General features: G+C 42.8%; 1 protein-coding gene and 2 long non-coding RNA genes across 8 annotated transcripts in view; all 3 read left to right on the top strand.

Annotated features, from left to right (window-relative positions):
• Positions 1-24,803, top strand: part of PLCL1 (phospholipase C like 1 (inactive)) — a 205,041-nt gene extending 180,238 nt beyond the window's left edge. For all 6 annotated transcript variants that reach the window (XM_048058464.2, XM_048058459.2, XM_048058456.2 and 3 more), the window contains one exon: positions 17,158-24,803. In XM_048058464.2, the coding sequence (XP_047914421.2) occupies positions 17,158-17,340 (183 nt within the window). In that variant the 3' untranslated portion in view covers positions 17,341-24,803. The remainder of the gene's footprint in view (positions 1-17,157) is intronic.
• A 15,637-nt stretch (positions 24,804-40,440) lies between these two features.
• LOC125182151 (uncharacterized) lies at positions 40,441-55,723 on the top strand. Its single transcript, XR_010832569.1, has 4 exons — positions 40,441-47,548; positions 49,916-50,005; positions 53,560-53,659; positions 55,591-55,723. It is a non-coding gene; the product is annotated as an uncharacterized lncRNA (long non-coding RNA).
• Positions 55,724-65,160: 9,437 nt separating this feature from the next.
• Positions 65,161-66,800, top strand: LOC106039976 (uncharacterized). Its single transcript, XR_001209598.3, has 3 exons — positions 65,161-65,295; positions 66,477-66,538; positions 66,662-66,800. It is a non-coding gene; the product is annotated as an uncharacterized lncRNA (long non-coding RNA).
• The last annotated feature ends 4,946 nt before the right edge of the window (positions 66,801-71,746 follow it).

Below are 71,746 nucleotides of genomic sequence, written 5' to 3'. Positions count from 1 at the left end.
TGAGGCTTCTTGGAGTGACAAAAGCCAGATTTCTGAAAGATGTACATACAGACAGGCATATACTTATCTAGCTTCACCTTATCTGAGCTGAATTTTGCATCACTAAGAAGGTATCAATTTTCTTTAGGAAGAAAAGCAATGTATCTGACAGTGATTATTATGCAAGAACATCCTTGGGCACAATGGCACCATGCCAAAGGCTGCTGATCCTTTGGAAGAACTAGGTCCTTTCACAGTCTTAATTTAAAGATTATTATATTACAGTATGGCACTGTTTTTAATGTATACTGTACAGTACTCTAAAGCCATCTGGTAAGTAAGATTTGCTTGTTTCCACATCAGTCCTTTTTACTGTAGTTAGGCAAGAACCCATGGTTTTGCTGCTTGGCATGCTACAGAGCAGACCCCAGAGCAGCGTGGCATTTTCATGAGGACATTTCATGTAATTAAGCTTGACTGCAACAATATATTCTACACCATGTCATACAATTGCTGCCAAAGGATTTGCATGACACTTTACTCTCCAGACATTAAGCTAGAACCTGGTGAAATCGTGAGCACCTGTAAAGTTGCTGTATTCCACGTACCGTATATTTCTTTCCCTGTAAGTGTCAGTTAGGCTCCCATCCATGCCTCCCCAAAGTATCCTCATATCTGACATTTCTGGTTTTCCCAGCATCTCTCTGTGAACATACACACATTGGTGCTCAATCTGTGAAACTGCAAAAATAGATGCAATGCAAGACACGGTGGCTTAGCAACAAATTCTGGTGATTTGCTGTCACCTTGTGACAGTGATAGTCCAGCAAGAGCAGTAAGGCAGGAGCGGTTTGAGTGGCATGGATAGTTCTCACTTGCCTTTAAATGCAGGACTAGTTGGATTATTCTGTGTCTACTCATCTCCAGATCTCCCTAGATAAATATGTTTTGAATGTGGTTACCCTGAAGGCTCATTTTCCAGAGATGTCTCTGCTGCCGTCTAGTCCCCATGTGGTTTGCATTTCTGTTGTTGCTGCAGTTCATTGTTGTTTCTAACTTTTAAACTTCTCTGGGCTGCATGACCTGACTGTTTCTGAAGTACCAGCTGCATTGCTCAGTCTGGCTCAGCTACAGCTCAGGTTGGCTGAGTCCATCAGACAACAGATTTTGCAAAGGTAGAGAGGAAATGCAGAGCTGGGCTAATTATTCACGCAGTTACTAGATCAAGTTTGTCTTTTACACATTAACTGAATGACAAAGAAGGAAAAAAAATAAAAAGGTTGATGAAGAGGGTGCTGAATAGAAGGTTAAGAGGTCCAGTCAGCATCTGCTTATTCTTGTAAATGCTGGCCTGCTTAACTGGATTCATTTTATTTAACAGTAAAGGGAAAGGTCAGGGAGGACAGAAGTGTTTAAGTTGCTCCTTGTTGAGCACGTGAAGAGCTTGGAATAATGGCATAGGATGGGAGTGTGGTTCATTCCTGGGTCCTTGTGTGGCCAGAAGATGGTGGCAAGTGTGGTGGAGGCTCTTGGCTCAGGATGCCCCTGTTTATAGGGCCTTCATGCCTTTTGGGATGTGTTTGGTATTTTTTCTGGGACCAAGGTGGGGTTTAGAGTCCTTTAAATGATACTGAGTTAGAAAATAGAGAAGTAACAGCATGTGATTTCCACACAAAGCTCTTCTAATCAGTGGATTTTGTATATAGACAAACACAAACCACATAATTATTAGGTAGGTGGATCCTTCTTGTACTTAGAGTGCTGTTCTCTGCTGATTAGGTTGGTAACTGCCTCCATGAGCTCTCCCTCATACTGCTCACTAGTTTTTGCCTTTCTTGCCCAAGCCTAAAAGTAGGAATGCTCCTGCAGAGCTCATTAAAAGACACTTGGTCTTGGTGGATCTTGTCAGTTGTATCTGGTGATAGAAACTTCTCAAGTTACTTTAACAGTGTGTATCAGGGTAAAACAATTGTAATCCCAGTTTCTCAGCAGTACTAGTTAATCAGCTGGAATATCCTGTTCTTCTGGGTTGTCAGCCAGGCTGCAGGAGCATTGCTCCAGAGAGGGTGCAATCTCAGACAAGTACAGCACAGGCTCTCTAGGTACCTGACTGCTCCGTGCGAGCTTTTGAAGACCTAATGCTGTTTCTGACAAGAGCTCTGTTTTCTTGGCCAAGGCAAATTTCAAGACATAAATCAGATTTAGAGCAAATTAACTATTCACATGCTTAAAATATATGTGAAGGCTACCCAGGCAATCTTAAATCTGCAAACACCAAATGCTGGCAACTGAAGAGACTAGTAGGGAAAGAGAGAGCAACAACTGCCAGTGTTCATAGCTCTGGCTCCCTTGTGATACCTTGAATCTCTCAGGAGATGTGCCACTGCATGGAGTGCCAGCATGGCTCTCAGTTTGACAAAAAGAAGAGACTTCATCCCATGTTAGTTATTCATGTTTTTTTTTTTGTCCAGTACTGGCATAAGAGGAGTGTTTTGTTGACTGGCAAGAAGCAATGGTCCAGACACTCAGGTCAGGCAAAGTAAGAGCCCATCAAATATATACAAAACAACAGCAACTTTGGGACAAGAGCAGATTAGAGAAGTGAAAGATGGTATGAAATGCCTCTGATGATATCTTGTCTTTGCTCATTTTTATTGTGTTTGACTAAAGTAAGCCAGAGAGAGATGGCAAGGAATATCGCAAGGTGCCTTTTATTTCCAGTGATGGGACAAATTGCCAAAAGCCGTGGACATGATGCTGCCACTGGCCGACATGTAGAGCATGTCGCGTTGCGGTGGTGGTGAGAGGCAGGGCCAGGAGCTTGTGGGGTCACTGTGCCTGGTGCTCCTTGTGCCAAGACCGTCTTGGTGGCGCGGGCTTGGAGCCCAGCAGAGGGTTGGCACGCTGAAGTCCTCTGTGTCGAAAGTGGATTTTAGCATCACTTCACAGAGGGTTGTCAAGATGTTTAAATAGCCCTGGTCTGCCAAAATAGATGTCTCAGTCTCTTCTGGTGTAGGTTGGGTGCTTGCTGAAGCCCCCTGCCTGATCAGGTCCTGCCTTGGGTTCCCCTTGTGCCTCCCTGTCATCACTGTCTTTCCTGGCTCTTCTCCTTGACCCTAAATCCTTGTTCCCTTTGTGTCACTCCAGCCCTATTCACCATTCTTATTCTGTTCAGGGCATCCCTTCATTTCTACTGTTTACTCTAGCCCCAGGCAGTGAAATGATGTGCATCATCTAAATCATTCTAAACAGTTGGAGAACTCCATTTAAAGTATAGTACTATATTTATGAAGATATATAAAAAAGAGAACCAGTAAATAGTGCATGGTGTTGCTCACTGCCAAGGTGTTTGTTTCACCCATGTGTCAGGTTCTTCCCCATCCTTGACCTGGACTAGGCTTCTCATGGCTCTGAAACTGCCCCTGTCTGTGACCCGGTTCATGTGAGTTTATCACTCCAGGTCTACACCAACTTCCCCCCAGGGTGGCCGCGTGTGGGAGCTGGCACTGCTCTGCGTTGCTGGGGCAGACACAGCCTGCACCATGGCTGCTCTCATCTTTGTTCTCCACCAACCTTGCGCTGGTTTTGATACCTAGGTGCAAAGACCAGCTTCTCTCACATTTGTGGGCCATCCTGTACAAAGACTGGGCAACTGGAAAAGTAATTAATAATGTTCAGGTGAAGATGTATGACTGCAAAGAGAATTTGTTCTATGAGAGCTGCTTTGAGCAGTAACAGGATTATCACCTGTGAGGAAGTTATTTGAAAAATCAACAGATATGATTACAAGTACCTTGAGGGAACTCGTCTTTTGAGAAAAGTGAGCTGTTTCTGCACGTGTGTGTCTGAGCTGAGCTTGAAAATGGGTAGTAGTAAGAAAAGAAAAATGAAATACGAAACAGCTGAATGGAACAGCCTTTGTAGATGGTTCCCTACTGAAGAAGGCTTACATGAAACTAGGTCACTATCATCTCCCATCCTTTGAAGGAGGCGGTGAAGGCAGGAACTGCAAGTAGTGTAGGAACTTCAGCAACTTCTTCTACCATCCCCTCCCCTGCACCAGTGACATTTGCATCTGAGACACAGATATCAAAGGCTGCTGCACCCGGCAGTGGAGTTAATTAACACAACCTGAAAGACGTGGAAGTCAGGAATCCTATTTGTGCTGATCTGACAACGTGACCTCATTCAGAAGAATTAAAAGGGCTGTATTGAAAGTATAAGTTTCAGCTGAAATTTGCATATTTCATCCTTTTATCTGTCACTAGCTGAACTAACAAAGAAAGAAAGGAAATGAGGAGCTGTCTCTGATGTGTTGAAAGTTGCGTTATAAACTGCACTGAGCTGTCATCCTGCCAGGCAGTTGGGCAGTTGCTGGAGGGGACGGGAGCCTTTCCCCTGGGTCCTTGCCCGACCAGTGGGCTGGCAGCAGGCTTGTGCCCCCTACGATGCTCCTGCCCCAGCTCCTCATGGCAGTGAGGGGCTTGGTGAGACCTCTTCCTCTCAACCTTGGTGAGACCAGGTTGGCTGTGTCCCTTGGTACCTCTCCTGGGTGGGAATTCAAACACAGAGGAACTCGGTGGTCCCCTCCTTTGCTCTCTTGCATTCACTGTTGATTTCATTTCAGGGTGATCAGTTAAACAGGGTGATATTATTCATGTGCTGAGACGCATAAAATGGATGTTTTTCTTGGATGCAGTTGGTTAGATTTGTCTGTATCAACTTGGGCACTGACTATTGCTTAGGAAACTCCAGTTATCTCTTTATACAACTTGGAAGATTGCTGATGTCCCTTAAATAATATATGAGAAGAGAGATTCGGTTGCATGGTTATTTATTATTGAAAAGACATGCTACATTTTAAAATTATTTCAGTTGTAGTTTAATCTCCATTATTTAGCAGATTCACATTACAACCCAGGATGTGCTGTTGCTGTGCTGGTCTTGTCCCTCCCCAGCTGACATGCGTTGTTGCTTCTGGCCTGTGTAGAGATGAGACTGAGTGCCTGGCAGGGCATTTTGCCTTCTTTGTGTTTTAAATTGTTAAATACCATTGCAAATCAGCATCACATGTCCTGATAAAGGTCTGGTGGAGCTGTGATTGTTTCAGAGCTAACGAAAGGCAGGTAAAATAAACTCCCTTTGTTTTCCTCTAAAAATGGAGCTTGTATGCATCAGTTCAGTGCCCTACCCGAGCAAGGGTAACCCACAGGGCTCTGGAAGGACTTTTGCCCCGAGTGTTTGTGTTCCTAGGCTGTTAAATTCACCAGTTCATTTAGATGACAGGGCTGTGTGCCACGGGGGAGCTTCTTTCGGCAGCCTGTGCATGCATTGTCATCGTATGAGGGTGCCTGTGTCTGAGCCAAAGGCTCTGTGACTTGGTTATCCATCCCGGGACAGAGCAAGCGGGGGTCTCTGCTGGAAGCCTCCAGACACAGTGAATTTTCCCAATTTTGTGCAAGGCTGCTGAGTATCAAGGAGAGACTGAGGGACAGATTTGTGTGTGGGAGAGGGCCCTACGAAGGGATCACATATATGTTGCTTTTAAATCTCAGTGGTGTAGTTCTGGGAGCTTTAAACCAGTGCTAGTCTGAAACGGTTGTAGTTGAATGTAAATTTTGGTGTGTGCCAGGAGGTTAACGTCTTTTAAAAATTACCTTTGTTGTATGTTTTGAGCTCACTACAGCAGATCACATATAGTTTGAGTGTTTATAAAGGATGTGAAGTTGACTGCCCCTTTTGTGAAGTGAATTACATGCCTGTGTCTACAAAATGGTGCTCCCTGCAGGCAGAACGGGTGTCTAATTGAAGCTGATCCCACAGGGGGCTCAGGAGGTGATGAAAGCTGACGTTTGTTCAATTGAAACCTCCCCTTCTCCTGTTGCGGAGAGGGTGTTTCTGGTTTTCCCTGGCACTGTCAGTGGCCTCAGTCACATCTGGTAACGTACTTTACAACTCTTTTACTGAAGCTAGGGGCTAGCATACCTCTTTATGAATGACAAGTCCTCCCCTCCTCCCTTGTGGACATACATAGGAATCCTCTCTGCATTTGTCAGGATGTGTATGATGCCATTGCTAGCAAGGACCTTTGTGACTTTTTCTGCACTTAAATGAGAACAGGAGTCAGAAGAGCTGAATTCTGAATCCAGCAGGCAGTGACTTGCTTGTGTGACCTTCTCCATTTCAACATATGAGTCCTAATTCCATTTTTTGCCTCCTTACATTGAAATGAGAAAATGTTCATCCACGCTGCTAATGTATTCCAAGGTCTGTGGTTAACAGAATAAAACGCTCTTTAGCACAATGATGATATTGATTCATTTTTGTAGTCTGGGGTCACTGGCTGTTGAGTAAAGACTTCCATGTTAACATATACATTTATTGGCAATATGGATCTGTGGATTGGGCTTAGGCAGTCAGTGGAAAGCCACAAACTGCATTAAACAGAAGTCGTAGGTGTTTCTTTGCAGTTATTCTTCCCCAGCAGCACTGGCGGATCCTGTAAGTTGCAGCCATGGCAAGTGTTCCCAAAAATGTGCGCAGGAGCTGTGTGGCAGTGCTTGAGGAATGAGAGGCTGCAGTGCTTGCAGGTGGAAGTAAGCTTTGCAGTTTCCCAATCCACTGTACAGTAATCTTGTTCCATATCCTTGACAACTACAGTTTTCTTTTCCTTGGATCATGTGAAATAAAGTGCAAGATGATGAGCCCTAGGTGAGGGCTGGAGACAAAGGTGATTCTCTCTCCTGTGGGTTACTGCCCACTTCACAGGGTCCTGTGGGATTTGTTTGGTGAGAAAAGCTGAGACAAAAGCAGAGACTGTTGCTGTGGCAGGTTCTGTTTATTTTTAGATCACAAAAAGAAAAAGGCAGCATTGCTTATGTCAGGCTATGTACACAAGAGAGCAGACTTAGAGAGAGACAACAGTCAGACATAAAAGAGTAAACTAAAAAGGCCTGTGCTCAGGATCCTCCATGTTACAGATCAGAAATAGGTCCCATGTTGGCAGGAGAAGCTTTACTGAGGCACTGTGGTTCACTCTGCACAATGACAGTTAAGTGCTCTGCCTGTTCTCACCTGGTGTTGCCCAACTCCTGCTCCTTAGCACCTGTGGTCTGGTCGTGCTGGTGTACCGAGAGGAGGTGAGCCAGATGAAGGCAATGAAAAGCACCTGAAAAAGACACATGTTTGTGCAGGCTCCTTTGGGATGACTTGGAGGCCCCACAGCATGGGAACCATCTCCTAGAAGTCACACTGGTGTGAATCCAGAAGAGCTCTACTGACTCGCCTTGCAAGAGGTGGTTCAATAAGGATTTTTAGTGCTCCATGGAGTTATTTAAATGGAGGAGGAAAAGATTATTTAAGTTTTGCAATTTCTTTCCTAAAGCTGTGACTAGGCAGTTGGGTAGAGATCCCCTGCTCCAAGCATCTGCACATTGTTTTAGTTTTGACTGCTCCAGGCCATCTCTATGGGTAACACAAGGAGGTCGCCAAAGACCATTCCCAAAGCTAGGTGCCCTCAACACCCCCTTGATGTCCGTGTTATCTTTATTTTTTAGACAGAGACCTCACAGTCTTGTTTAGTAACCTGTGATAAATAAAGCATAGGACTCAACTGAGGTCCATAATCTAATCATATGCTTTGCTTTGCTGAACAAAATTCAGATGAGCTGTCTGAACGAGATGTACTTGTCAGAGATAAATGAGCTGAGTCTGGAGGCTCCTGGCAGCATCAGCAGGAGAGCTTCAGTGGGCGACTCGGTGATCTGAAGTTGGGGAATCTAAATTCCCCCAGTGTGACGTCCTCTCCAGCCCTCACCAGTAAATTGGGAAGTATTACTGTATTGGGCTTACAAATTGTCCTTGAGTCCACAAGTTGGACTCAGTGATCCTTATGGATCCCTTCCAACTTGGGATATTCTATGAATTAAGTTTGATTTTGCTGAGAAGTCTCTTATTTTCAGTGGCATGGCATCATAGCGGTTTGGAAATTGTTTCCCTCACTGAAGTTTTAGGGGAATGAGTGTGTAAGTCAATACTACAATACCCATCTCGTACCATTTTTTTTTTTTTTGTGCTTGGTTCACTTGATTTGCTTTGTGTTTCCATTTCTGTGTTTCATGGAAAGTTCTCACATCCAGTCATGCTTGTTTCTGACCCTTCCTAATTTTTTTATTCCCTCAGTCACTTTGTTCCAGTAGCTCGTGGCCTCCTGGGTCAGTGTGTTTCTTACAAAAATAACCTTATGTGCTCTTGTTCGTAGTTGGTTTCACATCTGCACTGGGAGGGAGAAGCTGGGATTCTCCCAAGGTAAACAAGCTGTGTTAGCACACAGGTCCCACAGTTGCTGGCAGACAGCAGCCTTTCTGACCTCTGGCTGGGGGAATGTGAGCAGAGAAAATGGCCCAGTTCTGTTTTTACCAAAGTCACTGGCCAGTCTCACTGGCAAACCTGCTGTTACCTTCAGGGGAATGACATTTGAGCTGGCAGACATGAGGTGGATCAGATCACTGTAAGGTAGCTTTTAAAAAAATGTTTCATCCTAACTGTTAGTTTTTGTGTTTGTTTGAATTACCCCCCCCCCCCCCCCCCCATCTTTCATGTGATGTAGCATTTTTTTGTCTCAGCTTAAAGCTTTCTGCTACAGCATGAAGTCCTTTATTTGTTTGTGCCGCTCATGGGCAGGTTGCAAGCTGACTGCCCAGCACTGCAGCCAAAGGGAGGAGAGGTTTACACGTCCCCTGTGTAGAAACAGGGAGCTGTGGTGGGTTCTCCAAATTCCTGCACCCTAATCAGCTGGTGATGTTTGCCAGCCACCTTCAGAGAGACAGAGGATCTGCAAACCGTATAGTTCCTTATGCCAAGCAATTAATCTGAGACCAGAAGAGCATAAGGAGCAGTATGTAGGAAGAAGCGCTGTGTGAGTATGCTCTGTTACCTGTCCAGAGATTCAGTTCTCTGAGCTAATTTCATTTCATCTTAATTAGATTATTTCAGTTAGCAGTAAGCACAGCTGCAGGTATTTTTTTTTTTTTTTTAGCTATTGCTCTAAGCAGTGGTCTGAGGAGAGCAGGGAATATTTGTGCTACATCTCCTGTAACAACCCCCCTCCAAAACCCCAAAAAGCAAGCAAGAAAAAAACACCTGAAAGCCAAAAATAGCACTGTTGCCTCTTCAGTCAACATAGAACCAGATCTGAGAAGGCTAGTAAAGCCTTCCCAGTTTCTGATGAACTTAATGGACATTTTGTTGCCACCACTTGTGAAGAAGGACTTGATTTCAGTGTTAGCTGTGCCATTGGCAACCGGCGCGGCTGTGCGTCAGTGTGGACGACATCGGGGAGCAGGGAGGTGGGGGAGTGCCAGCTATTTCCAGCCGAGTGTTTTGCTCAGGGCTTGCTTTGCACAGGTGTTCTGTGAGCTGCAAAACATATCTTTTCCCACAGCTGGTCCTTTTATTAGAAAAATGAAATGCAAGAAAAGTCTGCCCTTAGTGCCTCGTTTTTCCTCCCCCTTGTTTTGTTTTTGCTAGGACTCTTCAGACTTTACTAGAATTACGAGCTGGTGCTGGTAAATGTGTGGAACTGGGTTTTATGACCATAGGAGGACCAAAAAATGCCTGGACGTACAGCTTAGACTTCCACCTCATGGCTGTGTATTAAAAATAAATAGCGCCTCTGTTTCTTCAGTGGTATGGGGTTTTCTTGCTATTGATTGTGCACTCCTGGGCTCCCCTCCAATTTCAAACTTAGCACCAGAAAAAAGACAGGCTCTGAGCATGGAGGGGTTGAGAGCCAGAATCCGTATGTTTGTGTCTGTGCATGCAAACTGTCTGTGAGATGCAGTGCCTGGGAGACATACAGACAGCTGAACTGCTTGGCGTATTGCTAACGTGAAATTAATGCCGTTATTTCTGAAAGCAAATTCTTGCTGCAGCACAGTTACAGACAGTCAATGTTCACATTTATGGCTTTTGACAGCCTCATATAAGGTAATTTAATAGAAACACCCAGATGAGAGAGAACCAAGAGGCATTAAAAAAAAAAAAAAACACTGCTTTTTTTATACATAGAATGCCTGCGTGAAACAATAGGTTAGTATCTGTACAGTGCCAGTGATTTGCTAGAGGCCATAGATTTCAGTAGAAAGGTCTGTTTAAAGATCAATAGGGAACACTACAGCGTGAGTGCTTTTGCCACTTAGTAGGTCAAGAAAGTGCTTGACGTTAATTCCTTCTCAGGCTTTGGTCTAGAGCCAGCAGTGTTTGGGCACTTGACTGTGCTTCAGAGAGCAAGCTGGCCACATAGGTCCTTCTCAGTTATTTCATTAGGCAGATCATGTAAGAGAATTACAAACACAGACAGTCTTCCCTAAGTTGCTGCAGCTGCACAAGGCAGTGATATCCTTGCACTGGGAAGGCTGACAGCCAGAATCGGAAGTTTTTCCTTAGTATTTGTGCTTTTGCTGGTTGCGTGACTGTATTTGAGATTCTCCTTACATCACAGCAGAGTTTTTCCCATTTCCACCTCCCAGGCTTCCCTCAAAGTCTCCATTTCACTGTGTTGTGCAATTTGGAAATATACAAGTGGTAGGCTGGCAGTTTTGTAGTAAACTAGTAGTAAAAAACCTTGAGTTTCTTTTTATTCTCCAAGCCTTCTCAGCCCCCTGTGTAATGAGAGAGAGGCAGGAAAGCCTGGAGTCAGCATCCATGTGGCTGGTTCATGAAATGTATGGAGGTTGTTTTGGCGTCTTGAGCCTCACCTCTGTCCTATGAGGAAATGTGCCCATAAACAGTCATCAAACGGGATGGTGGCTCCTCCTGGGGAGGGAGGAGGTGTCTCTGCTGTGGCTGTTCTGATTCTCACCCCAGCATGTAAATCTGCCTTTCACCTCAGGCAGACCTTCCTTCTGCTGGTGTCCCAGCAGAGCCTGTTCAGGAGGCAGGTAGACAGTGCTGCCCTGAAGACAGCAGCTAGGGAACAGTCGCAGGTCAGGGGGTGCAGCTGTTGCTTGTGTAATTAAAAGAATCTGAATGGCTCTGACTGCAGGAGACAGTTTTGTCAGCTCTTCCTCTTCCTTCTGTATTTCTCTTCCTGATCTTCCTCTTCCTTTGCTGTCTGAGCTGCAGGCTATGTTGTGCTGAGCAGATCAGCCCTCATTGCTTGGCACAACCTTTGATTCAACTTTGATACTCATCTAAAAACTCATGTTCCCCTCATCTTTATAATCTCACCTTGTGTCAAACAAAACTGCGCAAAAAAAAAAAAAAAGCTATTCAAAAATAATTTCCCTTTCCAGCTCTCATTAAAGAGATTTAATGCTTCACGTAATGGTAACTGCCTTTCCCTGGGTGGATATTTTCATTTTCATGCACCTCAGATCTGTTCTCTGTGTGATATAATTGATACGCAGCTGCATTTCCTTCTTGCAAAGTTTTGCAAGACCCTGCTTTGGGAAGTGGCAGAGGAGGTCTCCAAGTAACACACCAATACCAAAGTGAGGCGCCCTGTTTGACGTCTGTGATTACTCATGAGTACTGAGAAACTGGGGTGACTGGCCTCAGTGAGGATTCATTTGGCTCTCCTGTTTCGCTCAGTGGCAAATCTCTGGTTTAAGCCATGTAGCTGTTGTGTTTGGATCAGAATTTGGTATGTGGGAAGCTACTCTCCAAAATCCTGCCCTTAAATGATACAAAAGTGCCATTTAAATGTCAGCTTTTATATTTGTGGCCTTCCTTCCTTTCTAATTCATTTTCTGACAGCAGGTGAATTTCTCCTATGCCAGAGCTTAAAAAAATGGCAAGTAACATTTGGTCCCTGCTTTTCCCGTGAGGTAACTTATTTTCACAAGTCCTTATTTTTGAAATTGTGTGTGATTATATGCTTTGTGGGTAATCTTTGTGTAGAGTCATTTTTCATGCTAACATGGACATTATGATCTTTATCACAGAGAGTAAAGTAAACGTCCTGACAAAAGAAATACAGTAATAATGAAAAGTTGTTTTTTTTTCTTCTTCTTTTTAAAGTCTGCATTGATATAGAAATACTCCGTATATTTTTGGATCATTCTCTTCTGAAACCTGGACGTATCATAATCAAATTCATATCAGTTGTTCCCATGTTTGACTTTGAGGAAGGCTTGGAAAAATATCTGCTCTTTGTAATAAGTTTAACATAGCAGACTAATCATTTCATTAATGGTTTCCTCTTCAGGATTACACTTTCAAAGCCATGTATGATCATTTAATTGCATGCTTCCTTATTAATATTAAACACAATTAAAGTCTCACTGTGACACTTTGAAAATGTATCCCTCGCAGTAAATGCAGCCTTCACACAGGGTGTATGAATATCCCAACCACTTCAGCATTTCTGCTTTCCCAGTCCCTCAGTACTGATTATCAGTCCTGTTATTTTACCTGTACCACATCTGAAATGTGGAGTGACACAGTGCTTACAGTTGTTTTATTTGGCTGTGTCTGGCTTCTTCAGCCAAGCACCCTGGGGTGGGGATTTTACTCTGTGATTAAATAATAATGCAAAGGTTTCCTTCTTTGAGAAAAAAAGTTGTTTTTTGTTTGTTTGTTTGTTTTTTTAAATAGCATTAATATCATGAGTGTGATGCAGCACGGACAGCAGGGGAGGAACTGAGATCTCTGTTATTTATTGTTTGCGTACTCAGTCCCTGTGGAATGAAAAGGAAAGCTCCCATAATATGCTATCAGGGAATGTGTCTGCCGGGAGATATGTGACGTCTGATTTAATAAGAAGCAGATTACAAAATGGCCTTTGCGGCCAGTGTTTCAGCCTGCCTGAAAACACAGCTGGTTTTGGATGTTGGAAAGGCCCTTTTGCCCAAAACAGGCTTTTCTGTGTGGCTGGTGGCAAAGAATATCGTTTGTATCAGCCAGCCTTTTAGTGCTGTCAGTGTCAGAGTGGGCCAAGCTGTGGCTGTCAGGGTCCTCCTGCAGCCCCCTGATGCCTGTGCGGGCAGCCGCAGCCTGGGGGTCCCTGTCCTGCCTTTGCCACCGCCTGGGCCCCTGTAAGGGTAGGAGCCCCAAACCAACAGTGCATCATGATGTAAATGTGTTTCCTGGAAAGCATTAAAACAGAAATAGTAATTTATGTACATACCTTTACCGGAGTTATTATATCTGTGTAGAAATATACATGCATTATATAAAAAAAAAAGTGTTGTGGAATCAAACACAAAATAGTGTTTCACTTGCTTACCTAAACCACCACCACCTTTCATTTCCCCAAGATCTCAGAGTCTGGCTTGTAGATGGATTTAATGAGCTGTAGTCTTGACTCATAAAAACTTCTGAGTCTGGAAAAAGGAACAAAGCATAAAAAATTCATCCAATCTGTAGCCATCACCAACATCTATCTAACTGAGCAATATTTAAAGCTACGACAGATTATTCCTGGTTCCTAAATAGTGTTAACCTGTCAAGAGACAGGTTTGTAATCTTACACTTGCTTGACAAGCTTTGTTATTTGTACAATAATGTTAATTTGTGCTGAGGTTTCACAGCTAGTTGTAGTTGGGTGTAGGGAGCCTTACATTTAACGTTCCCTAACTCTAAATAAAAATGGGCCTCTTGATCAGATTTTCAATTGCAACGCTTTATTAATCTATTTTGGCTTAATTTAGTGTCTTGCCAAATACTAAGTTAAACCTTTCTCACAAGTATTTATTTTTAGGAAGGCTGGTGATGTCAATAGCAGAAGGAAGATAGATTGATAGATGTCAAAATGGACCGCTGTGATCTCTGTATGGAAGAGAGATGCTTTGTTTGTAAGAGCAAAGAGGATTGTTCTGTGCACAGAGATTATCACAATGAGTGTTTTATGAAGGTTGTTTCAATGCAATCTTATTTTCAAAGTTTACCCCAGTTTCTATCCAGTGTTTAGTTCGTTAAGGTGTTGATACAATTTTGCTAACACTTTTGTTAAGTGGATTATGTTCACAGCCAGTTTTTCAAAGCAAACAGATGGCTTTTCAAACAGAGCATGCCCACAGATTTTTTTTTTATGCTGTCTCTAGAATTATGATAGCTCTGTCAGAGGGGGTTGGTTTGTCATTAATTTTCTTGTGATAGATGATTCAAAATCATTTTTGCTCTTTCAGCTTGCTCAAACAAACCAACTGTTTAAAAATAAAAAGCACAAGGAAACTAAGACATAAATCAATTGGTCTGCACATGAATGGAATTGCACTGTTTTGATAAGTCCATTTCTGTTTTTAGATCACTGCAAAATAAGAATATCTTCAAAACATTGGAAGTACGCTCAGGAGGAGTTTTTCTCTTCTTGGAACCAGAAGACATGTCATGCATTGCCTCGAATGAAACCTGTAATCTGAATTGCCTGGTTACTTAAATGTGAAATCAGAATATGCATAAGGGAGAGCTGATGGCTCAGCACTGTCACACTGGCTGTGAAGTCTCTTGGCTTCTGGTGACTTCAGAAATGAGTTCTGGCAGGATGGGCTCAGGCTGTTGTCCTCCAACTGGGTTTATCAGATCCTAAACAGCTTCCCTTAAATGGGTGTCTCAAATGAGAGTCCCTAAGCAAAGATACAGCTCATGGGCCACCCTGAGAAAGACTTCCCTCTCCCTGTGAAGGAACAGAACATAAGAAGGCAATGTAGGCTCAGCTGAAGCTCTTTTTGTATCAGCTTATGGAGCTGTATTCATCTTCTGCTGTTATATGACAGGAAATCGTCCTCTTCTATGCACAGCATATGTGACTGCTCCCACTGCCCAGGGAAGCATTAGCCATGCTGCAGCAGAGAATAAGCTCTGAGAAGTCTTTCCCTAGACACCCCAACTAAGGGGACACGAGATGCTTCCATGTGTTGGGCCTCCCTCATCATTGTCAGCAGCATCATTTCACCTCTCCTTTGCACTGGCTCTCTCAGGTTTTGGGTGTAGTTGTTCATGGTGCTGTAGGGTTGTCTATTTTGTGTTGCTTTTTGTGCTCAGGAGATTTTTCTGTTCCTGTACATGAATATGTAGTGACAGTTTTTTACTCAGAGAATTTAAGGCTGCAAAACGTCGTCACACTAATTGGCAGCTCATTGGTGCAACCTTCAGTGTCAGCAGTCCCGTATGTGTGACACGAAAGAACTAGCAACCAGCCCTGCTGCAGCTGGATCTATTTCATTCTAAAACCAAAGTACTTTAAATTGCATCTGTGTAATGAAGAATCTACCACCGTGTTTGACATGGTGTCATTAGTGATGCTGCTGTGGGAGCTCTCTGGCTACGCTGTGGCATGTTGTCCCTCTCACTACAGTATTGGCTTGCATCCCCATTCATCTGCAGACAGAAACAGTGGGCCGTGCCAGGCACTGGAGGCAGGTAGGGGGCTCTTGAATCCCTGCCTACCACCTTTAAACATAAGCCCAACCTTTGTCCTAAAGGCAAGATCGCAGCTATGTGAAGTATGTGTTGTATAAATTTTATTGTCTTGTTTTTTCAAGCCATGCCTGCTTGCTGGGTTCCAAGCTGTTCATCTGTGTATTCCCATAACTGTCATGCTGCTGAGATACAAATCTCTTAAAAAGTGCTCCATACCAAACAGCACGGAGCTGCTTGCTCAGTCCCTGCTCTCTTCATTATTCTAGCATTAAGTTGGATTCCTAGCATCTGGGTAGTGATTTGTGTTGTTCAGCAGGGACAAAGTCATGTCACCAGGAGATGAGGCAATCACCTCCTCGGGTGCAGGATGCCATCTCTGGCTGATGTTGTTTACCACGTGGTGTTTACCAGTGCTGGGGGACTTGCAAGCCACCATTGTTTCTTGCTTGTGAACATTGTTAACAGAGACTCAGGCGGTGCAAGCCTGGTGCCAGGCACTGGCAAAAAGGGAAATGTCATCAGTGTCAGATAAACCCCTTCCTCTCATCGCTGGGGAAAGGAGAGCTGAGGTGTTCCCACTGCTGGAAGGTGTTGTGTTGTCTCCTCTCCAACACATCTGGTTTATTTTGAAAACTGAAGGAGAGTTGGTCAGTCGCCCTTCCAGTGTGCCCCAGCTCTTGCCATAACATCTGTTGTCTCCTGTGAGACCTCACAACGCGTCTGTGCTTGCAGGAGGTCAGGTTAGGTTGCAGGGATGTGAATGTGACATTTCAGTCAGCATGGTTATTCCTTCTGAATATGCTCACAAACAGCTGCACAGAGTGGTGTATTTTAGGCTGTACTTCGGGTGACATTAGGAGAAGAGCAGCTCAAGTTCTTAGTGATACTGAATTTTAATTACCAGATGCATCTCCTGGTTTTTATTTATTTGTATCCTCTAGCACCAGAATCTGGTATTATGGCACTTGAGATATCAATATTGCATAAATATTCATTTTGGCATTTTTGAACACAAACTCTTTAATATAAATCTCATGTAACATGTTTTTCCTGGTAGTTATGAATCGGATTGACAGTCTGTTAGTCACTTCACCCTTGCATGCTTTGAGCAGATATAAAATTAGGCTTTTACTCATCTAGTCTTCCATTCCAAAGTGCCTGAATGAAGGTCTTAAGAGAGGTCTGGATGGATTCACTGTGGTGTTACAGGCTGTCCTGCTTCTTATAACCACGCAGTTTGGCCTGCTTCTGCTAAAGGCTGGATAGCAAGTCCAGGTGCAAGGAGGGGTGGGTAACTGGAGTCTCATGGCCTGTAAGGGACCCCAGCTGGGTACCTGCAGTCATTGCCATTTGCGATCTGACGTGAGAGGTGTTCTTATGAGGATGGAGAAGTGGCACAAGGAGAGGGTACCATGTGCTGCCCTGTCTTTGGCAGGACCTTGCTATTGACCGTGGAAGAAGAGAGTCCATTTCCCTGCAGGGACAGGCTCTTGGGAGGTGGCGGGCTCCTTACAGCAGTCCAAATTGCCTCCCAAGGGGTGTTCTGGAAAGGGGGAAGTTTGGTACCCATCACACTCACCCTTCCCAGTGTGCTGGCTGCTGCCTTCCCTGGTGAGCCGAGCTGCACAAGGGACTTCAGTCCCTTCCACTAAGGGTGGCATTCAGGGGGGCAGAGGGGATTTGAAACAGGACCTGGGTCACATTCCATGGTACTGAACAATTCAGCAGACACATGAGAGTGGTATTCTTGCTTTTGGTCCCAAGCAATGTGTGTGATCCCTGACTCTCTCTGCCTGTCTGTGTGTGCATCCTCAGGGCCAAGGTGACCTCCTGAAGAACGCCAAGAATGAAGCCCTGGAGAACATGAAGCAGATCCAGCTGGCCTGTCTGTCCTGCGGACTGAGCAAAACTGGAAGCGGACATGCAGATGCAAAGTCAAAACGGTGCCTGGAGGCGATACAGGAGAAGGATACAGGAGATGAGAATGGGAGGCTGTGATCAGAGGCAGAACTGTCGCATTTGTCACAGATTTCAATAACTCTAAACTATTTTTTTAAAGCATTTAAAAATTCACACAGGAATGCCCTCTACAGGGTGTTGATAGTATTAAAATCCTCACAATGTCAGTATTTTAATGCAGTTAATTTATCTAAGTTAAACTCTGGTAGTGAGATTTCTAATGAAGCCAAGCTGTCTGTATGCAAGTGCGCATGTGTGCACACATGCAAATCTTGTAGACGCCCTTTCATGTGTTACATTAGCCATTTGCTAATTTATTCATTTCTCATCTTTGAATAGGCCTGTTCATTCTGAAGATCAAAACAAATAGAGAGTACTTGTATCAGTTTTGTGCTTTATTTTACTCTCCAGCTTTTATCATTTAACTTACAGGTTATATTACTGTTAAGTTGTTTAAACAAACAAAGTGCATTGACAAATGTCACTAACGACTGTCAGGGCAAAAACAGGTTTGCTGCAGGTCCTAAACATGATTTTTAATGAACAATTCAAGCAAAGGATATATTAAATGGTCAGAATTTTTGGATAGATTATGATTAGATTTCAGGTGTACATTTCACTGAATTTTAGCAAACTGCTCTTTGGGCTACATCCATATAACAGACATTAATGTAAGAACTAGCTGATTTATTTCATTCTAGTGAATCATTGCTACCTTGTAGATCTGCAGGACAGCTACAGTCTTTGCTGATAGGCATTTAACTCGTGTAGTGATGAACACAGCTAGTCAGCCCTGTAGTTACAAGGAGCTGTGAATATTCTTCGGTGATTGTGAACTCTGAAGGTGAGCTTCAGGTCCTTCTGAAACGCCCGATGGTGCAAGTATTGGAAGGAAGATTTTATAAATTTCATAAACTGTGAGCTTTACTGGAAGAGGTGTGAGAGGTCAGATCTTGCTTGCCTTCTACTTAGTGATCCTGTTGAAGTCAGTGGGATAAAACGGGCAGGATCTGGCCTTTTGTTTCTGGTTAAGAATCATGCTGTGCTAGAAATTTGAAACAAGGCTGCAGAACTGCTATGGATGTAGTGTTAGAGAAATAGCTTGGGGAAAAAACAGGGTACCAGCAATTATGTGCAGCAGTTACAAATGTCCTGGCACATGTCAAGTGTTTAGGGTAGCGCTGAGGATTGGATGCCTTTTTGTGATGCTGTAGAAGGGAGACAGAAAATGTCCCAAAGCATTGCATCCCTGTCCTTCCCAGTGTCCAGCTCATGTACGCTCACAACGCTCATTTCAATCATTTAAGTGCTGTACTCAAGTGTAGTATTTGTGTTACCTAAACAGAACTAAGTGTTTTATGGTTATAAAAAAGACTATATTTATTTAAAGCATTGCTTTTATTTTGAAAAGCTACTTTTTAAATTAATTTGATTAACAAATATACTAATTTTCTGAACTTAACAAAAAGTAATTGCTGAAAGTTTGACCATTGGAGAATCTTAAATAGCTATTGTGTTAAGTTATTTTTGACTTCTTAGTAACACTATTATGTTCATGTTGCACATTACTAAGAGAGTAAAGCTATGAAACAACTTTGACCCATGTTTTTAAAGTGTTTTAACACAGAAGGCAACCAGTGAGACTCAGGGTGGGTGAGTTGCTTGTGATAAGGTCCTGCTTAAACAGGAACTGTATTAATGCAAAGGTTGTAACTCAGACGCCTTAAATACCATTTAAGAAAAACTTGCCATATATGTTCAGATCCAGTCCTAAATCCTTTGTTTATCTCTTCGTTAGATTATGAGTGTGTATTTAGCCTTCAATAAGGTTCAGAGAAGGAGTGTCTTGTGTTTCATGCAAGGCCTAAAGCTCAGATCATGGTGCATGGTCACGTTTTGCCCTCCTGGGTTACCTTCTTTATTTCATCATGGGTTGTGTTTATATGAAAAACAGCACTTGACCTTCAGAATTTACAATTAGGGAGGACAGAAATTGTTAACCTAATGCCACCAGTTGTGAAAGAAGCAGTCTTCATAAGGCATTTCTCTCAGAAGGTCAAAGTTGCTTCAGAAAAGGAGAGAAGGACTTACTTTCTGTGCTGAAGTTGCAAGAGGTACCACACAGCACTTGGTCTATATGCATTTGCTGAACCAGAAGATGGTGGCTGGACAGAAATCCCATAGCATGCAGGCACATACTTTTCATACTATATTTAGCATTCAGATCGTGTCCCGTACCAGTCTCAGGCTGTGGCTCTCTGTGCTGAAATACAGGAATAAAACTTTGCGTGCCCCAGAGAGCCCCGAGCAGCTGGGGCCACTCCAGGCACTGGCACTTGCAGCCCCGCGGCTGGAGCAGCCCTGTACTCCCTCCTGTGTGAAGAGGGGCTGGTGGCAAAAGTCCATTTCGCCTTCTTTTGTGCACCTTTCAAAGTCACTGGGAAAGGATGCTAGTGGCCACCAGTGTAATAAAAATTCAGCCTTGAAAGAGAGGACATGGGAAAGATCATATCCAGCATTGATGGCAACAACGTATGAGGGACTGCCTGGCCTGCCAAGAAGGGTTTCATGACATGCCTGGCTTCCTCCAGTTGTACAACCTTCTCCTTGCTCCATGTCAGTATGATTTGCCTCATTTCCCACCTGAATGGGCAGATATGATCTATAGCAATTACTTCTGCAGAAGTGATGGTAGGGAAGGGTTTATAGGTATTCACAGTTGTTTACAGTGTGTTTGGCAAGAGAAATCAGAGAAGCTCTCAGCAGACTGGCATGCAAAGATGTCTGCTAGAGGGAGTACAGGAATGAATTTACCTGGGTACTTGTTCCCACTCTGCCACTGAGTCTTTAATCGTTATATTTATTTTCTCTGTGTCATTCTCTCATCTGTAAGATAAGTAATGATTTTTTCCCTTCCCCAAGTGTAGGTTAGGTTATGGATTTCTGAAGCCCCTTTGAAATGTGCTGATGCTCTCAGAACATCCAGTGCTGTGTTTGGGCTGTCCTGCAGCACCAGTGTCCGACAAATCCTTTCCTGCCAGTGAACACAGGGGAATCAACAAGTGTGAGGAGGGCTGAGCCTCGACCTGCTGTCCTCTCCTGAGGGCATTGCTTCCACCAACACTCAGGAGTACATTGTCCACACGCTTCTGTGTCTGGCACCTGCTAAACTGCACCTTTGGTCAAGTGTGGTGGAGTGTTTGGTCAAAGGTGTTAAGTTCCTGCAGATTTCCTGAGAAAAGATGGGACAAGTATCTCAGAGCCCTGATGGCCCCTTCCCTGCAATGAGGCTGCAGTGTGACCTCTGTCTGTGTTCAGCACCGTGACCCACGAGGGAAAAGAGAAGACACAGAGGTTTCATCTGTATTTTGCTTCTTGTATACATGAACGAATCCAGACATGAGGCACAGGAAAGGAGTCTGAATTTGTCCAGCCATTCATGGACCTTATTAATCTTAAATCAGCAGGGATATTTTTTACCAAATTTTACATGCTGGCTTGACCAGCAGGACTGACCCCTTCCCCCTCCTTCTCCTGAGCTCACCATGAGTTAAAGCACCATGCTTCTCCACTTCTTTTTCTGTGTTGTTCTTCATGGATTTTATTCCCCACTTTTAAAGCAATAATGCAGCTTCCCAGTGCAAAAAAGGTGAGAGCTTTGTGTGTTCCTCCTTCTGAGATTCATCTCCCAAAATAGCTCATTATCAGATAATTACATGCACGGCAAGAGCTTTCCTGTATAATAATCCATCTCTTCCGTCTGTCGGTTCAGACTAAAACATTGGGTCGTAGCCTCCTTGGCCTCCATCCCAGTCCTATTGCACTAGACAGCAGCCTCACACAGGCTAACTCAGGAAGGGCCGTTAAACGAAAAGGTGATGAAGTTGCAGGAGCGCTCTCTTTTCCCCTCCTCCTTCTTGCTGTGGGACTGGGTGTGTCAGTCCCAGCTCACACTGCAGCAGCAGCAGATGATGTATGAGTTCAATAAATCTGAGATTTACTTCTTGTGAAGTGCAGTGCTTAGCAGAGGCAAGGTGATTGTGAGATACAAAAACATCTGTGCACTGTGAACGTGCACTTGGGAACAGAGGATGATTTAATGATTTCAGGCAGCAGGGTTCACTCCAGAAATACTTACTTTGAATCTCCTGGGACGCGTGAGAAGTGGATGTGATGGGCAGGAACAGCACTGAAGGAACGGTTATTTAAGGGGGGATTTTGATTTTGTCTCATATTCATGCGCAGCTGACTGTGGCTCTGCCGGGGAGCAACCTGTGCGTGAGGAGCAGGCGAGCGCCTGATGTGGGAACGGAGAGCTGGAAGACCTGCGTGCTGGGTGTGTTAGCCACTGCTGCAGAAACTGGGGAACTAAATCTGGCTTAGAGAGGCCTGGGCTAGGTTATTGCTGTTTTGTGGGTCACTAATAAAATTATTCTCCAAATTCCAAATGTGGGAGAAAATCCTTACCATGTCTGCACCTATAATGCTCGGCTGTGTTACGGACATCTTGCATAAGAGGAGGTAGGTGGTAAGGATGGTTTTGAAGGGAGCTCTTTAGGTGGAGGCTTCACCAGGCACCAAGATGTCCCCCTTCTCCTCCCAGGGCAGGTATGAAAATCCCAAGGTAGCCCCATGTATGAGAATAATTTGGCACCATTCTTTGAGTTGCCTTTGTATAGATTCAGGCTGAGTAGTCTTGTGTTTGCTTTCCAGAACAGGTCCCTGATAAAAGATGTTTCCTTTTTAATTTAATGTTGAGGAATATGCAAGTTCAGTAACCAAGATGTCAGCAGTCAGGCAAGAAATGTGATGCAAGAGCTATCTCACCAGCTGTTCCTGTGCAACAGAAAATATTGTGTGAACATGCCCTGATGAAACAGGTCATGTTTTAAATGAGGATTTTCTGTTCTCTTTGATTATTTGAAGTAGTTTATGAACAATAAATTGCTTTTGCAGAAAATATTCATAGGGTAATTTCAAGAGAACGTGCAGAAATCAAAATCTCTGCAGACAACACATGAGCAGGAAGAAGTGTTAGATTTGACAGCTGCGTGCTGCACACAGTGCATACCACTCTGCTCTGGAAGCTGGAAGAAAAATGAATGCAAAGGCAAGTTTGAATTATTGGTGGTGTTAGAAGTAATTTCCCTGTTAAACTGTGCAGCAGGGGCCCATTAATTTATTAAGACATGAATACAGTGGGCTCAGGCAAATGTGATGCTTGAGGCCAAGAGTAAGTGTGCAGGGAGAGGAGGTGGAGGGTCGACGTGTGTCGCATGCGGGGAGGAATGCGGGCTGCTGGGGGGCTGCGTGGGCGAGAGCCGGCTGAGAGCCCCCAGGAGTGGCCATTGCCCTCGCTGTGCTGGTGGAGAGGGGCACTTGGGGCAGGGAGTGGGTTGGTAACTGGTGGGGCTGGTTTCTACCAGCAGAGGTTTGCACAGATCTCGGTGAGGGCTGGGGGCACAGTGGCTCTGTCCCAGATCAATGGGTTGGTGTGGCTGCAGCGCAGCCGTGGAAGAAGGCAAGAGGATGGGGTGACCTGCAGCTGCAGCCCAGGGACCAAGAGGCATTTCCAGCAGTGGCAGCCCTCTGGAGCTGGATGGTTTTGGGGCCGTGGCACAGTTGATGCTGTGTGTGTGTGGTTTGGTGCTCCAGCCTGGCAGGTAGGAGTGTACTGGCCAGTGCAGTTCCTGGCTGCAGGTGTCAGTCAGTTTTAAGTGATACCACATTAAATCACCTCATTTGACACTGGCATGCAAAACTCACAAAATTGCTGTGCTTTAATGATACAATGTGCCATTAAGAGCATTTTAGATATTTTTGCTTGCAATAATGAGTGAAGCATTCTTTTTTGTAAGATGAAACTGATGATCGTTTTTGACCCAAAGTCTTAGCCCTTAAAGTCAACCTGACTGAATGCCTATAGTTCATCCTTGGTCTCTGAATTGAATTTAATCAAGAATTTAGAATATGGGAAGGGATTGAATATGCCAAGCAAAGCATCAATTTCAGATGGCAGCTGAAAATGCAGCTAAATAAGATACTTAGATATACTGGATGGAGATTAGTTTAGAAGTAGGCAAAGCCAGTATTAATCTGGTTTGTCTGGAAGTACATATGGGGAGAGTGGAAGAATATAGATGAATTATTTGTATGCTTTCTCAGATGGGTCTGGTGGGCCAGCTACATATAATACAATTAGAAAAGAGATACAAATTATGATTCAGACAGCAGAAGCTGCTGTGATTATTTATGATGCTAGTGGATGGAGAGGGGTACTGGCAGCAGAGAGCAGCAGGAGCTTTGCAGTTGCAGCATTAGCATGCCACGCACAAAGGAGAGGGTGAGTGATGCTGCTGCTCCCTGCCACACGAAGCAAATAGGCCAAAGCATCAGCTGCTGCTGTGTTTTGTAGCTGGGTTCTCTGAAACTGAAAAACGAGTCAGGGTGCTGGAGAGGCAGGAACAAAATATTGAAGAACATATTGATATTGGCAAGTCCATTTGTTTCTAGTGTTGATGTACTTTCTAAAGCCAGCACAGCTACACTACTGAAAAAGAGCACCACTCTTTCTGAATATCTCACCTTGCTGAGATATTCACACCTCACAGAGACCGGGAGGTGATGGGCTGCAGCAGAAAGGCTGGGGAGAGGTGAGAGGGGCACCTGAACAGCTGGCACAATGCAGAGGCAACAAAGGACATTGGAGCGTGCGTTTTGTCTCCAGCATGGGTCGATACTGTTTGGTTCAGGTTTGTCCATGTCCCTTATGGCAACACGAGTTGATCCTGTGTTTCTGGAAACCCTGCTGCAGAATTTAGGGTCTGAGCAGAGGCAGGATGTCCGCTGGTGACCGCCCATGATCCATCAGCCCTGGGGACCTGTGTGTCAGGAGCTGTGAAAACATCCAAATGTACTGCCCGCCAGGCTGCTCTGCCCCTCTGGTGTTTCAGACCTGTGCTGTATCAACTGTTTTGCAAAGGAAGGTTGTCCCTGGGCTGAGGCCGCCTGCAGAGCTCAGCCCTGGGGCAGTGTGGCAGGGCTGCCCCAGAACAGCTCTCCAGGAGCAGCCTTTGAGTCTCCTCTGCACTGCTCCATCTGACAGCCGGTGCACTGGGACGCAGGTATTATCTTCAGGTATTTGTCAGCATGCTGGGCTCCATGAGTTGGCAGAGTTAACCTAGTTGCTGAAATATGAAGACCACCTGCTTGCATCTTTGCATTTGATACTTGCTTTTCTTGCTTTCTTTGCCCCTCCCACTGGGGACTCTGAAAACAGTGAATTTTATTTCAGTAGTGTTCCCCTGTCTTGGGATGTACTGGAAGAGCCATGAGTGCACAACAATTGATGCCACCAAATGGTACTGCTGAGTTCAATGCTTCTACTTGTGCCAGGGTGTGTCATTTCCACACTAAAGGAGATTTTGTTTGTTTGTTTGTTTGTTATTGATTCTAAGTTGATATTTCCTAGTAAGGTGACTGTAATAAACCTGCAGCCATGATTCAGTTGGAATTCTTTCCTCTCTTGAGGAGGCGTGTTATTTGAAAACTGACACCATGGTCTGTCATGCTCTTTTTGTGAATAGTGGCTGTTGCTGAGGGATTTTTCTTAATGCTTAAAGGTCATAATTGACATCAAATGAACACAAATGTCCACAGGAAAATTGTTTCTACCAGGCAGTAAATCAAGGACAGATGAAAGTCTCCAATGTAGAGTCAGACAACAGCATTAATGAAGACAGGATGGCACCAGTTTTAATTCTTCCAATTATTTATGTGAAATGGATGTGAAAATCAACTAAATAGTATTTAGTAATGATGTGCATGGGAAAGAACCTTAGGCCTGCTGAGGAATTTTTATATGGCAGCCTTACACACTGGGGTCTCTGGATCCCAGCTATCCAGCAAAAAAAAAAAAAAAAAGAGCTGTTCATGTGTCCCTAGTACCTGAGGCAGCAGGTAGTGTAAGGGCCTGCCTTGTCCTAGACAGCAAGGGGGATGGAGATGGTGCTCTGAGATGGGTCTTGTAGAGGCCAGGCACCTCCCAAGGCTCGGTGCATGCCTGCATGGGACCCTCTGACTGGGAGCTTCCTGCAAGGGGGCACAGGGGCTCCTGCAGTGAACAGAGCAGAACTGGGCCATCCACAGCCAGTGCTGCCCAGCCCAAGAGATATAAACCTCAGACAAGCAGCTGAGAGCAGTGCTTCTGCCAGGAGCAAAGCTATGGGGAGAAAATGGAGACCTGTTAAGAAGGTAAAAAGTGCCACATCTTGTGTGATATGGTAGCAATGCTGCAACCTGACTTGATGGGAGCATGAAGATGATCTTCAAGAGACTGAAGCAGGCACAAGGACAATGCAATGAAATTTGGTAAGTCAGCATCAGGGATCCTAGGGTGTCTCTGCTGCTCCTGTGTAACAGGTTTCAGTTGCCTTGGTGAGAGTGAGTAACCTTTTCCCTGAGACCCGTGGTGCTTTTACGGCATATCATGAACCCTCTATTTCCTCCTCCATTGAAAACAATTGCACCTTCTCCCAGGGAAGGCAAATTGATTGTCGGGAGTTCAAAGAACGAAAGCTGAGCAGGTGGCTTTCTAGATTATACACTTTTCTTGGCAAGAGCGACTTCTCTGATGAACATTCCTGCCTGCAAGAGAGAAACATAGAGTGACTGTAATTCCCCAGGATGGGAGCAGCGGCAGCTTGAGAGTGAAGGCTCTGCAGAGTGAAGGTGAAAGGATGAATCTGTTTAACTGCACATCCCATTAAAACGGGTGGCTGGACAGAAAATTGCCCCTAGCAGCACCCAGAATGCTTGAGGCATTGGACAGGGATTTAGTGCCACTGCCCACATGGTTGTGCCAGGGAGACTCAGAGCCCACTGTGCTAGAGAGACTCAGAGCCCAGCCTCTGCATCCCACCATGGCAGAGGGTCAGCCCCTTGAGTGAGGACAGAGCAGGATGTGCGCCTGCTTGGTGCTGTGGGGTGGCTTGTAGGCATGGCCAGGCTGCAGGGTGGCATGGTGAAGGTGTGCAGCCTCTGCTCTCGTGGCATATTTTAGCAACTGAGAGCTCAGCTCTGTCTGCTTCTTGGAGAAGGCACCTTTAACCTGCGAGGTCCCTGCTGAGTGTTGCTTTCTGACATTTTGGAGGGAAATAGGCCATGAAATCACCTTTTTTTGTAGTGTCTGTTCAAGGTTTGTCCTATTTTCCTGGAAGGGCTCCCATGCAACTTTTGGACTCCCAAGGCTGGGACTTGTTATTCTAACACTGTAGCACCATGCATCATTTCTGCTCCCCATATCCATCAGGCACAGCAGGGTGCCCTCACTGGGTGTGTGGGAGACATGGAGACAGAAAGCGGGGGGTTGGCTAATGAGGACTCGAGGCCTGGCAGAGCAGGGAAGCAAACCTCTCTGGGAACATAATGTGGCGCTCACATGCCCTGTGCAGGCCACAATCCCCTATCCTCCATGAACCACGAAGTCCAAGAAAAGCTTTTAAAGGAGATTAAGCTTTTCTTCACGACAGATGAGAGAGATTTGATGAAGGTTAAAGGTAATTAATGACATCAGTCTTTCTTTTGAATGTTTTTTTTTCTTTTTTTTTTTTTTTCGAACGGATTGAACAGAAGTTTTTGAAAACAGAGTTTAAGCAGGTGTAAGGTTAGCCAAGATCAGTAAGAATTTCTGCCTGGGGTAGCCCGAATGTGATGTCTTCCACTTAGTAATCCTTCTTCAGGTCAATGAATCTTCTTGTAAAAGGAAAAAGTAAAAAAATATATATATACACTACTGAGAACTCAGCTGATACTTTATAACTTGGTTGTCTGTCTGTACACAAGAAAAAGTGAATGTGGCATCAGGTTGCCAGTGGTTGAATAGTGTTAAGAATACATGGACAGCTAAAATGTCCTAGATTTAGAATTTAGTTAAGATCAATCTAATTAAGGCTGAAGTAATTAGGAATGTGAGTATCCCCAACAGCATTTGATATAGTTTAACAGATTTGCCTTAAGTTCAGATGCTAGTTAATGCAGACTAAATTTCTTTGTTGACAAGCACTGAGCTGGAGGACTGCCCGTGGAGTGCCAGGCAGCTCCCGGCAAGTTAGCGCACAGCTTCTGCTCCACGGTAAGGTGAGAGAGCAGGGCGCTTAACCAGTGTGCTCTGGGGTAAAGAAAACTCAATCTGTGAGGCTATGTTTTATCATTATAATCCTTTGTGATTTGGCTGAGCCATATGGCAGTAGTTTCTTTCACAGCTCATCTCAGGGCACAGATGACGCCAATCTCCCGCTTGTAAAATAGCTGGTGCGTTGATGAATTGGGCAGCAATGTGAGCTGCAGCAGATTATTGCACAGTTACTCCCCAGCAGTCAATGTGGGATCGTGCTTTCATTGCTCTTGGTCTTGTCAAAAGGAAGAGAGGGCAGAGGCACTGGCTGGTGCTTGGGTCTCTCTCCTGCTCCAACCTGTCTGCAGATGGGCCAGATCCTACATTTTAATTGAGCAGCACACAGTACAGCCTGCACAGCAGAGGGGTGACAGTGTTTTTGGCCATGTGAGTGTACGAGCATGGTGCAAAGCTGCCTCCTTGTACATGTGGCTTTGCAGCACTGTTGCTGCAGCTCCTTTAACCAGGCCTGGGCCCCCAGCACTCACCAGCTCCCAGCCTCACGAGCTGTGGAGGGGACCCGGCCCAAGGCTGGTCTTGATCGAAGTGCCTGAGGCCCAGGGCAGGTCCCTCGCAGAAAGGCAACCGCTGACGAGGTTACAGCTGCAAGGCCACAGCTTGGGGGACCTAAGCCAGCCTGTGGCCATGGTGAGGGAGATGACTGCCTCAGGCCTTCCCTCTCTGGCCCCAAGGTGGGGCAGTAGCTCCGTGTCTGTGCCAGGTGGATCTTCCTGCTTCCCATCGTCTCTGGGGAAAAGCTCTTCTTGCCTTCACCTCGAAGGGAACACAGATACACCTCAGCCTGGGAAGCCTTGCTCTAGGTTTTGCTGGCACTACATGGAAAGAACTTGTCATGTGAGTCCTTACATTCACTAGCAAATGCTGAGAAGCAGGTCAGAGCTGGGCCTCATTCAGCCTGGAGTAAGTCTCTGACCCGCTGCTCAGCTGGCAGCCTGTCATCTGTTTGCATGAGCAGCAGAGAGATTTTCTGTGCTAAGTGAATGTCCTCCCAGCTTGGAAGAGGCTGTGCTGTTAATTCCTCTGCTCAGCCAGGCTTCTGCACTTGTATTTTCTTCTGAATCACAGAGGTCAATGGTGCAAACCACCCTGTTGCTGTAACTGCGAAACTCTTTCAGGCAACTAGAGAACCCACACCACATACACAGGGTGAGATTTTTAAATGACTTTTTTTTCTCTTTTATATATAAAAAGAAGTCTGCAGGTATCCTCCTCCACTCTTTCTCTCAAATCATTAGGGCATATGTATGTCTGCTCACTAACAGAGGGGAGACAAATAGGGACATCATAGAAGGAGTCTCCAGGTGACCTGGACCAAGCAAAGATTTGTTTCCATTTTGAGGAGCATAAATTCTTGTGCTGTGACTATGCAGGAAGCAAGGAGTGAATTTTTCACCTTGACTTCTAGACAGTACAGAATGAAGCCTTTCTGGACAAGAGAAAGCTGAACATATGTGTCTACTTTGAATCAAAACTATCATTTCATTGCACTCTGATGCAAACATAAAGCAAAAGTCAGACAGGTTTGGCATGCTCCTTGGCCTGCTGTTTTTCAGTATTTATTTTACATTGTTTCAGATGGATTTCAGGGAATATCATTTATTCCCTTCTATTTGGCATCTTTATCTGAGCTTAATATTCATCTGTGGCTTGAGTAAAATGACTATTTCAAGCCTTAAATTATGTATGTACTGCAGCACTGCTGGCATCTCAGACTTAAAGACCTTTGTGCAGTTTTTGCATTTCATCTGTTTTTTGGTGTCTCCCGAAACTGTCAGGGAACTTTTGCTGGCCTGCTGGAGAGCTGTGCCCGGCTGCAGCGGGCTGCAGGACACATATGGGGGAGGCTCGAGAGCCTCATCCTCCTTGGACACTACCCCTGAGCCCTTTGCTTTCCCCCTTCAGCAGCAGTGGGCTGCATCTCTCCTCTCCCACCTTTGTTTCTCCCTTTTTTTGTGGGTTTCTCCCTGCTGTTTTCTTGGCTTTGCTTTCTGGGTTTTATTCTCCCCTCTCGTCTCTCTCGTCTCTTCTCCTCAGCGTGCACAGTGCTTCTCCCTGGCAGTTGCCATAGAGATCACAGAGCACTTCTCTCTGCCTCTGCGAAAGGCACTCTTATCCCTGTGTAGCTTGGCTGGCTGAGCCAGCTGCCTCATCCCAAATATGTCAGCTTTCCAAAATATCAGCTTTCCCTGCTCCACACCGTGTGACCCGACTGTCCTGCAGGCTGACAAGCTGCATGCCTCTGTCCTGGGATGCATGGCTATGCCATTATATTTCACTTCAGGCTCCCAGTAAGCATTCCTGATCAGTGCACAGTAGTGGAGGACACTGAATCTCTAAGTAGCCCTGTGGCAAGACTGGCCCCTCCCAGCTCCATGCCCTTACATTTCAATCCACCTTCTGCCTTCCAGCTGCTGGGTACCGTGGTCCTCCTCATGTGTAAATGTCAGAGCAGCAAGAGTGCCAGTGCCTATGAACGCCAGGGCGCTATGAACTCCTGCTTGCCTGGACTGAAGTGCAGGAGAGAGGCAGATGGACAAAGAAGGGGTAAGGGACTTCACCATGGCCTGTCCTTTTGGTTCCTTCCCTTTGTGCCCTGGCCATGACTTTAGGTTGCTGCAATCTGTAGCTGACTCAGTAGTGGTGATACAAGATTCAGTGCTGATGGCTGGTTGAGAGATGAGAGGTAACTGCTTTTCTCTTTGGCTAATCTTACACCCCAGGGGAAAGAGATCATGTGGAAACTAACCAAAGTGCTGGGAGTTAGTGTCCTCTGCTGGCCTCATGAATATGATTATCTGAAACTTTTACTTGGCAGCTTTGTACATGCTGTTCCAGAACTATTATCTTGTACGTTGCTTCAAAACGATCAATAAGCCTTCAAGAAGGTTGTCCCGAATCCTTTTGACAAATTATTAATAGAAGTCATTTGAGCAGTTGAGCTATTCAGAACTTTTTACTGTTCAAAAGTTTGACTGTTGGGAATGCAGCATGCAAAATATTAATTTTACTTCATACATTTCTAAGAAGAATTTCTGATGGAAGAGAAGCTTCGTTCTTTTGAAGTGCACTAGAAGTAATGACACAACCACTCAGACTGCATTTGATCAGTTGTAGGTAGAGTTACCTGAAGAGTCTGTATTTTCCTCCCATGTTCACAGGCATTTAGGAAAGGTTGTGGCTTTATATGGCAAAAATGAACGGAACGGCACTGAACTTTGAAAAGTTCAGAAAGGAGAGTGTATTTGAATGGAGTTTCTCAAGCACTACTGGATGAAAACTGTCCTGCTTGCATCTAAATCAGAATAAATGAGGAAGATATGAACTGAACCTGGTATGGAGGAGTACCAGGTAATAGCTGGACATTGCAGAAAATATTACCTTTGTCTCCTTTGGTGACATGGGATTTGACTAGAGCTGAAATCACAGGGAGATGAATCTGTCTTCCCTGAAGAGATTCAAATAGAAGAGAGACTGTCAGGGTAAATTAGATGCAGGACAAAGGCCTGTTGATCACAGCTGGTTTCAGTGGGCTTATTTTAATGGGATAACTCTTAGCGTAGGGCGAGCTGAGCTAATGACTCTAATGAGCTAATGAGTTGTGTATTGCAATAAAGGAGTGGTAGGGGTTTTTTATTATTTTTAGTAATTCTGAGATTTCCTGTTCCCTACTGAAACCATTATGAAAACGTTAAAAGATCTGAAGGGATGGAAAAACAGCCCACTTGTAGTGTTTGCTTTCCTGCCAAATGACCACTAGCAAGGCAATTTTACCAATCAGTCAGAAGCAAAATAAATTTTTACTGCAACTTTGCAAAATCTGCCTCAATCATTCATGATAGGAAGAATTGCCCTGTGGAGAAGGCAGTGACTTGGCCCTCTGAAGCCTAAAGCTGAGTTTGAGACATACTGAGTTGTTCTGGGAAAAGTGCCTAATCTTTGTGCACCCCTTTAAAATGTGATTGATACTTTACTAGCCGGCCCGGGCAGTTTCTGTCACAAGTCATTCCTGACAGTGACAGTACTGTATGTTCAGTGTCCTGCCACCACAGGATCCTGATCTTGTCTGGAGACTTTTTGCTCCAACTAAAGTACAGCTATAAAAATCAGAATGCAGGATGTTGTAAGTACAAAACTAGTTCATATGAAAACAACCGGAGAGTAACCAGATTACACTCCAGAACACTGTATTGTTGGCCAAGGTTATTCAGTAATGTGCCAAGTGACACAGCCTCTAGGTTTTAGGTTCTTACTACTTTTGAAGATTGTTGCTTGTCCTATGTCTGATGAATGAATGATTTATGCCTCAAAACTGTCCTAGCAGTGCTTCTGAGCCACTGGGATTATAACTGTGAAGTATTAAAAAAAAAAAAAAAGGTCACTATTTTCTCCCCATGCTGACTTGAGAACATAGATCAAACAGATAACAGCTTTGAGATTACCCAGATGTGGATATGTTTCCCCAGAAATTGGAGTCTTGCATGTGTTTACGGTCGCAACAGCTCTATGTGCGTGTCCCCTCTGGCACAGACGAACCTGTTATCCAGTGGAAGCAGCCGAAGGCTCGAGCAGCCTGTCTGGCACCTGGTGCGCTGGCTGCTGTAGCAGCACTGGGCCTGGGAGTGACAGGTTTAATGCTGTCACGGCTTTGCTCAGTGATGTCACTGGCGATGAAATAAAACTGCAGCAGCTGAAGTCAGTGGCTCTGCTGGCTGGCTGGAGGGTGTTCCAGCTGTACTGACCACTGTGTACTTTACAGAAAGATATCTGCATTTCTTCTCCCTGAGTACTTTGAAAAATGCTGCAGGGAAGCAGCAAGGGACACAGGTGGCCAGTGGCTCCAACACAGCCCCAGCCCTAAGGGGCTTCCCTGTCTGTGTGAATCTGTCTGAAGCAGGCACTGAAATTCTCTCTTCTTTTTCATGCCACTGGGCCAGAGGTTGCCTGCTTGCTTAGCTCACCGTGAGTGCTCAGGGCCTTCAAGGCAGCTGGGGTGCCAGCTTGCTGCCAGCTCATTTGGGGAAACTGATGACCATGCCTTTGCAGCTGCGTGGTCATTCATGCCTGGGGTGTCTTCTTTGCCCCTGTCTTGTAGTGCTCGTGGATATTGCACAGCCCAGCTGTCCGTGGTACCGTTGCCCTGTCTGGATGGGTATGCACTGTTTCTTCTAGAGACAGTTCAGGAAGCTAACATGATCATATGTCCCATGGTGACACATCATCGGAAGCAAAGTATACAAAGGAAGAACATGGTGGAATCAGTAGGAATCGTTTGAGTGAAGTAAAAGGTGCCCCGGAATTTCTATTTCTTCTTGCTAAGAAAAAATAAAAGAAAGTTCCATTTTGAGCATAAACTCTGCCTTCATTCAGGGTTGGCAAATCCTGTTTTTTGTTCTGTTTGTTTTTAATATTCGTGCACTAATTTCCTGGCTATTCCTGCTTGAAAGTCTTACTGGACAAAGACTGAATCCTTTTGTCTTGCCTGCCAAATAAAGCAGATTGTCAAAAGCAAAACATGTCATGTATCATGTTTTGCAGACAAACCGGAAAAGAACTTGGATGCTTCACTTCCTCTGAACTTGCTGCCAGATCTCATGGGCTTCATATTCAAGCTATATGGCAAAAGACTGCTTTGCAATAACTCTACAGAAATGTAATAAAAGTTGGGCCACACTCTGAGCAGTGACTTGAGTTGGGCAGCTCTTGTGCACAAAGGTTGTGGTGGTTCTGTTTCCTGAGGGGCCCCACAACATTCAGAGTGGTTATCTGGTGAGTAGGACAGTTTGTGTGACCAGGAGCATGAGGCTCAGCACTGAAGTTAACACAGGCTCTGTATGCAACTTCTTATGCACCAAGGAATAGTAATCACGTATTCAAATGCTGATTGTAACATCTGTCTTCTCCAACAAAAGTATCAGACAAGAAGTTTGATAAAAGGCATGTTTGTGATATATTTACTTATAATTTTACTTGTTTTTGAGACCAAGCAAGGTTTTCTTGAGTACTTTGTGCACCAGGCAGTTGGGAATCCATCATGAGTACAGATTTTAGCAAGGTGGCCCTCGCCGCATCAGGCTAAGCCTTGCAGCAGGTGTTGGTGACCTCAAGGTGTGAGGTAGCCCTGAAAGCTGGGGTCTCCAAGTTATCACAATTTCTACTTAAATATTGCAATGATATAACTGCAAATGAACCTGCTTTAATTACAATGGTCTATCAAGTCTTATGTTTGGCATTAGGCATTGCCATGCTGTCATTGGGTCACCAGCTTCTAAGTTTGCTTTCTCAGACAGGCTTGCTCACTGTTTTCTAAGATCTGCCTTGTCCTAGATCTAGACCTCTCTGGAGACCTGAGTACATTTGACCTCAGCTGGGTTTGTTTTTTGTATGTGGCTGGACTGGGCAGAGACGTGGCCTGGGCAGCCCAGTCCACCAGCAAATATCCTCTGTTCAGCGCCTGTGAAGTGCAGTGTGCCCTCATGGCCACATGGCAGCTGGTGTACCAGGTGTCGGTGTGAGCAGAAAGTAGGCAGGCTCTAAGGCTTGGTGAGCTCAAATATGCTGTTGAGGCTGCTCTTCATCCTGGCGTGTATGCAAGGCATCGCTCCACGCCTTGCAAAGGGGACATGTAGCACCTGACTCCACACTCAGTGCAGATCTGAGGAGTCTGAATTTTGAAGCTGTTGGAATTTGAGTATGAGGCTGGTTGTTCAGAGGCAGTATCTTTTCATAGCTGTTATCTCAAAGCTTTGTGCAAATACTCTAGGTAAAATTTCCCGATGAAAGTCTAACCACAAATCAGGAGAGATGGTGAAAGAGAGTGGGTTGGAAAGAAACTTTCTCCCCTCCAAACAGTCTATTTTAATTTTATGTTGTGAAATAAGGGGGCTCTAAGTAAGCCAGCCAAGTATTCTCAGAAGAATTGAACTATCTGCAATGTTTTATCTTCAGTAAGATAGGGTTTTTTTTCACCTTTCTATAGGGAATTAAGTTGTCACTTGATGAAGCAGATCTGTGGTGCTTTGTGCCTGTGTCCCAAATTCTTGTCAGAGGGGGAGAAGTTACATAACTGGAAGGAGGAGTGCAAAATTCCCACTGTGCTGGGCTCGCTCTGTGAAAATGGTGTCAGGGGAATAGACACACAAAAGATTAAATAAATAGAGCTGAGAGAAGGAACCTGAATGACACATGGAAGAGTTATAGGGAAGAAGATGGTAGTTTTAGTTGTGATTTAAGAGTTTAAAGGGGTAATGGCAGAATAGAGGTAAATCCAGTTTTCTTCCAGACGTTACAAACAGCTGATTATTTTCATTTAAATGTTTTTTCTTTCACTTTTGTTTTTCAATCCAATCTTAGTTGTCTTGTGTTAAGACTGATAATCTGTGTAGGATCTAGGCTCATTCCCATTGAAACACATGTAAAGACCTCCATAGGCTTGCCAGCTTTCCAGGGTCTAGTCAACTTTGCAAATTCTGTACCGAGCAGATACACCTTTACAGCAACTGATTCTAAATCATTGAAGTTACTCCTTGGAAATGATAAAATTTGTTAAGAAAAAAAAATCCTTAAAAATTCCTAACAGGTAGTACTCCCATGACTACTAGCCTAATAAATGCCTTATGGGAGAACAGTGCAGCATTTGATTTCCAGAGTGCTAAGAAACCAGCTAAGAATGCCAAATATTGTCCCTGGTTGGCCTGAAATAATGGAGCCATGCACATGCTGAAGCTCTTGCATTGTTTGTGCAGTTCTGAAGTGTTTTTCCATCACACTTGCAGCCTCTGTATAGCCAGTAAGTACGTGTGTGTGTGTGAATATATATATATATATTGGAGCAGAGCTTCCCATAGAAGCTCACACTGCTCACCTTCCCCCGCCTCCTGATGTAAATATAGACGTGCAGTAGCTCCTTTCTAAGAAAGCATTTGTTTCTGCTAGGAATTGAAAGAGTTCTTCTTTTATGCGTGAAAAAAAAGGAAACCTATAGCCCCATCTTATATTATTGTTCACGTATTATTGCTCATTCATGTGTGCTCTGCTTTCTTGCTTCTTCAGAATTTAGTGTAACGGAGGTAAATTGCCATTGCTCAGATACACCTCCTTTTCTGTATTAAAGCTAGGTATACAACAGCAATACTGTGCTTTCACAATGCTAGGGCACACCCACAGAGGACATCTGATGGGCAAATGTCATTGGCAAAAAGCCAGACTAACTTAAATTTGTATAATATTAGCACACATGAAGGAATTCCATGTCAAAGAGAGAGACTGCCACAAATTTGTTTGAAAGAGCAAAATCTTCTCTCTTAGTCCTCAGTAGCAGCAGAAGGTATGGGAACCCTGAAGGATCATTGGCATTTCTCCCTCCTTGCTTCCCATGTCTGGCCTGCACATTGTCCAGGGCCCAGTCTCTTCAGAGTCTCATCCCTAGGGAACATGTTGCCAATGTGGCTTGGACATCACTGCAAAAGGCACTTTTCCCTGAAAGCCTCAGTTGGCTTTTGAATGCTGAGATGCAATGGAAATGTCCCTGGTGCACCTCAGTGAGGATACATTACTATACGCTGACCCCAGTTCTTTATGATCACCTACAAAAATGAGAAAATGCCAACCTTTGCTATATGTAAATGTTTTCAGAGAGGCAGAGAGAGGTACAAAAGAATGGGAGTCAATTGGAAGAAGAATGTTTCTCACTTCTCCAGTAGCAATTACAGTGGCTGAGTCTCACTGACTTCTAGAGACCTGCTGCCTCGCTTGGTAATGAAAAACAGGGCCGGATATGATGGCGTAGCTATAGCAGCACTGCAGCTGGGGAGCTGTTCATTACAAATAGCCTGTGCCAGTATGGTGTTGTGGAAAAACTTTTCAGTACCTCTTCTACCTTTCAAGCACTTCTTATTTTCCTTCTGCCCTATCTGCATGCTCTTACAGTCTGCTGCTAGGAGGCCCTGTGCATCCTGTTTTGCATTTGGACTCCTACACCTGGCTCTTGGTTGTTCCATCAGCTGTTTTCAAACAACCTTTTGTGCCAATCTAATAAATACTGGATGTATAAATTTAGTGAAGGACTGATCCCAGATGCTTTTCTGTCTTGTACTGTAATACATTTTTCATAAGCAGAAATTTTGTTCTTAATGTTCCAAAAGTGATATAGAACTTGGGATAGCAGCCATGTCTAGACCTCCCTTACCTGCTGTTTCTCATTTCTGCAAAGAGAACTGTAAGTAAAATTACATGCCAAGGTCTTTAATCACAATCTGAAGGTTAATACCAAGGGTTTATGATCAGCATTTCCCTCAAAGCTTTAGCAAAATACTCGATTCCTGTGCTTGTCACGATTTCTGTGCTATGCCAGCTGTTGCCTGATTATTATTGTTTCATTAATAAAGAGTCACATGGTTGGAGATAAAGCTGAGCTGTGATATGGCAATGCATCACCATTGAGTTGTGTGGATGAAGCCTTGATGAAAATTTCTGTTCTGTGATGTACATACTCTCAAAATTCACTTTAGGAGGCATTCTTGCTTTCATTGTATCAGCTTGAGAGGAGACACCGTATGAGGAATTTGCACAGGAACTGGTTCTCAGTCCATCAAATATTTGCATGCTCCCAACTAGAAGGAAACCGACATTTAGAGAAGGGGATGCGTGTGGTGGGAACAGAGCTGTGCAACGTGTTGGGCTGCTGCTCTGCTAGTGCAAGAGCAGGAGGGCTCAGCTCTGTAAGGCTTTGGGCTTAGCTGGGTAAATGTGCCCCGCTGGCAACTGTGCGCCGGCACGGCAGAGCTCTCTGCACTGTGTGGCATGCAGTGCAGTGAGCTGCTGCTTGGGCCAAGCTAATGAAGCCCACTTTATTATGGTATGAAGCTTTGAGTCTGTGACCAACTGAACACTTTCAACACGTGGTAGTGAATGCAAGTGTAAACACCCTGTACAACTGAACAATGACTCTCTTACGTCTTCCCTGGAGATTTCTTACCAGAAGAGAAAAATAGAGACTATTCACTTTGCCTGAAAGAAATTTAATCCTGTGTATCTTTGAACTGTTTGGAAATGTGATGTTCAAGCAGATCAGTTTTCTCTAGGCAGATGTGTGATATGCCATTTCTCTAATTACTTTCTATGCATGTTTTAAAATCAAGAAGTTAAATTTCAACATACTATTTTATCTTATCTGGGAAGAACAGCTTTTTTCTCCTTACACCCACTGCCCAACAGCAGATTGAGAAACACACAGACATGCACACACTTATAGTCCACTATATCATTTCTCTCTCTAATAACAGTAGTGTGTGGTTTTGTGTGAAAAAAAAAAAAAAAGAGCAACTGTTTAATTACTAAAACTCTATTAGTTCTGCTCTTTAGCTCTGCTCATCCCTTTGTAGATTAAAAAGGAATTAACCCCCCTGGCATAGATCCCTCCTGCCATTTCATTGTGTGTTTGGGTTTTGAACATGTAGTGGAAGAGCAAGGAAGAAGACTCAAATAAACCTCACGATGATTAGACAAGTTTTGCTGACCAGTATTAATCATTGTATTGACTAATACTTGTTTGTTATGCCTGCAGGTTGTAATGGAGGTGTCTGGCCTAGCTCTGAGGAAAAGAAGATGAGCATTAGAAGCTGCAGCATGGGGCTGATCACCCCAAGTGACTGACCTCCTTTGGGTACCATAGCTAGTTTATTGCAAGCTAGTCCAATCCTCTCTCCATAGCACTGCCATTTCTCTGTAGGCACACTACAGTTTCCTTCTGCTTGCTCATTTGTCTCCCTCTGCCTGTTGTCTTTTATTTGCCATTGAAATTGCAAGCACTGTCAGGCAGGAATGGCCTTTTGTTCTCCATATGCCTCAGCAAACACAAAGGTATCTTAGACCCATGGATACTACTGTGATAGCTTTAATTGTTTTCACTGGAAACCGCAGTTGAACTGAAGGTTTCAAATTTGTTTGGTGAAGTGGGATTGTCTTGCCAAATCCATGATTGCTTTCACATATTCCACTAACTTTGCTTCTAGGGTCTACGTGAGCATAAATCCTAGCCTACTGCCACGTTATTTGAGATCAGTCACTGGAGATTCTCTTATATAGACTCCAAGAAAGTTCACTGCTCACTGTCTTGAAATGTGTTGGCAAGGTATGGTGCATTGGTTACTTGGTACTGTGCATGCTTCTGATAATTAATGCTAGGGTCTTGCCTCACTTAACCGGGAGTTATAGCGGAGTTTCCCACTAGAATTTGGTATACCTTGCTGGTGGTTTTCTGTATTGTTCCCTCTAAAGAGCAACATGCAGCAATAGCGTAACACAGTGAAGTTTTAACTCCTTTGTACAGCAGTTTTTACTCCCCATCAATAAAAAGTTTTAGAGCTGCCACCAAACAGAACATAACACTTTCATATTCTGTGAAGGGAAAAGATTTCAGCAGCTGAGAAAAACACGCTACAGTTGGTATTTCATATGACTGATACTGATGCAATATTGATAACTAGTAACAAAACTGTAAGAGAAGAGTATAATATAGTACTCCAGCCAGATGTCTGGGTGTGTCATTGGAAATACTGTCAGTAGAAAATTATTGCTAGAGATGCAGCAGCACTGACTTCACTGAGGGAGACAGACACTGACTGAGCAGGGTCTGCAAGCAGATTTATGGTAAAGACAGATGCAGAACCTGTTATCCAGGAATCCAGATAAAGTATCATGCCCCAAGTACTTTCACAAAAAAAAAAAAAGAAAAAGAACAATAATCTTTATGGGAGTGGGGAGTGCTAATGGCCTTTTTTTTTTTTTTTTTTGATGGTGATGATGAAATCTGGGTAGAAAGAAACTAACAAACAACCTTAGTTATTATATTGCTGATGTGTAACCAGTCCAACTTATGATACGGAATGAAGCTAACTCAGTGCATCCTAGTGAAGAAAAAATAAAGGAATGGAAGGTAATCAGTATTATACTGAATGAATCTTTTTCCTATCTTCTGGAAGGCAACAAGTCCACAGTCTTTTGAATTCTCAGAACAAAACAATCAAATATCTTGTGTTTTAAAACCATTTTTGAGGCTGTTATTTGGCCATACTGTCTTAAGCCTTTTTATGTTGTTCAAAATGGAATTAATAAATTGCTTTTTGATGGTTATGCACATGTAACATCCACTTGATGACAGTAACAGTTGAACATCTAACTAAATATGCTCAAGAAAACAAGACTTTCTGTAACAGCTAAGTCCCAGCAATGTGGAGAATACAATTTGAAGCTTGCCAGCTCATGGGCTATTTGTGTTGTTCATTCTAGTTAGCCAGAAGCACGAGGCTGAGATCTGACAAGAGTGATGATTTCATCCTTTGGATACCAAAGCTTGAATATTTCAGTGTTGGAAGAAAAATGACACCATTTTATAGCTGTGTAGGATGTAATTGATACTTGTTTCTGTCTTCTACCTGCACTCACACACCTAACAGTAATGTTATGCTGTTGGCTTCTTTTTCTCAGCTGAACTTACAGCATCTGTACTGAGCTTGATCCCAAACCAGCAAAAAGAGATAAAATCTCTTTAGAAAGGTTTTTCTTGATTTTAATGTCTGTGATGTCTTCTCACACAGAATTTGCAATGATTTAGTAGCATTCTAATAACTAGCATGATCTAATTAGACTTTTAGGGAGATGTAATTAAAAAAAAGACAAAATGGTATAGTCTCGGATTAAAAACAAAACGAAACAGAGGCTGTCAAGTACTCAAGAAGGCTGGGAAACTTCTGTTTATTCCCATTATATCAACTGGTTTAATAAAAGGCATAACTTCTTATAATCTGTCTCAGATATAATCAGTGAAACCTTGCAGACAAGATACATGTTTTGCTAGGAATTCTTGGAACATCCCTTCTTGCATTCCTTCCAGAACTAGAGTTTCCCATTCCTTTACATGCAGTATCTCAGTGAAGGAAGAAGCCTGACCTTCATTTACAAACCAATCACTCCTGGATTATCTGGAACAATACTTCAAAAGGAAAAATAATTCAAGGCACAGTGAGTATTTTGATGGCTATATTCAAAAAGCAAATCCAAAGAGTCTGTCTCTCTTGCTAGCTGTGTATTGCTCTAACCTCACCCTGATGTCACCCCAAAGATAGTTCTGTCTATAAATGTACAAAAATATCAGGGAGTGGCCAACTCTCTCAATATACAGACCCTCTAACCTCTTTGTTCTTAGCACTCGTCAGCCAGGATCAGCACAGTATAACAAGCCCTTCCATTATCTTCATTTTTCTCATACATTTTAGGGCCCTCTTTTCAAGCCTTTTTTGGTTTTGCTGTAATGTGAGGCTAATTTTACTGTAAGTCAAAACATTGACAAGCATACACTTCCTCTGTAGGTTTAGAGATTGTGGGTGAATAGCATGTCTCTGTGCCACATTTAGCTTTGGATTTTGATGGAACAGACTGTTCCAACACGTCAGGTTTTTTCTCCTAGACCTCACCTTTCTGCCTATACGAAATGCAAGCTGTTTGCTATTTTGTATCCTGCTCCCGTATAATGGACTAATTCTTTTCTTATACTGTCTTCCTTCTACTGTCACATCTTTTCTACATTATGGTGATCCTTCAAGCAGGAAATAGGTCTCTTCAAGCCAAGTGCTGTGCTATGCTTGATTGCTGCTTTGTATTTTCTATAACTGTGGTGGTCTAGTGGTCTGGGGTCTCTGGAGGAGACCATGGAAGGTGGTGCTGGTGATTCCCAGGGAAGCGAGAGGTGTTAGATCTACATTCTATGTTTCAGTGCCAAACTGCGGTATGAGATTCTAGACATTCCAGTCTCTCTTTTCCTTTAGGAAGGAGCTGCAGTTGCCATAGATATGGGTTGTGATTTTGAATGGAAGGGGAAGTGGATGAGAAGACGTGCCATGGTTTAGTCTGGGCATTTAGACAGCAGTCCTATCAGGCTGTTGTAGCCAGTTAAACCCAAACTCAGCAGAATAAGAAAAGTGCACATGCATTTTCCAAACCATCTCCAGATTTAAGTGCTGATGCGGGAAGTAGATTTGAACTAAAAATGCCTGGGAATTTGATTTTTGGTTGGCAAAACATGGCTATCTGAGGAACAGCTTAGGTAGTTAAGGCTCTTGAAGAAGGGCTTGTAGAAATAACTGAAAGCAGGTTTGTGTAGACTGGGTAGACATCAGAGGTGTATGCACTGCTATAGCTTTCCCAGATTTTTCAGTGTTTAGTGCACTTTTGTAACCAGCTTTATAGTTGTTGTTCTTAGAATAAAAAGTTTTCTTTGAAGATTTAGAGCTGTACATCTTTAGATACATTTTCAGGCATTGGACAAGTGCTTCAGTAAGTAGCTATGATTCTTTTCTCAACAGGTGTATTAGCGTGCTAAGAGTTTAAGAGTTTCCCTGTTTTCTCCATGGAATGCATTCATATCTCTTGATCCGTCTGTTGTGGTATTATTATTATTATTATTTTTTATCCATGCACCTGGCTTGCCTATTCTGTTTGTGCTCTGAATTGGGAACATAATTCTGCAAGAAACCCCGGCTTATACAGATGAATTTATTGATCTATGTGTTTCATGAGAATTAGGCTCACATTTGTGTTCTCAAAAATAAGAGATTAAGGGCTTTTTAAATTTTTTTTTCTTCCCAAGAATTAAATGAAGCATTTATTTCTCATGTTTTATCTTCTGCTGTGAAGAGTGAAATATACACAGAATTTGCGGTAGTTTTTTTCTTTTCTTTCAATAGTGTTTCATGACCTGTGAGATATTCTGGCTTTGCTAACATCAGTGATAGGCTTCCAGTCTTCAAGGGCAGTGGGGTTTACCCCTACTGTGTTGGGATTTTTAGATGATAGCTTGATAAGCATGTTGTATAATTATGACTTGCCCAAGCTCTTGCTACTACTTAAAGTTTCAGGTTTATATGTCTATCTTCTCTGTAGACTTTTTTTCTTTTCCTGTAGAAATATAACTTCATATCATGGCAGTTGTGCCTCTTCCATCTATCTCCGGACTCCTGTGGATGAGCAGCGAGGCCTGGCTGAAATGGCCCTACATCCTGTGACAACTGGTAGGCTCTTCTTAATAGACTGGTCCAGCTTCTCAGTACAGCCCTTAAAGTTGTGGACTCTTGGTCTGGAAAGCCCACCTTGATATGCCTTGCTGTTTCTTGCTGAAATCTGTTTTTTGGTGAGTGAGTACCATTTCACCTCTGAGATACCTCAAGTGCTGATGATGGCTTCTTGCTTTGGAGGGTGTTGACTGTGAGTCCTGACCCCTGTTTTTAGATGAGCGTGGCAGATTTTTTTGTTGTAATTTGGAATGGAGCCTCCTTTGGCACCAAGCATTGCAAAAGACAATTTTCTGTTAGAGAAACAAGCTGTTCCTGGTACATTCTCCTGCATCTGTGCTCATACGGATCTTCTCCTGTTCCATTACCATGGATATTTGGCAGGGCCATGAAACCTCTGGGTGCTCGCTCAGTAGCCCAACCTGTAACACCACTACTTCTAGAATTGGGATGCTTTGGGAAAGAGCAAAGCATCCAGGGGTCCTAGAGATGCCATGTATCCCTGCCCCTTTCCATCCCCCAATGTCCTCCCATATCCTCCTGTCTTCCCTCTGTCCCAGTCCATCGTGCACCCCACCTACAGTTCCCTCCTAACATGCTCCAGCCCCTGCTGCAGAATCACCTGTGTGCCCCAGCCCCACCATGTCCATGTAGCCCCCTTGGCCATGCACAGGTGATATCAAGGTTGGGCTCATCCCACAGCAGTGACTGCAGGCACAGCTGGGTCAGCACCTCCAGCACCACCAGCATGTCGTGGGGGCAGGGACCCTCATGTCCAGCAAGACCCTGCCAACTGGAGTAATGCTGACTCATGGGGACTTAGGCTTTGGGGACACCTATCCACAGGGACTCAGGCATCTAGGAGACCCACTGATCTGTGGGGACCCCTTTTTATAGAAAAACTTGATACTGCAAAGAAATAAGGGGTATTAGTAAATATTAAGTTGAATAATGTTTCTTTGTGCTACAAACACTATATGTTTAAATTAACTCATCACATTCAGTAACAAGTTTTGCCAGCAAATAGGCAAAATGTTCTGTGTGAAATAGTTCACTTCTAATAGCTCAGGATCTGTCAGACTTTTACCAGATGAATAGTTATTAAATTAAGTGAGGATATATGCACTGCACTATTTAATATATAATGAAACTCTTTTGATAAATATATGAGCTGAGATTAAGGCTGCTAATTTAATCACTGACAGCAGAGTCTCTGTGTATGGAAAATAACCCTTTTGCATTGAAACGTTCATTTCTGCTAATTTTTCCATGTGGTTATTATACTTGCAAAGATCCAAAAAAGGCCATTTTCCTGGAGGCAGAAAGAAAACTACAAAAGCTTTAGAGGCAGCTGGGCAGGGAGCCGTGGGTCTGACTTTGCTGACAGAAAAAGTGATTTGGAGGGGAGCATAGTCTGACGTTTTATTGAGAAAGTCCTCGGGTAGAAAACTGCTGATTAGTTTCACCCTAGCAGTGTCAACTGAGTCTGACCACCTTATTTCCCAGCTCCCAGTGCCCATTTCAGGTGCTTGGGGGAGAAGTGTGGTTCCTTGCTGGGACATGGATGACTCTGTTGTGGTGTTGCTGGCTGGTTCTCCACCCCCAGCACAATGATGGTTTCTGAAAATTACTGCTGATTTCTCAGGAACAGATTGTATGTTTTTGTATGAGGGCTGCATCTGCTGAATGTTAAATAGATTTTGTGTGTACCGGTGTCAGGAGACAGAAAGAATAAATAGTCCCTAAGCAGACAGAAAGGCTATATTTAGGTCTAGGCTGAGTATGCCCTCTGCCTGCCAAATGCAAAAAAAAAAAAAAAAAAAAAATCAAAATGCCTCTTCATTTCCTGCTGGACCTTTATATATAATTTTTTTCTTCATTGTGTTTTAAAACTTTCAAATGTGGATACAGTCTAGTGTTGGGAAGCTGCACAGTCCTGCCTCTGTGACAGCCTCAGAAGCATACAGTTACTTCCAGGCTCCAGCCACAGCCCTGCCCTGCCTGATCATCAGCTCACTGAGCCTGACCTGATCTGTGGGCTGACATTCTGACCCAGCCTCAGCCTATTTCCACCCCCAAGGTCTTGCCCCTGGTTGCCCTCACCAAGCCTAAACATAACTCCAACTCACAGGGGTACATCCCAGCCAGGCCTTCCCTACACTGTCCCTATCCCCATCCCTAGGGAACTGGGGCTGCCTCCCGGCTTCCCTGCTCTCTGGCTGGGGTGGTGGGATGGGCTCTGGCTGTGAGACCCAGCCCCAAGGGTGACCCCACTGCTCCTGGCCTTCGCAGTGCCCCAATGCATGTGGTGTCCAGTCTTCCAGACAACACCCTGTTATGCTTTCAGCTATTATGAAAGATTAATCCACAGAAGTCTTAGGTTAAAGGGAACATGAAGGACTTCCATGATTCCTCCTTTATGATTTTTCACGGAGAGCACAAGACTCCCTTTTAAAGAGGCTTTGTGTCTTCGGACTTTGCAAAGCATGGGGAGTGTGCCTGTGTTGCAGCAGAGTACAGAAGTACCTGAGCAAGTGTTAAATGAAGTGCTTCGGATATCACAGAGCAATCCAGCCATGGAACTCAGCATGAGCTAAATTTACCCGACTTCTCTGCACTGTAGACATACTCTGGTTTAGAGGTTTGACAAATGGTCTGTAGGTTTGAAACAGCTTCAGGAACAGCCTGGCATTAATCCCAGGCTGAAACAGGAAACAAAGAGTGCCAAGAGACATTGAAAAAAGAACAAGAATTTCTTGTCACAAGCACTCAGAGGACTTTAGCCCTTGAAGAGGAGATTCTGAGCTCCTGATGTGAGCAGACTTTCATATACTGCTTTCCAGTTTTAAAATTGTACAACTGGGCTTGGTCTTTTGTTCCAGCCACATCAGAATTTGCTAAAAACCTGCCAGTTATAGGAAGCCTCCTTCCCTCCCCTTTTGTCAAGAATGACTCTTGTAAGTAACGCTGAGCCTGTGCATACTGCTCTGCTCTATCAGGAATTAAACTGCAGTTTGTCATGAAATGGAGAAACACAATGTGCACCTTCATGAGGAAAACAGTTGAGGAGATAGGATATCAACTCTTATTTTCTACTAGAGGTGTTTTTTATTTATTATTTATTTATTTACTTTTTTTTTTTCTAGAACAGCCTGCGTTCCTGGTTTGAAGCTGTGATGGGGAGATTCAGGCTGGATATCAGGAAAATGTTCTTCACTAAGAGGGTGGTCAGGCACTGGAGCAGGCTCCCCAGGGAAGTGCTCATAGCACCAAGCCTGGTGGAGTTCAAGAAGCATTTGGATAACGCTCTCAGACACGTGGTCTGTTTTATTTGGTGGTCCTTTGGGGACCCTGGAGTTGGACTAGATGATCCTTGTGTGTCTCTTCCAACTTGGGATATTCTATGATTCTATGTTTCCCTAGTTTTCCCTTTTATATATTGCTTCTTTCCATGTGTAGACTATGAGTAAATGTGAGTGGAGAACCACAAACTCCATGAGCCCAGAGTGTTTTGGAGCACGCTGTAGCATGAAAGTTGGGTTGGTAAGGTCCTGTCTAATGCCCAGTACAAAGTCATGCTTTGTGACCTGCAGTTTCAGGAATGACAGCTCTCTTTTAATTCCTTCAGTACATGTTTATGACTCACTGGGTCATCTGTGTTTTGAATGTAGCAGATTCTGTTGTGTGGGTACATATGTATGTGGTGTATATGTAAGTGAGAAAAAGCTAGGGTTGAATATCTGACTACTAGTACTTCTCACTTCTGTAAAATAGAGGTGGCTAGGGTAGCCTAACCTGAAGCTAAAAATGCAGTAAATACTGGATGGTGGGATTAGGAGCTTTCTGCACAACCCATTGTAAAAATAGTGAAGAGTTTTTGCACAACCAAATGCTTGTTGCTAGTATGGAGCAGAGTGCTAGTCTTCTAGCTGAATTGCAAATTCAAAACTGGCTATGAATGACCAAGGGAATGATAAAACTTTCTTTAACCAGACAGGTAAAAAACACGCAAATCCTTTATCTTTGTCTCCAGTAAAAATGCTCCTCTGGTTCAATTGTCACTTAAATGAGTATAAATCAGGAATAGCTCATGTAAATCTTACGTCTGTGCTGCACCTTCTGGTAAGTCTCATGGGCTTGACAGTGATACGATCTAATTTAAAGTGTCATTGAGGATTTATTCAAAATGAGTTTTACAAGAGTACTCCGCAACATTTCTCTATTTGAAAGGAGAAAGTAGGTTAAAAGAAAGATAATTTACAAGGAAAAGTCAAGGCAAGAATAATCAGCATGAGGGCCTGGTTAGACACATGACAATGTTTAATCCTTACTGTTACTAATCCTTCAGGCCAGGATTGCAAAAATTAAAGTTTTTCTTTTCTTTCTCGTGTATTACCAACTGCTTAGAGGACAGAGCAGCCCCAGTTTCCTCATTTTGTGTCAGGTTAATAGGAACAGTGTAAAGGACAAGATGCAGCACATGTTAAAGTATATGCCTATGGGCTACATACCTCATTCAACTGGAAAACTATTGCCTTATAAATCTAAATAACCAAGAAGAATGAAACCAGAGCCTGATGGTGCCCAGTAACGTGGCCAAGAGACAGTCATAACGACCAGGCATATGGGCAGCCAACTGAATAACGCTGCCAGGAGGGATGTCTGCAGTGCAGAAGTTGGGAAATGCTTATTAAAAGTCCTAACATGGCTGCATGCCCCTGAGAAGTCACTTCTGTTGAAAGAGGCATCTTTCCAGACTGCTGGTGAGTTTCTATATGTGTTTTCATACTTGTGCATTTTGGATGTGTTTAGCTGAAGCTGACTTGTTCTTCCTATCAATATCTGATGCCTCCTATCACACCCATTATTTCAGTTTATCATCACCCTCCTGGGAAACTTCAACAAAAATGGCTGGAAACCTCCCCTCCTGCATCATTTGCTGAGCAATTCAATCAGCTTAGAAGGAAAGGCTTAAAGCCAAAAGCTACAAGTATGCTAAGCTTTATTTTGGTAAAGGAAACACTAAATCTATCTGCTGTTTTTCTTGTTTTCCTTCTTTTCCTTTTGCTGCACTTCGTTCTCATTGTATGTGCAAGGTGAGGATGAAGTCTGCCTCTGTCAGAATGTGAATGCTGTCAAAAATAGACATCTCTAGTAAGGTATTTTGGTTTAAGTGTGGTACATTTTTTTTGTGTTATAGTTAAGGATATATTCGTGTCAATTTTCTGGCAAGCTGATCAAAGGTACTGCTTTGCAATCTTTCACTCTTTTTCTTTTTTTCTTTTTTTTCTTTTTTTTTTTTCCTCCATGACATGAATACATTTTTGCTCAGAAGTTTTATTCCTTATTTTAAATAAAGTCTTGGTACAATACTATCAGCAAACTAAACATAAAACAAGTTGCTATGCAAGGCTAAACAATGAATCTATGATTTTTTTTCCTATTTAGTCATTCTTAGAGTTTTACCACAATAATATTTGATTATTGTAGGCAAAGTCATATCAATAATATTTAAGATAAAATAGAAAGCAGGACTTCTTAGCATTGCTGCTTCTAGAAAACCATGTCTGCTTCAAAACAGCCTTAGGAACTTGACTGCATCTCAGCAGTCAAGAGATTGAACACTGTGATCATCACCGTCACATTCTGATGCATAATATTGCTGTGGGCTCTTGAGTGTTACTCTCTTGCACTCAGAATACTGGTGCTCGTTCTGCTGGCAGTCTGTTCAGCCTATCACTACTAGAAGTGCCCTTGAGACTCATTTTGTCATGTATATGGCCTTTCAAAGTCTCCAGGTAAGAGAAGTGTTAAGTCCACATAATGTACATAGTTGTACATAGTTGTTGACAGTTACAAGACTTTTTCTGTAATCACAAGTGGCAAGTTCAGAATACAGTTATTGCTGCTGTTGTCTTTTTAAAACTTCCTTATGCTATTCATGTCAATGTCACTATTTGAAGAAGGTGAAGGAGCTGATGAAGTTAAATTTTGAGATCATTTTACCATCACAAAATGCTGAAGTGTGACTGCAAATGTTCTTCATAAAAAATGGATAGAAGACCTGTGTTTCTTCTCCCTGATTCTATTTGAGTGGAGGAAATCCTGATTCATGGTGGCAGGCAAGACAGAAGGGCCAGAACCCTAGGCTTTTGATCCCAATTAGTCAGGGAAAATGCATAACAACATTTAAAAATTAAAAATTTGAGTGTTGGCTCCTCCTTGGAAAGAAACATAAGGCTGGAGGTTGTGTACTTGTCAGATAGTGGTTAAAGCCACTCATTCCCCAAGCAGCAGCAGTGTCTTTCTGTGTCTTTACGGACATTTACCTGTTAGGGTTTGTTAAGTGCCTCTTCTGGACTCTGAAGGACACTACAGCAGCCTACTACTAATTATCTTCTAATCTGCACAAAAAGTTGTTTCCTCTTCCACTCTTAAGGTTTCAGAACAGAGCTTTTCTAGCTAAGAGCACAGAATTTTAAAGAAATGCATGCACCTTAGTGTGCATATCAATACACATACACAGAGATATATGGACTGATCTTCTATTAATGACTGTGAATGGTGATGGATATAGGAAGACACAATACGGCCTTAAAAAATAACTTGTTAGTATGTGGTGCAGTACAGGCTACTATTGCAACTTGTTTGTCATTTGCAAATCAATAAAATTACTTTTCCAGACATGAGTGAGAATTAGTGAGGTTTAATGTTATTCTTGATTTTTGTTTATTTAAAAATCTCTCTGACTAATATCTTCACTAGTAAGTAGCAAACATTCTTGGCTTGTGTAAAACAGCACTGAGATCACTGCAATGTGCTCACTGATGCTAAATACTGTAGACCTCCTGCACATTTTCAGTATGTATCCACTGCTTTGGAGCAGTGGTACCTGCAATTGTGTGGCTTTCATTGGCACGTGTAAGAAATGAGATGTGTTTTTTAACATGATTGTCTCAGTTTCATCTGGGGGGGTTTACAGTGTTGATCTCAGATCTCAGCAGCATACCCGATGTGACTTACTAAAATGCAATTTTGGACAGAAATGAGTCTGAGGTCCAGCCACCAGAGACTCTGAAAGCTTCTCTGCTGAATGTTGATACCACTGTGGGAGTACGGTAAAGAAGAAATGTTTGCATTAGGAATTATGCTGTCTTTACTTGGCATCTCTGTCACTGCACCATGAACTAGAACTTGCTCAGTTGCTGTATAAGCTCATGACTAGATTGGCATTGCATTTGTGAGTCTTCTATAAAGGAAAAACATTACAATGTACTTAAAATTGCCCTTGGCTAAAGTCATTTTAAGTGAGAGAGTATGAGTGTGATTTACAGCAAAGGTCCTTTCTTCTTTCTAGATTGCTGAAGGATGAAGATCCTCACTCTCCCTGCCTGTTTGAACTTGGGTACTGATCTGTGTGGCAGCAGGACCTGGGGTTCCTTGCAAGGTAAGGTCTTTGAAGCTCTTTAAGTTGCTGAATGCATGTGGATGTCCATAGACAAGAGGGTAATTATATGTCTGGAAAATAATTTTCACATGTCAAGATTATTATACACAGCAGATGAAAGATGGGAGAGAGACAAGCACATGAAGGAGAGGCAGCAAAGGCTCATTGGAGTAAAGATCTTGGGATGATATGAAGCTCACAATGGGAATGGTGTGTCACTTCAGCTGCTAACTCTTCAGGAACAGATTTCTATTCATATCTTGGCATTGGCTCTGCTAGTGGGATCACTTTGTCTGGAATAACTCCTATTATGCTATTATCTGGAGCTCCTAAGAAGTATCGGTCTACAGTGTAATTGTGCATTGTATCCAGTCAGATTGTAACACACCAGAAAGGTCAAGCAGTATATAGTGGAGTCCACAATTATCAGTCCGTTCCTTATCACATTAGTTATCTTTCTTTTTATTATCTTCAGTACTACAGGATTAGTCAGGTCAATAGCGCTGAAGTGACATACCACCTCCTTTCATTTGTGCTTTTAGATGACATATCCCTAGTTTTCAGGTACAGAATGGGAGGAAGGATATAGGGTAGCCTAATTTGGGTAGCTAGTGTTGTCCTAAAATACTACCTAGTCTAGAAATAGCAGCTTTTCTTAGGTACACTGAATAGAGGCATGACTGGTTTAGTCCTCTGAGGCGCTTCTTGTCTTTTGAGAACAGTGACTAAATAAAGAGTTAACCAGCCTAAACAGCAAATTTAGGTATCAAACCTCTGGCTTTGTTTTGGAGCTCAGGTTCTACTTATTCTTGTATAATTTGTGTTCCCCTACACTCTCGTATTCAGAACTGTAAGAAGTAAGTGGTCATCAGGACAAAAATACTATTGGCAGCTCTGTGGCCATTGGAGAACATATTTGTGTTCTGCACGTTCCTCAAATATTGCAGCTGATAACGAGTTGAACTCCCTTTTGCCAGCCTCATAAAGATGAGGACTGCAGAGTTTAATCTCTCTCTCTCCCTCCTTTTTTTTTTTTTTTTTTTAGATAGGTTTGTCCTTCTAAAGAGCCACAAGACATTCTTAAAATTATTATTGGAAATCTAGTAGTTTGCACAAGAGAAGTCATAGGGTTTAAGTTTATACTAAAATAAAGTGAATATTCTGCATCTTCTTATGAAGGATAGCACTCTTAACTGTCTAATAATTAAAGCCTCATATGTTGGTGGAAGCAGGAAGGATGACTTATAACAGAAATCATAGAAAAATAGCTTGTCTTACTTCTAAACCATTAAGCATAAGCATTAAGATGTTACTATCATCTTTGAAGTCTCAGACATATGCCTTTGTAGTTTATGCATTGCTTGCACTTACGCTACAACTAATGTGCCTTAGTCAGATATTTAACATTACATGACCCTTTATTCTTGCATTCCAATGTCACCAGTGTTAGACTGTTAAAGATTAACCTGGAAAGTATTTTGAAAAACACAACCTGACTTCATTAACCTCTTGAAAGAGCACTTAAGGTTAAAATATGCCATTACATATTTCCAAGCCTAACATGGTGATGCACTGCATGTTTTATTGCTCTTAATGTTCTATTACCAGAGACAATTCACCCTTTCTTATAGTAAATGACATTGTTATATATTTATTTGACTCTTGGTTCTAAGATCCAGGTAGTCTTATGTTTATTAAAGAAGCTAACAAAATGCTTAGGTGGGCCCTCAAAACCTTAACTGCTTTCTGTTTAGAGATATCCATTAGCCATTACTGTTGAAAATGTTAAAACACCAACAGTAATTCCATATCCTCAGTGGGACCAAAGCTGGGCAGCTCCTCATGTTTCTTGCTAATATTCAGGAGAGGTTTCCTCTCCCATAGTATGTTTTCCTGAATAACTGCTTTCAGCCACCCAGTTTGGCCTCCTGTTTACTTCAAACATTTTATGATCTAATAACAGAAATTAATAAAATAAGCTTGATACCAATTTCCGCCTAGGGCTTTCTTTCCCTCCCTAGTGAAGCACTTTGCAACAGTGGTGGAGATGATTGCTTTTCTAGCAGCAATATTCTTCCTAGGCATCTTTTCTAGGGAGTGCTGTAGAGTTCATTGCTATGCTCTGAATTCATCTTATTTGTCTAGGGACTTTGGTTTTTTGTTTGTTTGCTTGTTTTTTCTTTAGTTTCATGCAAGACCTTAGCTCTAGGCTAAAGCCATATTAAAAAATAAAAAATAAAAAAAAGGGAAATTACAGGGGTTTTATCTCTCAAAGGAAATTTTACTTTATTAATTTTTGGTGCTGGTGGAATCCCAGGCAAACTCATTATTTGGTGGATTGAGGGTAAGAAGGAACAGGTAAAGAAGAGGCACCAGATGTAGGATGGAAAGCTTCCCCAGAAAGCTTTAGACTGAACTTAGAGAAGCAACCGATATAGACAAGAACAGTATTTCTTGGTAGGCACAATTCTTAGAAATTTGCTGAGATGTCCCCTATGGCAGGAGCTGGTGAGAAACTAGTCTGCCACCAGATGGCATTGAGTGGGGTTAGAGCTGCATCTGAAGGATGAGATGGAGAGGGAAAAGCTCTCATAACCTTGCTGCTCATCTGCATCTCTCCCTCTTTCCTGTAACTCCCACTGCCTGGCTTAATGGCAAAAATTGAGAAGAGGCCAGTATATGAACTTAAGATGCATGAATATGGTCTGTAGTACCAGTGGCACTGATTGTGATGATGGCTTGGGCTATGTTTAAACTGTTTTCAAGCTTTCCAGTCCAAGGTCATGCTTGACTCTGTCTTGCTCTGTTATGGGATGAGGCTCGGTTAAGTGCCAACCCATCCTACCTTTGCATTTCTCCTTCTGGAGAAGGGAGCTGTGTTGTGCTCTAACCTGTGGCTGAGGGAAACTAACCCATTGAGACTGAGCCAATAGTCATTTGGTTGGCTGACAGATACTAAGCTTATTTTACTGGACTGTGAAACAAAATAGTCTACTAGGAGTAGATTACAGATCTTGAAAAATATGAAAACTCTTGTGTCTCAGTCCTGGTGGAATATGTTTGTCCAGCTGGCAAACATGAGTTCTGAGTTCTTTCTGTACAGAATTCCCTCACTTTCTACCTTCTTCAAAGTATCCAGTTGAAGCATGACAGGGACTGTGTAAAGGACAGTCTTGCTCTGAAATCATTAGATAACTCAGATTCAAGTCATGCTGACAGCTGCGTAACATGCCTAAGTCTTCCTTTTCCTTTGTGCTCTTCCTCAAAAAGAAATGCCCTGAATTAGAATAAATAGCTTTTTTTTTTTTTTTTCCCCTCCCTTAATCTGGAAAAATAATATGCAGACCTATTTCTTTCAGTATGGTTGTGAGCCTTACCTCAGGGCTGGAACCCCAGTTTTGTTCCCTGTATATACAAGGAAGCAACTGGCTGTCTGCAGCACACAAGCATTAGGATTTTTATGTACCCAATTCTGTGTTTGTTCCTTTTATTTCATAGTATTTGATGACAGGAAAGCTTTTTTTTCATCGGTGCATAGACTATAATGTTTGCAGGTGTCCTTGTGAAATAGAATCAAACATCCAATGGAGCAGTACACTTGTGCATGTGTGGATTCTGCTGGGAACGTGTGTGTTTCTGGATGTCATTCTCCAGGTAAGAAATAAGGGTGTTATGCCCTCCCTCTTTGTTCCCCTGTTTCCTAAAGTATTCGTATAATGGCACCACAATGCAGGGTGATCAGGAGCCAGCCACCCAGCTCTGCCAAGGGTACTGACATACAGAGGAGCTCACCAGTCTCTGTTAGTGACAGTGAGGTGTAGAAGCAGAGCTTGCTGCCCATTCTGAGCAGGTTGACAGCTACACCAGTGACAAACAAAAAGCTAAGAATATCATTTCAGATACAAACCTCACTAGGAAACACTTCTCAGCATACTGATTTCACAAGAGGTTCATGACTGAGACACTAGAAATAAGAGCAGATATGTCTACACCTTCCACTCACTTTCCAAAGGACTCACGCCTTCTGGGGATCTCTCCAAAATGATGCAGATAGTCTGTACAGAGCTGGGAAGGCAGAGGAGGTGAATGATATTGGCAGCCAGGCAGAGAACTAGCTAGCTGTTCTCTTCCAGACTTTCACGGCTGCACAGAGCATAGTGTCTCCCTGTACCATTTAGTGACTTTATGACATCACCACCTGTTACCACGGAAATCCAGAAACTACAAATTTGGATCTTGGCAGCAAGGTATAAGGAGGAAGTATCTTCCTCTTTAGGGGGTCAAAAAGGAAAGCTGAAAAAAATTTTCAGAACGTCTTCGAATTGGAATAAGGTTGGGAGAGGTTAATAATTCCAAAACAAACAATTGTAGCTGTTGAAGAGGCAGTGTGGTCCCTACAATGTCCTTCATAAAAAGCAAACGTGGGAGATCAAGTGCAGAACCCCTAACTTCATGCATCTTAAACATATCTCTCAGACATAAGACCATTGCTATTGACTTATAACTTTAGCTCTGACCAGCAGATATAAAGAGCTGCTTTTAGAGATGAGATATCCACTGACCAATGATTTTCAGGAAGTGTTAATAACTGCTGCTTCTTGAGAAAGAGTTTGCTTGTGGTTCACAGCAAAGAAAGTATGTAGTGTTGAGTTCTGATAAAATTGTGTGCAAATACCATTACTGTTGTGATGACATGCTTTTTATAGCTTTTAATTAATTAATTAATTTATTTTTGGTGAGAACTGGTGTCTTTAGACATGAATTTTATGGCTTTTAAGTGCTTGAGATTTTTGAAGTTATGGAAATAACATTTTTGTCTTTTAGTAACATTAGCTGACATTTTACTTATGTTGCACAGCTAAATGAAAACTGCTTTTTAAATGGATGGTTATTAAATTGAATTATTGAGTAGTTGAGGGCTGGCTAATATTAGCTCTTACACAGGCTTGTTTGATTTCACTGACATTGCACAAGATGTACAAGTATGGTATGTACTTGAGTTGCCTACAGATGCATGCACCCTTGCTGCAAAGGCAGGGGGAGCAGGAGCTGACCTCAGCTCTGGAATCTTAACAGCTGCTTTGTCTCCATGTGCACCTGCAAGGCTGTGGGCTGTGTGTGGCTGTACTTCCACCTGGAGGTCCCATGTCAGAAAGGTAGAGGTTGTTAATGCTCACCAGGTGTGAGGGAGATCTGACTCAACCTGTACAGAGTATGAAAGACCTGTGGACTCATTTTATTTGGCTGTCTCCACTAAGGACCAAAATCATCTGGAAAAAAAACACCTTGTTGATAATCTGGTTTTAAGTATATCCATGATGGCAGTTCTTATGTGGACATTGAGCAGCATTTCTAGCATTGTTCCATAACTGTCTCAGACAAGCACAGGAACACGGTTAATCTGATTCATGTCCTCCATATAAAAAAGCAAACAAGACCTGCTCACCAAACAACCAGTCTGTTGTTCTCCTATTTAGTTGGCGGCTTGGTTCCTGGGATTTCTATTCCACAAGAGCAGTTTGAATATGGTCAAGCTCTTGTTATCTGGAATATGTCTCAGTGTTCCCTGTTATGCCTTGTTTCAGTGGGATAATGACCAAGAAAGCTGCTGAGCCATGGATGGATTGTAGGAATATGTCATGAGAAAGATGCCTGGAGTCATCTGTCCACACGCTGTGATGCTGGCTCGCGTTTCCAAAACAGAGTTGCAGACAGAAGAGATCATGACTGCTCTGAAGAACTTTGCTATCTATGCACGTTCCTTTTTTATGCTTTATAGTGAGTCACTTTGAAAGGCTCCCTTTTTGGTCCTCTTTAGTTAGACTGCTGGTTACTTTTTCTTGCACATCCAGCTGACTGGGACTGTTGTCATGTTTTTTCTCCCTGGAATAGTTGAAGTGTTGTCCTTTTCCCTTTTTTCTCCTTTATTTATTTATTTATTTATTTTGGGGGTATGGAAGATGCTTCTGAAGAGGAAGGATTTTACTTCTTGGAAAAATTCACATACAACACACATGCCCCACACAGAGTTTCAGGCTGGAGGTATGCTCTGGAATTCCCATGGAGGAGAGAACATTTTGTTTTGGCTGGTAAATTCCTGGTTCCGGTGATCTCTGCCATGGTTTCAGAGCGAGGTGCACTCCTGTGGCCTTTGTGTCCATCCCAAATATGCTCTCCAAATTCTGGCTGATCTGGAGCTACTCTTAGGTGTACCCACAAGGGATTAGGAGAAAGTACTGTGACACTGCCTGATTCCCACACAAACCTTAGGTAAATAAATGAATATGACAAGTATCATATTAAGCCATTAAGCTGACAAATATATGGTTTTCTTATTTCTTATATAATATACACTTGCACTTATAAATCTAAATTATTACTGGGCACCTGCATGTCTGTGCTGATGCTTTTCCTTATATTTGATAAAGTGGAACTGAAAGGGCAGCTTAACAGGGCATACAGGGACAGAGACTGCTATATCTTGCCATCTTCAGCATAAACATATTGACTCCTCGACTCAGAGAAAGGGGGGTGAAAGGAATGCAGTGTAGAGTATCCTTAGAGAATAAACTAATTGTCTTTCTCATGTTTTCATCCTCCTTTTCCTCCGGAGGCAAACACACACCTAAACCTGAGAGTCATTCAAACTACACATGTATTTATTGAATTCAACTGCATGGAACCCCATCCCTTGACGAAAACACTTGTGAAGAGCCAGAAAATAGATCATTACATCTGGTAACAGCATTGATACAGGCTGGTAACATCAACACAGGGTGATTCTCTCCATTCCTTCTGGATTGCACTGCGATGGGATAGATGATTAGAAGTGCCTGATATCTGATAGGAAAATAGTGATTGTAATAGATGAAAGCCCCTTTAAAGACAGCCCTTTCTTGTTCCCTTTCCTGGCCATCTGGTTTTGTGTCAAGTCTTGGTTGCTGACTAAAATGGCAACACAGATAAGTTTTTAAAGGCCCCGATTCATAAAACTAGTAACAGCACTAAGAGAAGCTGATGTATATTCTCTTCTGACTAGTGTATCATTAATGAAACTGGTATCACATTTTCCTTGTAAAATAGCTAATCCTGCAGGGACCAAGAAAAGGATCTGGGCTGACTTCCAGGCTCCAGTGGGCTGACCATTAGGAATGAAGCCTTCCTGCTGCCTTCCTTAGGAAGGGGACACTGCGAGAGCTGTTTTTCAAAGCAGAGCCTCATCTTCAGCCCTGTGTTGTGGAGTTGATGGCCTACAGCTGGGGATCATTAAGCCATGGTGTCATTCAAAAAGGGGATGCACTGGCTGCTAGCTGACACAGGCCAGTTTTGAGTTGCTATGCTTCTCGAAAAGGACAAAAAGGCCAAGAAAAGAGAAGAACTTCACAGAATCACAGAATCATCTAGGTTGGAAGAGACCTCCAAGATCACCAAGTCCAACCTCTCACCTAACACTAACAAGTCCTCCACTAAACCATATCACTAAGTCTTACATCTAAACATCTCTTGAAGACCTCCAGAGATGGTGACTCAACCACTTCCCTGCGCAGCCCATTCCAATGCCTAACAACCCTTTCAGTAAAGAAGTTCTTCCTAATATCCAACCTAAACCTCCCCTGGCACAACTTTAGCCCATTCCCCCTCGTCCTGTCACCAGGCACGTGGGAGAATAGACCAACCCCTACCTCTCTACAGCCTCCTTTAAGGTACCTGTAGAGTGTGATAAGGTTGCCCCTGAGCCTCCTCTTCTTCAGGCTGAACAATCCCAGCTCCCTCAGCCGCTCCTCGTAAGACTTGTTCTCCAGACCCCTCACCAGCTTCGTTGCCCTTCTCTGGACTCGCTCAAGCACCTCCATGTCCTTCTTGTAGCAAGGGGCCCAAAACTGAACACAGTACTCGAGGTGCGGCCTCACCAGAGCCGAGTACAGGGGGACAATCACCTCCCTAGACCTGCTGGCCACACTGCTTCTTATACAGGCCAGGATGCTGTTGGCCTTCTTGGCCACCTGAGCACACTGCTGGCTTATATTCAGCCGACTATCAACCAATACTCACAGGAACTTATCACCTATTGGAACATATTCTGGCTATACTTCACTAGATCCATATCGTGAAGGCCTGAAGTGCCCATAAAGGGCTACTGCAAATTCATAAATCATAGCCACAGCTCCCTGTTTCTATGGCAATCACCACCACACCTGCTTAGGATCTAGCCTTGCATACCTGTAACTCCTCTGTCTATATCTCACTCATTAGTCATTCATGAGATTAATTTATTCCTACTTGTTTTTGCTAGAACTTTTTTTTTTTTTTAAAGGAATGAAGAGCATCTTTTAAAAAAAGTGTTTGAAGGCAAGTTATACTGCTGGGTGCCTGGTGCTTCAGTGTTTGGGCTTCAAACACATTGAGACATGCCGATTTGTTTAAGAGCTACAGTCTTTCCTGGAATGTTTTTAAATCATGTAAACATTCCTATTAGTTTTATGGATTTCTAAACTGTTTTTGTAAATTTGGGTACAAATTTAAGTTGACAGTGTACTTTCTAAACTTCTACTAAATAGAGCCAACTTGCTATTGATAGAGGAATATCTCTCAAATGGCCTTATGATGTCTTGCAATGGAAGACTTTTCATTAGAAAAACAACCTACCATGTATGTATAAATCTTTTATCAGTTCTTACCACGCCCTAATGTCTGTGGGACTCCTGGTGGTGGAAAGGGGAAGAGAAGAGAGAGAAAAAGTTTAAGGATTATTTAATAGAGAAATAAACATAATTTCATTGAGCAATGTTTGCCACTTACTATTATCATGCAGCCAACAAGTCTTAATGCTTAGAATCTTCCCACTTACAGGGAGTGTATTGGTGCTTTCCTTGCACAAGTACTTTTTACCTCTTTCCAAGTGTGTCAATGCTGCTTTAAAAGATTAGAATGGAAAACTTTTGTAACTATACCATCTGGCTTTAATTTTCTTTAATTGTCAGACAAGATCCTATAGTCCAGTGAAAAGGGATAGAGCTAAACCTGCTGCATTTTAAGGATTTAAGCCTGCCTTTCCCCCCTGTAAATTTTGACCTTTTTGAAATGAGCACTTTTTTTTTTTTTTTTTTTTTTTTTTTCAGAAAGGGGAACATAAAGCAAATGTTCACTACTTTTATTAGTGGAGCCAAATTCCATGCATTCTGTCTGCTTTTCACTGACAGAAAATTTAATCCAAAATAATTAGAGCTTTTAAATGGCACTGTATGTCACTGACTTGGCTGACTTAGAATTTTGTAAAGCATATATTTTCTCAAGAAAATTAAGTTTAATACGTAAAACACTGATTATGATGACCTTGGGAAAATACATTCTAAAGAAAGTAGTGGATGTTTGTGAGTGTTTTGAAATCTCCTGATTGAGCAGTTTGCTATTGAGGAATAGTGTTGTTGTGTTACATCCTATGGTAGGGTTCTCTTGCCTGCCCTTGCCTTCTGCCTGGGTTCTGAAGGCTCTAAAGGAAGCAGGGGCAACCTCAGTCCCCTCTTCTGAGGAGCTCCCTGGGGAAGGAAAATATGTTATGCATACAAAAAAAAATAAAAATGCTGAAACCACTATTTAATTGTCTGTCTTATTACACGGCTAAACAGACTTGGGGTGTGCACTGATATGCCATGTACACAGTTTTCCTGTGTTCCCGGGGGCATGGCTGAGCCTTGGGAACAGTTGCTCAATGGCGTCACTGGGGGGCTTGATGAGCTGCCAAATTCTTCCTTGTTTAGTTTACTTTGTCTAGTTTGCCTCCAATTATCAAAAAACTTATTTTACACACACACCATTTAAATCCATATAGGTGATACTCTTCATGCTGAAAATGGGTTACACCATTCTCAGGTTTTGCAGCTGCCTGAGCAGTGGTGGTGGATATTCGTTTGGTAACTGAGCTGGGAAGGAAAAGAGCTTGAAAATTCAGTTTTAATGCTTTCTTTTAGATATTCCCATTGGACCATGCAAATAACTCTTCCCATTTATATTATGAAAGAAACCAGAAGAGTCTAAATTAAAAAAAAAAAAAGTATTTTAAAATTAAAACCTTTGAGAGCTTAATTAAATGTACTGTGACAAAAAATGTGCAGTTCACTTACAGCTATTGACTTGAGGTTTATACATTATTGCCAAGTCCTGGAATGAATAAAGTTTTAATGTTGAATCAGGAACAATTTTTCTTGTACATTTTTTATGTTGAAGCAATGAGAAAATATATACTTAGATTTCATTTAAATACCAAAAAAGAGGGTCTTTGGGTTGCAAGTAATGAAGCTGAGTTGTTTAAAACTTGCAGTCCTCTTAAGAGGAAATTTTCTGTCAGTCCCTGGAAAACTCAGGAATTTTCAAGGTTTGCATGGGATGAACATGAAGAATGGCATCTTGTTAAATCTACATTTGCTTTAAATCCTGAGACACATACATGAGCTTTGCTCATTTCAGCCTCACTCATGCTGGATGATACTCTTCTGGTCTGCAGAAATGTCAGCGAATCCCAGGTGCAGCTCTCTGTAGTGGTGCCCCTGGGGCTAGCAGGTGGCAGTTCAGTCAGGGTGGTTTGCCTGGCTGCAGTGTGGCATGACCTACTGTCCCCAGTCACTGTCTTTGGTGAAGGGGGAGAAAGGTGAGTGCAGCAGAGCTCTAAGTTACTGAATGAAGATCTGTGGCCTGTGCTCTGTATTGGGCCACACTTGAATCTTTCAAAAGATCTCTGAATCTTTTAACCTTCCCTTCCTTTCCTATTTATTTATTTATTTATTTATTTAAATTTAGAGAGCTGTTTCTTATAGAATGCAGGGAAAAGCATCTGGAGATTGTAAAAAACTTATGATGGGGTATGTAGGGGATGAACAACTGGCAGGGAAACAGACAACTCAGGGCTGTTCAGGGAGGAACAAGCATAGGAAAACAGTGATAAGGGAATAAAAGGGTCTGGTTGCTTTTGAACAAGTTGTTGGTCAGCACACTTGCCTGGCTGTATGCTGTGCATTATCAGCAGTCTGTCCTGTCTAAATAAACTCCATTTGTAATTATTTTTCTGGTAAGGGACTCCTTATTTTTGTGCATGTGTATGGACGGAGATCTACATGCCACAAACTGGAGTCAGGTGTCCATGCATGTGTGGTGCCACCAACTGCAGTGAGCAAGTGTATGTGTGTCAGTGTCTGACTGAGTGGCAGCGAGTATCAAGCTGGACTATCTGCAAGTAGGATAAGTGGCTTGGGAGCCAGGTCTGGGCCGGATACATATGTGTCTGAGTGAGGCAACCAAAGGAGTTGGCTACTGATCAGGAGGTCCAGGCCAACTACTGGAGAGACTGTAAGGTTCTGCGGGTCAGTGGAGAGACCCATTTGTGCGTGTGTGTGTGTGTGTGTGTGCACACACGCGCACGTGTGTGTGGCCAGCTGTGTGCGACTAGTGGGAATACATGCTCAGCCTACTACTGGATTTTGCAGGAGACATATCATAGATGCCTTAGCAGAGCTTTGTTTCATCTGAAAGTGCATCTTTCCTCATACTTATAGCTGTACCCACCTGACCGCTGATTCCTTTTTATATGTTCATTCTTTTTCCTGCATGTCCCGAGGTGCTTATTCTGAGGAGGGAGCCTCCCCCTCTAGTCCCCTGCTCGCTTGGCTATTCCCAACAGGCTGTTCGCCCCTTGCCAGCTCACCTGCTAAGCTCGCGGTGCAGCGGGGATGCGGGGCCGGGCGGCGGGGCCCTGCCCTCTGGCGGCGGCGGCGCGCAGCTTTTGGGATCTAAGCTTAATCTTTAGGAACATGCATATTAGTTTGTCACTAATAAAACACATCTTTACGTACTGAGCTCTATGCATACACTTCACCAGTATTGGTGATGCAGATTTTCAACACAATTTTTCTTATTTTAGAGCTATACCACCAGCAGGAGAAAATAAACTTCAGTGCTCAGCATCTCTAGTGCTATTTGTACGTCATTATTTGAGAGTAAAGAATGTGTAGGTATGCATTTCTAGCAGCCCTTTTTGTGAATAACCAACCAGATACTTATCTTGGACTTAACCTATGCTAAACAGCTTTCTTACATTTTCTGTTTGTTTTTAACCATTCCAATTCTTTGAATTCATGGTTTCCCTAAGAGGACAGATTATCAGACAGAAAATCTAAACTGCCTGGGTTCCTCTCGGATATCGTGGCAAAAGAAACAGAGAGCAGAAGTAGGACTGTGCTTGAGCAAGTGCATCTTGGGATCATTCGTGCTGTGTTGTACTACTTGTAGCTTCCAGAGAAGAACTGAAGATGTAGATAGGTGTGAGCAGCCTCCTGGAGTGTGTAAGGCTCCAAAGAGCAGCTTCACCCCACAGGTCACCCTGATGTGGGAAGGTGGTGCAAGAGTCCAAGGTCCTGAAACAATTCACCGACTTCTCCACTCCTAACCCTCCACAGCACTGACACTCCTCTCCAGGCCTTTCTTTTTAGGCAAAAAGGCCTTTGTGATTCCTTTATTTTGCTTGCTCTCTGCTCAGTGTAAGAGACTGATGTCAAGCAACATACAGTTGTCTTCTGAACTGGCACTGTAGGGTTCTGTGCACCTCTGATAGATGCTGAGTATCTTCAGTTTTGTTGTTTCTGAGAGTTGCAGGCTATCAGATACAAATCCTCATTTGAAGAGAGCCTATGATTTCCCAGTTTCTCTCGCAGCAAAGCAGCATGTGTTTTTCAAGTGTTTGTGCCAATAAGGCCTACTGCATTTTTTCTATGGACATGACCAGGAAGATAATCTTCCTTTATCATTTACTTTCAATTTAATTCAAATTTCCATGACAGTGGGAGACACTCCCTGCCTGGGAAAAGTTCTCAGCCTGCAGGGTAGGCCATGGTGGTTTTTGCTGCTTCTCCCCATGTCATGACTTTCTAAGGCCAGTTTTGTCCAGTGTTGGTTAGAATTATGTTAGGTGAGGTAAAGGGAAAATGTGCAATTCCCTGCCTTCAGCTCACACCCTTTTGACATCTGTTTTCCCTGGTGTTTATAGTAAGGCTTTGCTGTGCTACCTGTTACACAGTGTCATGACTACTAGCAATGAGCAACACTTGTGTTTTCCAGCTCATTGAGCTGTTTTCCTGGACTGAATTGTAAGTGTGTGTGTGTGTGTGTGTGTGTGTTTTTAAATTAGCCTCACTAGCTTTAAATCTAGTGAGCTAGCTATACTTTTCCACGGATAAAGTGGTTTTGGTTGCCATGAACAGGAGAAAACAGTAAGAATCAGGTAACTGAGCTGGCCACAAAATTGGAGTGATGAGAAAAGGTAACTATAGAGACAGGATTTCCCCTGGTACAGAGGAAATAAATTAGCATCGTGACTCAATAAACCTGGGCAAAGGTTCCTGTCTAAGATCAATTTCTGAGGTCCCTGTCTATATGACTTTCAATTGATGGCCTAACATAATGGTGCTGGTGGTTTTCAGCTTGAGTTCACCTCGAAAAACAAAAGAAACAGCAGCCACTGGAGTGGCATAAAATGCAGATTGATTCATTCAGGTGGGGCAAGGAGGTGCTACTTGGAGGTGAGCCCTAGGTGAGTCCTAGGGTCACTTGGAGGTGACCCAACAGGGTTATGAAGGTAAGCTCCCCAAAAGTAGTCAGAATCTGAGTTCCCTACCAACTGTAGTGTGAAAATTTCTGTGATTACACCTCAGTGCAGTCATTGTAAAGTGGGAGCTCATCATCTCTTCGTTTATTGCCAAAACAGCAGGGACAGAGTGTTTACAGGTGAAGGCCAGGCATACTTGTGGAGAGGTCACATTCTCTCTTAGAACATTGGGAAAGAGATGAGATCTGCTGAACATTGGGAAAGAGATGAGATCTGCTGAATCTGCTTTGCTCTGTTGGATCCACTGGACAACACTTCTGGTGACCCTCAGCCAGGAAATCTGGATGTGTAATGGTACAGGTTATACGCAGTGCCAGCACCCTTCTGTTGGCAGACTGGAGCCAAGATGTCTGGCAAGGCTGGTCTAGAGCGAATGAATGAAAGAGAACTTACCTCCAAACTGCCATCAGTGGTGAGGCTAGAACAGCTCAGTTTCCTCTAGTGGTGGTAAATTGTGCAGAAGAGACACTGGCTGTACCTCAGATGTGATGGGGATTACACCTCAGAGAGCTTTTGTTGGGGTGTTTGCTACCTTGGTACTTAGTGCCTGGGCTTTGCTGGTACACTGGAAGGTGTTGAAAGTAACCATATCATGACGCAGAAATAAGCATAATGCCCCCAAACTCTATTATGACTAAATGAGTGAAATGCACATAGGACAAGAAACTGTAATGAAAAAGCACCAATTCTTACCGTGGAACATTTCTTGCAGTAGACTTGGTCTGGAGGCACATCTCTTGAACTGTGCAGAAATGGATGAGATTTAGATGTTAAGAAAGAAGCTGTCCTTTTTTAGTCCTTAGAGCAACAAAATCATAGAGCTGTGCTTTGTTACTGGGAGGTGAATGTTCACAGGATAAGAGCAGGCATTGGATCGGTCAGGATCAGTAGCAAATTAGCAGATTTTAACATTAAAAAAAAAAAAGGCAGTGAGGTGGCTAGAAAGTCTGAATGTTTCCAAGGCCAGGCTACAGCTGAAGACAGTCATAATAGTTAATAACCACAGACATATTTGACTGCATTTTGACCTTTTCACTTCTGCTGTCTGTGCAAAGTGTCTGTGCAAACCCTCATTGTGTACCCATATGGAAAACCTGCAGTAGAGTTGCAGTGCTCTTTGATTCATGGTTATTAGGTGATGTCTTTTACTACTTCAAGGAACAATGATGAACTTGCCAGTATCTGCTGCAGTGCCAATGGTGCAACGTTATCTTGTAAAAAAAGTTCTCCAATGTGCGTATTCCAACAGATTACAGAGTCACGGAAACCTTGCAAGTGTGACTTTCTGTCCTGATTTTTCTCGTCCAAGTCTGAGGTAAATCTGGTGAGATGGAGGGATCAGGTCGTACCTGAAGGCTGCTCTGCTGCCTTCCTCTGTCGTGTACGGGCATCGGGGGCCCAGCGGGCGGCTGCAGCGCTCGGGCATCTCACCTTAACCCTGAGGGGCTGCGTGTCGCCTGAGGAGCGGTTAAGGGCCGCCTGAGGGGCGAGTAACGGCCGCGGCGCGAGCGGGTAACGGCCGTCTGTCATGGCGCAGTGCGCGCGCCCGTCCGCCAGGGGGCAGCAAGCCCCTTCGGGAGTGCGGCGCTGCGGGCGGGGTGCCGGCCCCGCTGCCCGCCGAGCCCCGGAGCGGAGCGGGGTAGGTTCGGGGGCCGCCGGCCGCCTTCGTGTCCCGCGGCCGCGGCCTGTGCCCCTGAGGTGCACGCGGCTTTCCCGTACCGCGAGGGGGCCGCGCCTCGGTGCTTGCCTTCTGTCCGGCTGGGGGGTGGAGGGGGAGCGGCGGTTCCTTAGCCGTTCGTGGCCGGCACCCGGGGCACTCGCTCCGCCCCGCTTCCCCGGCGCTGTCCCGGAGGCCGGCGGCGCTTCCCGAGGAGGGCCGGCAGGTGGCAGTGGTGCCCGGCGGGACGGGGCCGCGGCGTCTCTCTGTGTGTGTGTGTGTGTGTGTGTGTCTGTGTGTGTCTGTGTGTGTGTGAGTGTGTGTGTGTGTCTGTGTGAGTGTGTGTGTGTGTCTGTGTGTGTCTGTGTGTCTGTGTGTGTGTGTGTCTGTGTGTCTGTGTGTGTGTGTGTCTGTGTGAGTGTGTGTGTGTCTGTGTGTGTGTGTGTCTGTGTGTCTGTGTGTGTGTGTGTCTGTGTGAGTGTGAGTGAGTGTGTGTGAGTGTGAGTGAGTGTGTGTGAGTGACAGTGAGTGACTGAGTGAGTGAGAGAGGAGCAGAGCGCGCCCGCCGCCGACCGCCGGCAGTCCCGCAGGGCACGTCCGTGCTGCCGGTTAGCGGGTGGGCTCCTCTGCTCCACGCTAGCTGCCCGCGTCTCCTTCGCAGGTTTTCTTTTTGACGGAGGTTTTCTGTATGTTCTTCGTCTCCCCTAAACCAAGCGCAATGTGTAGCACTCAGATGTATTGCGAATAAGCAGAATTTGTTAGTGTGTTAAAATGAAATCATTCGTCCTCAGTGCAGGGGATAGTCCTGGACTTGGGCTCCTGACTCTCTTATTTGGCAGCACAACTTTTTATCTCGGACACACACTTTCGGTGGTACAAATTAATCTACAAGGAGAGACACTGCGTTGCCGCTGGCAAAGAAACCTTCCTTTTGTAGTAGTAGTGACTAATTTACACGCCTGCCTCCGCTCTCTTTCTAGCCTTCTATTCACAAGCGACATATCAAGGGTGGTCGAATGCCAGCAGAACAGCCTGTCTTTGGGAAAGATATTAGCTTTTTTTTCACCCTTGCTTGCCTCTCTACTTGTGCTGGCACAGGAAGCCTGTCAATACAACCTCCATCGTTACCTTATTTTTCCTCATTGACTTTCCTCCCTCTCCAGGTCCCTTCAACCCTTCAGTTTGTTCCTGATAAATATCTTGACACCGAGAAAGGCGCTAACAGGTTTGTGTGTGTTTTTATTTAGAAGTCATTCTTTCTGAGCTCGATTTCGAAGAAGCAAAAGTCTCTGTAACTGTCACCTAAATATTTCACGTCTGATTCAGCTGCCTTGTCTTTCTTGCTCAGGGTAATTATAAGCTGCCCCATAGCTACGAAAGAACTTGAGCTTCTTGCTGAAATCGCACCCAGCCGTTTCTTTCCACAAGGAGAGGGAGAAAGGAGGTCTGCAAGAGTTCACGTTAATAATGACTTAAATGCCCATTTCCCACACATCTTTGCTAGCACAAACAACTAAAATAGTCCACTTGCAAAGAACCTGATTCAGCTTTCTTGCATTCCACAATAACAGATGGATTGCTAGACTGTTTACTGTTGCTTCCCACAAACTTCCTGTTAGTAAACTCCTGTATTATTTATGAAACAGAAAAATTACAAAGAAGTACCCTAGCTGATTACTGCCTGCTGGTGAACCACTGCCAGAGAAACTTTTTATACAAATATGTGTATGAGAGCAAAGATTGCTCCAGCTGCTGCTTTTTGTTTTATTCTTACAATTGTTCATTTCACAGTATTCTGCAACCCTGACTGGACTCGTGGCCCTATTGTGTTGCATTCCCAAGCAGGTATTTCCTGCATCCAGACATTTACAGTCAAATCGAGGCATTCGTGGATGTGTGAAGGAGCAAGCGAAAAAACAAACAAACAAACAAACATAAAAGCATGCATGCATTGTTACAGCAATCAGCTACGAATAAGAAATGTTTGAAGCCTTTTTGTTTCACAATGACAATGATGAACGAGATGTTACTAATGTGATATTAATCTCTGCTGCCTTAGTGTAGGAAGTCTGTTATCTTGGAGATGTTGGTAGAAAAGAGAGAGAATATTGATCACCTTCATGCTACTTCTGACATAAGTAGGTAGCAAATGCAAAGAAACTATTTTCCTCTCAGTTTGGCTGTTAAACTCCGTGAAACATATGAGCTGAGAAAAGCACTTTGTTTTCACTGCATCCTGTAGGTTAGATTGATTTCTGACTTTTGGCAGCATGAGAAGGGAGGCCAGTCTATAGTCCATTTGCACAATGTATCAACAAAGCTAGCTAGTTTAAAAATGAGTCTGTAATAAAAAGGAATAAAATGTAACGCAGAAATATGAATCTTGTATGTTACCCAAAGTACTTGTAGTGATTCTAGAAATAACACTTGACCTAACACTAACAGTCGTTCTGTTTTTTGAATAGCTGCTGTTACATTTCCCTGCGTTTCTGTTCTATGTATGTGTTCTGTATGAACGAATTGGCTGCTCCACCTGATATTTATGACTGTAGACATGCATTATACATACATACAGAAATAGAATGAAAATTTTCCTGATCTGAGATACAGATAAGTCTTCCTTGAGATTTTTATTTGATTCCCTAAACTGAAATCAAAACTCAAACCAGCACTGCAGACTGAGTGCTTTCTAATGTTATAGACCTGCTATCATGGATCTTTCATTGCATAAAGTTTAACACAAAAAAGCTGCTGTACATTGTAGGCATCTGCAGGATGCTGCTTGAATTATCATATACCTTTATAAGGACTGTGTCTGCAAAGAGCCGATACCGAATGGAATGGGGCATCTGCTGATCCTGGGGCAGAGCTCATTTGTGTGCATTTATCTGTGAGACAATGTCACATAACTTATCACTCATTTCAAATAATAATATTTTCTCTGATCAACTTCTCTCTCTTCTCTGCATTTTTAAACGCTCTCACTCTAAGCTCCTATTGACAGGAAAAGTATTCAATATTATTAAGGGCAGATGATCAACTGCAGTATCTGTCTCCTGATGCTTCACTCCACCAACAAGAAGCTTGTGACAGATGTTTCTATGTTTTATGCAAATAGGAACTTCATGGATCAGTTTTCCTTTCCTCCATGGAATATATGCAGCTGGAAAATAAAAATCCAGCTCCACTGCATGAAGGAAAAAAAAAGAAAAAGAAAAAAGAAAAAAGAAAAAGAAAAAGAAAAAGAAAAAGAAAAAAAAGAAAAAGAAAAAGAAAAAGAAAAAGAAAAAAAAAGAAAAAGAAAAAGAAAAAGAAAAAGAAAAAGAAAAAGAAAAAGAAAAAGAAAAAGAAAAAGAAAAAGAAAAAGAAAAAGAAAAAGAAAAAGAAAAAGAAAAAGAAAAAGAAAAAAGAAAAAAAGAAAAAAGAAAAAGAAAAAAAGAAAAAGAAAAAGAAAAAGAAAAAAAAAGAAAAAGAAAAAGAAAAAAAAAAAAGAAAAAGAAAAAGAAAAAGAAAAAGAAAAAGAAAAAGAAAAAGAAAAAGAAAAAGAAAAAGAAAAAGAAAAAGAAAAAGAAAAAGAAAAAGAAAAAGAAAAAGAAAAAGAAAAAGAAAAAGAAAAAGAAAAAGAAAAAGAAAAAGAAAAAGAAAAAGAAAAAGAAAAAGAAAAAGAAAAAAAAAAGAAAAGCCACTGACCAAACAGGGAGCCGAGAGAATGCAAGCGGTACACGTGAAATCAAAATAATTGGACTGCTGGTTCCTAGGATCACTTCTGGGTGTCTTAAGTCAAGCAGTATACGCAATGGCATAGTTTTTGTGGGCTTTCTCTGTGACTACACTATCGCTCACAAGTCGTTGCTGAAAGATGAAAAAATCTTTCCTGGGTTGTGTGTGTATGATTGCTTCTTCACAAATATTTTTTTTACCATTTCTGATGTGCTGTTTTCATTCTCACAGTAGTTATGGAGAACTATCTGTATTAGATTTAATATGTAAGTATATTAAAAATAGTGAAGCTGAGCTTGCATATGAAGAAATGATTACAGTTTATATGTTATAAATAGAGACATTTATATAAACAGTATGGATTTAGTTATGTTCTTTATGATAGCACAGAAAACTGGATATGTAAAAGTGATTGATGAAAAGAAGATGGAAAATTTCCTTCCTGTTTATTAAAAGAAACAAAACCCCCCAAACTTAGCAATTTAGTGGAAGTTTAAGGGAAATATAGTTTTACAGATTATGATACAGTACAGAAAATTTCTATTTAGTGATTTCTAAAATAGCTTACAATAAGGACAGATTGTTGAATCTTACCTACTATTACCCTAGAAAAACATGAGAGGTGATCATCCTAAATGCTAATGATAAAAAAAACTATATTTTTAAATGATTATTAAATAGAATTAATATTGTTCTTTTAAACTGACCTGGTCTTCTTACATTATTTCTAATTTTATATAGTTTTTAATATTTCTGTGCAATTAATTTTTATCATCAGATGTCAGAACATGTCTAATGGATTCTTAGTCAGTTTGTCTATACCTTATTTTCTTGGTGAAGTTTTTCTTAATCCTGTATATTTTCAGTGTTTTAAAATCTATTGTGGGTCACAGAAATATTTTTTGGAGATTCTCATTTAGGATTTAATTTTAAATCTGTATCTCATATACTGCAAACACTCAGTTGGAAACTATGATAATTTTTCATTTTACTATGATGAAGCCTGGTTTTGTATCATACTATTGTATAGAATCTTGTCTCGATCTCATGACTAGTCAAAAGCTAGGAAATCTTTATCCACTTCAGATATGCTACAAAGTTTTGTTGAAAAGTCCCTTTCTGTACTTTTCTCTATTTAAATTTATAATAAGCATTAGTGATTTTATGTAGATTTATTTTAATTGAGTTCCTTAAAAAAACATAGCCAAAGATAAAGTGCCAATATCGGGAAAAGAAGAAAGAAAGAGGCTACATGTGTAAATGAATATCCTGCTTAACTGAATCTAATTTAATTGGACAGCAAAAAATTAGCAATATGTTTATACATATTACATCATGTCTGCTTTTGCAAGTAGCTATGCAGCTAGTAACGTCCTGCAGGTAAGGTGCTGTTTCAGCTAAGACCTGTATCTGAAAAGTCAAATGCCATCCTAGAATCAAGTATTAATAGAATAAACTTAATTTTAGTTTTTCATAAGTGCAGCTGCATTTTTCTATTTAATTATAGGTTCCCACAGTAGTAATTTTTCCATGACCTGCTCAATCTCAAAAGTCAGAAAATTGCTTCTTTTTTAAAGCTGACAATAGCACGGTATGTTTCCAAAGGAAAAAGACAAATTACAGAAAATCATTACTTTAAGCATACTTAAATAGCCAGGAAGAAATCCTAATTGAAAAGTTTGCTAAAATGAGAAAAACTTAGCAGTGCTTTTTTTTTTTATTTAGAAAAAAATTATCTCATGTTGTTGGTAGCTTTAGAAGCTGCATATGATATCATGCCTTTAATTTCGCTGCTCACCTTCTACGCCCCTTCTTTTCTCCCTGATAAGGTTACACAAAATATTTTTAGGAAGCAAACATTTTAACTGAAGAAGAATTAATTTGTAGATGTCTTTAATAATCTAAATAGATTGTTCTTTGAGAAGCTGATGCAAAGGTAATGGGAATCTTCATATTTCTTTGCATGGGCTTTCCAAGCAGTCTGTGAGCCTGTATTTTCCAGTAGTAGTTTCCCTAGTTTCCAAAGGGGAAATTGCTATTTTAAAAGAATTTTGTAACCATATAATTATTGTAATATATGTACAGGTGATATTTATGTTAAAGTTTAACACGATTCAAGTCAATAATTGACTTAGAAATGACCAACGTTAGAGTAATCCTTAAATGAGTATGTACTTTAACAAAGACGGCTTGGCTAGTGGGGTGGGAGTGTGACAAAGGCAGTGCCCAGGCCATGGGGCAGCCGTGATCAGGCTCACAGGGCAGATCTTTTCCTGAGTCCTGATGCTCTGTGTTTGGGGGAATGGGGGGGGAGGGGGAGGGAGGGGGATTTACGAATGCTGTGTGCAAAGGCATTATGCAGTATTGTAAGGAAACGGCACTGCTGCTGGCAGGCGAGTAGCCCCAGGATGGGCTGCAGGATGTCTGCAGCTGCTGGGAGCCAGTCCCCCTTTTGTCCCTGCTGCCATCCAGCAGGGGTTTATTTGGTCAAGGCCATCCACTACATGGCATCACCAGGAGCATCACCATGCCCTCACCTCCTGCATTGCCCCGACAGAGACCTCCCACACCAGGGGAACGCCAGGAAAAAACCTGCAGAGCAGCAGCACTGCTCTTCTGTTTTCCATGCTGCCTGTTCTGCTGTCTGTGTAGGTGCAAGCTGCCAGTCGTTAACTTCATTACTGACAGCTAGGGCATTTCTGCCCATAGTTTT

This window comes from Anser cygnoides, chromosome 6 (assembly GCF_040182565.1).
Source record: "Anser cygnoides isolate HZ-2024a breed goose chromosome 6, Taihu_goose_T2T_genome, whole genome shotgun sequence".
Lineage (NCBI taxonomy): Eukaryota > Metazoa > Chordata > Aves > Anseriformes > Anatidae > Anser > Anser cygnoides.
Note: the sequence above shows the minus strand (reverse complement) of the source record. Positions and strands in the feature narration are given on the sequence as shown.